The sequence below is a fragment of the Salarias fasciatus genome, chromosome 7 (genome assembly GCF_902148845.1).
Source record: "Salarias fasciatus chromosome 7, fSalaFa1.1, whole genome shotgun sequence".
Lineage (NCBI taxonomy): Eukaryota > Metazoa > Chordata > Actinopteri > Blenniiformes > Blenniidae > Salarias > Salarias fasciatus.
The window spans coordinates 4908825-4975942 of NC_043751.1; the positions used below are offsets into that span (position 1 = coordinate 4908825).

At 42.2% G+C, this 67118-nt stretch overlaps 1 protein-coding gene across 1 annotated transcript; it reads right to left on the reverse strand.

The window, feature by feature from the left end:
* Positions 1-30350: 30350 nt before the first annotated feature.
* On the reverse strand, positions 30351-58992 carry LOC115392108 (leucine-rich repeat and immunoglobulin-like domain-containing nogo receptor-interacting protein 1). The gene is made up of 2 exons (XM_030096636.1): positions 58817-58992; positions 30351-32541 (listed from the first exon to the last, which is right to left on the reverse strand). Exon 2 carries the CDS (start codon positions 32527-32529, stop codon positions 30688-30690), a length of 1842 nt encoding a protein of 613 aa, XP_029952496.1. The 5' UTR covers positions 32530-32541; positions 58817-58992; the 3' UTR covers positions 30351-30687.
* Between the last annotated feature and the right edge of the window lie 8126 nt (positions 58993-67118).

Here is a 67118-nt window from a genome sequence, read left to right on the forward strand (position 1 = left end):
TGTCGGACACATTCAGACAGGCGCCCTCTGCAGTGAGAGATCAGCAGCGGCGCAATTAGCTTTCAGTGCGTGTGCATTGAGATTCTGCTCAAACTGATGAATTGTTTATATGAGGGAAACCATCTGCTCACTTTGCAGTGGTAATTTAGTGTTGCATTCTGCTGTTAGGCCTTTTCACATGTTCACATGCTGGAAAAGGCTGAGGAAGCTTCAGGAGACATGAGAACACTTCGATCTGTTTGTATGGACTGTCTTTTCTCCTTTCTTTTTTTTTTTTAATTGGTCGCAGATGGTCGGACGGTTTGCGAACCGCCTGTGTCCTGATACGAGCCGAGCGGAGGAACGCACAGTTCAACACAACATTGGCAGAAACGCCACAAAAGATCATGCCATCGCACGCTGACGGCGGCGCTTTCCCTCAAAGCATCATTTTCTCAATGCAAAGTTGTTATTGAAAGTGTGCCATATTGCTGGTTTCCCTTTCCTGACCTATTAATTTGTTGAGTGTCAACACATGAATAAAAATCTGCTAAAAACATGTTGAATGTTCAGAATTAGTGTAAACAAAAAGAACCAAAATGCCGGAGTGAAATTACTGGTTTCATCCACTTGGATTTGCTGATTTTTGTTCTTATAAATGGAGTAGAGTTGAATACTCTTCAGTGCGAAGTCTAAATAGAAGTCTTAATGACTGATATTTACTGTGTGGAGGAGTTTTCATGGAGGGAAAAATACCAGATGTTGCCGGCTGAGTGAATCTTCACACCAGAGGCTGCTGAACAGACGAGTGTGTGTCGGTAAGTCTGAACAAGGTTCCACTAAAAGCGGACGTAAATGGTCTGCTGGCCATCCTCCCCACCACAGGAAGGTGTCGGCTTCCCCCCGGGCCGCTCCATCTCCCTGTTAGCTGGCGTTAAGGAGGCGAGCGCAGCTGGCTGCCCTCATCTTTCCACTTTATGCTTTCCAGACTTTACAATATATCTACAGGCGAGCGATTGGGAACTCATATTCAAATGCAAATTGCAGCATGTCCAGAGACGCGTTGCTCTAAACTCTCCCCTCTTTCTTTCGTGTTCAGTAATGTTTGGTGAGGGGGTTGTGTTGTAACAATCACACTGAGGTAAATGTTTTTTACTGCAACTGTGACAACACAAATTAAACAGAGGAATATGAAAAGTGGAGGTGAGAAGCAGAGTCCACAGCGAGGCTGGAAGCTGCGTTCACGGTCCAGTACTTTGACACTAATTTGGTTATCCTCACTTCTGGACTGTGCTGGGGGGGGGGGGGGGGGGGGGGGGGGGGGTATGTAATGAATGGGCCCTCACCTCTGGTCTTCGAATCCTTCCTTCTGCTTTATTTTATCGCCAATGGAGTTAAATGTATCCTGCTTTGTACTGGTCTGATTTATGACAACAATCCATTGGAAATTGTATGACTTGCATGTTGGTTTGCTAGATCTGTTGGTGGGAAAAGGTTTTGACTTTACGATTAAATCTGTTGGCAAGAACAAAAACGATCAACATTTGAGGCACGCCTCAGAAAATATCTAATAATAAAGTTCACTGATAAAAGCCATGGAGGGTCAGCTCAGGAAACGCTGCTCAAATAAAAACATCTGCTTTGATTTCAGTTGGAATGCTCTATTTTTTCATACATGGTAAAACTTTTCAAAAATAATCTGAAAATGGAACTTTTTGAAAACACTGAAATAACCAGACATGGAAACACAAGAATGGTTGTTGTAACATTAAATGTCTTAATTTTCTTTGTCGACTTCATTATATTTTAGAGATTATTGTTCAGTGAAACCTGAATTTGTAATAGAATTTTGAAGATTTTGTTTGCAAGTATTCCTATTTTCACTATTGTGTTTTTCTTCAAACAGTTCCTTTATTCCAGAAAACGTCCCTCCTTCAGCTGTTTTCACAAAGTTCACCCTCTCAATAAAGACATCTAATGTGGGATGCCGGTGAAACGACGCTACGTCTCCAGCTAATGTCATGTTAATGCTATTCATTTATTTTGTTTCAAGTGGTTAGTGAAAAACAAACTCCGATGAGAACCCCATCAAATTTAAATAGTGAATAAATAAAGATGCTTGGAAATCAATATTCATGCACAAACCATAAAAAAACATACCATAAATAATAAATCTTAGTTATTTGAAAAATTACAGCAAATTATGATCCGATAATGTTTGTATTGTATTTATATTTTTGACATTCATTCAAGAATTTTTATCTGGGATTAACAAATTATTTATATTCTATTGTATTCTACTCATTATATTCAAATATCAGGTGTTTAGAAACAGTGGGATTTCTATGTATGTATAAACAAACATCACAGAAAATTTCATTTCTGTTCATTTGTTTATCAGCTCTTATCTAGAAGTGTTTGCTTTCCTAAAGTTAGAATAATCCCAGCTGACTGTACAAACCCATTTAGCCAATTAGTCCCGATTAAGCAGAGCAACAATGGTGCAAAAGTAATTGAAAAGGAAACGGCTGCAAATGAAAACAATCATTAGGTGATGGCTGCTCGTTAATGTAAATACTGCGACCGGGATTGTTTACGGGTCCTCATGAATTTTATCCAGAGCTGCGGCTTTCGGGAATTCTTTCAATGGCAAGATGTCTGTGAATTTCTTCCTGGTAAAAATCGCAAGAAATGCTCATAATTTTAGGTGAACAAAGCACAAATTGATTTGTAGTCAGTGTTAAAAAACAGTGAAATTGTGAATGCGTTCTGTGCATGTTCCACATTATAAATGTTTAAAAGGAGGGAAAAGGTTTAAGAGAGAGCAAAATGCCTAAAAACACACAGACACACAGGTTTTGTTTTCCTTATTGTATGAATGAATATAATGATGATTATAGGAATGTAGCATTAGAGTGAAACATTATTGTTCTTCTCCATTCAATATCAAAATGGGGTTTATTTTTGGGCGCTCGCTCAGATTTGGGTGACCTGCCTCTGGGTGCCTGCTGACCCTCATTTAATCCAAGTATATTAATCCACCAGAAGGTTCAAACGCATGCAGAGTCATTTTGAGCACAATAACAACACAAACTGGTTATAAAAGTACTTTAATTACAAGCTTGTGTATAAATCTGGTAAAATAAACACGCTGAGATTCAAAGTGACTTCCTGAGCAGAAAGTACCATCGATCCATTCAGACAGCAATTTATGTTTGTCACTCCAGTAAACCCATTGCTTTTGAGTTATGTTGCATTAGAAAAAAAAAAAACTGCAGTGTTTAAACTTTAATTAAATTAGAAATCGAAATGCAAATGGTTCATATCGAACTCAGATTAAAGTGCAGAACTGGACGAGCTTTTCAAGAGAGCAATCTCATTATGTGATGCTGCAACGTTTTTAAAGCCACAGCTTGGAGAGGAATCAAAAAGCATTCAAAAATAAATGAAGTTAAGTGCAGGACAGCAAAAAGAAAACTAAATTCCCCATTTGGAACTGAGTTCAGTCCAAGTCTACTGTGAGCGTCTGGTTTTCATGATTCTACACAAGTTTTTTGATTCAGTTCAGGATGTTTCAAATCTCAGGTATATTTAAGTGGATGATTCTTCAAACACAGATGTTTCATTCTGATGAAAATCTCTGTTTGGCTCAGAAAAGCAAACACAACTCATCCTTTTTATATATTTCCCATTTCCTCCTCTAAGCCCACCCATTCTCTCGCAAAACCCTCAAAACAAAGCAGGAAAGCTGGTCCATCCTCCGTGAACGCAGCTCTTATCCTAACAGACACCTTCCACTTCTCCTGTGAGTTCTGTGGATTTCCTTTTTTGTCTGAGTCAAATTCCACACTTTTTAATACTGCTGTGAGAGAAATGTGTGTGTGTGTGTGTGTGTGTGTGTGTGTGTGTGTGTGTGTGTGTGTGTGTGTGTGTGTGTGAGACACACATTGATGCTTGTTCTAAGAGAGATCAAGGTTGATCAGGTGTGGGTTTTTTTTTTTCTTCTCCTGCATGAATTATAAATAGATGCTGCAGGTGCACGTGACTTCATCATTCAAAAAAAGAAAGTGCAAGAGTGAGTGAAAATCAGCAGACCGTGTTTATCGAATCTTCTGGAGGGACACAGTGGAAACGGTTTGGCTCAGTCTCCATCAGACCACCCTGAGCCGAGGACTGAGGACGGAGGTAAAACCTAAACAAAACATCGCATATGTGTGGAGCTTATGCTAAGCTACATTCTTCATAACTGACCCAAGCGGCCTTTGTTTATTTCCTGGTTACTTTACAGGCCTCATCATTTGGCAGGTGTCCGGAAAGTCACTTTGCGTGAGGATTAAATAGGTGAGATACGCAGTGTGAAGTAATCAGATTCAAAGGTTTTGGCAGGCCAACATTTGTGCCGCTTCTTTCTTTTGGCTCCACGCTGGCGGCAGCTGTTATCGGGGGTATTATCTTCTCCGTCCTCCGTCCACCCGCTTCTCGCTGACCTGATATCCCGGGACAACCCCCAGGAGTTTTCTCAAATTCACCTCGGATGCTCCGTCTCGCCCCAGAATGAACTGTTGAGGTTCTTGAAATCGTGATCGCCGAAACGCCGCCTCAGGTTCATCCAGCGCAGGAATGTGGCTGATATGGTATTTAAGCTTTGACAATTTTACACACGTTTGCAATAATTTAAAAAAAAAGTCTGTTTTCCTGGAGTAATTCTTCAGTTGTTTCAGACATTAATTTAGTGATGAGTTTGGTGAGAACAAAGAAAGATTTATTACAGTACATGTTCTGTTATATTCCTGAAAAGTCTTTCTACATAATGCTGTTAGTGCTTCTGTTAATGCTGCGGTTGCTTCTATCTCCAGTGTTTGTTCGAAGCTAATCTGCACTACTTTACTAATTGTAATGAAAATACATAAGCGAGCAAACAGCAAGGGTTTGGATCGATGTCTCCCACCTTCTGCTGAATCGTGCTTCATAAATGCAGTTCCCTCAGTTCCCAGCGAACAAAGCTACTTCAGTGACAGAGCTTACAAAACACCGAGGAACACACACAGCAAAAAAAAAAAAAAAAAATAGAAGGAGCCAGACCACTGGCTAGACGTTGATCACTTTATTGATTCAAATCCAGTTTATTAATTAAAACCAGTATGAATGTGATTAAAATCTGGTAAACGGCCTGGAGAACATTAAAAATACTTAAAAAGAGGTTGTATGTTGGGACTCCTCTGTGCTCATGATTTATTTTTCGTTTTTAATTCACTCTTTTTAATTCAAGCAGGAGTCCTGTTATTTCCTGTTACTGAAAGCATCTTTCTCTGTGGTTCCTTCGCGACTCATCTTATACTTTCAACTCCTTTCAAGTCTGAAATCCATAAATCTGAATAGATAGTCCATTAAAGGCATCGGTTCAATAATGGCTGTTTTTCAGCTCCAGTTCCACATTTTTAGTCATTTAAACACTGTGTGCATTGCCTTGTTCTCCCATTACCTTCATACTGACCACAATCTTTTTACGGAGGCCTTGTTGGTGGACAAGAATAATTGAAGGTGGAATCCAACTCTTTTTTTTTTTATTTGGCCTCGTGTTAGGAGTGAATGCATTTACCTTGCAGAGATTAGTTTCGAATTAAACTTATATAACATGAAGCCCAAGCAATCAGACCTTCCCCGCTAGCTCCACGCGACTCATTTCTTTGAGCAAGTTTAATTATCTTTAATGGCAAAGTCAGGCTCTGCATATCTGGTGAGAAACAAGGTCCATTTCTCATAAATTCATTATACTGTTGGGTCTGGGCAGGAGGTAGTGCTCTGGGCAAGTAAATGTCTTGTGTCGTTTATGGAAATGTGCAAAATGAAGTTTTGCTGTGGTATTTTGTTTTGATTAGTCTGCAAAGGAAATTATCCATTGAGACAGAAACAATTAATTGTAATCAACCTGTATAATGACCGTGAAAACCCCGCAGGATTGGCATGGTTTTTGATGTTTTCACATAAATCTGCAGCAGACGCTGAATAGCATAGAAATGAAGAATTAACAACCAAATCTGTGACAGTGTTATGGTTTGCTACTTAAATATAGTGCGTATCATACAGTCTCTACCCCAGTAAACATAATTCTTGCCGTTCTAATACGTTCTTTGGCCTTCATTACTCTTTTGTTAACTTCAGCCTAACACACTATATGGGACCTGTGTGTGTGTGTGTGTGTGGTCAAACGCGAGAAAGCGTGACTCCTGCAAGATCAACTCATTAAATTTCATGCAGATTGGAGTTTTAAATTATTCACACTTTGCAGAGAAGCCGGAGAGGCTCTCTCCAAACAGACATGACCTCATTGGCTGAATCGGACCTGGGTGGGTGGAGCCAGAAATTCAAGCGATCTGCAGCACATGTGTGGAACGGCCGCGTAAGATTACACCCAAGGAGCCAAAGAAAACCAATACTGTAAAACCTTCTCACACGGCTGATTGAGAGACTGTAATCCAGATAATTATTTACTGTAGGCCAGCCAGTTTACCTTATTGGCCAAGTTCACGGTGGCTGCAAGCTAATCTTATTAGACTGCTTACTTGTCAGGAGTATCAGGAGGCTGCTAAGTATGTCCGGAAGAAAATAAGTAACAGCTGCAGATTGTGTGTGTGTGTGTTTGTTGTGTGTGTGCAGAGCCTCTCTGTGTTATCCTCAATTAGTAGCTTTATTTTTAAATCTGCATGGAGGAAGTGCAGCCATCCTCCCTCAGCCTCTACCTGCAGAGTGCTCATCCAGCGCAGGTCACTCGGACGCCTCCGGCCTGCCCTCACGCGTGGTTCGCTTCATTAAGCTTTGTTCTTAAGAGGCTTTCATCCACCAACTTGCTGAGTAACACATCAGTCAATAACGCAACTGTTGCACATTTGGCAGGCTGCAAAGAGACATTACATTTTTATCACACTGTACTTGATTAGATGTTTGCTTGAATAGGGGTGGACGGTGGTGCAGTGGTCAGCACTCCCCATCGGATGGATGCAATCGTTTTGAATCCAGGTCAGACTTGAAAAGGACAAAGCATATGTCCAAAATCCCAAAATTTCACCCATTATTTGTAAATTTCCTTATTACTGTTTCATTTTAAATCCGTCACTTCAAACAGTGATTCTCAATTTTACCCTTTTTTGTCACAACGCACTGAGTGAAATACAGTTTTTTGGTCATGTTCTGTTGTAAATCAGTAACCATAGTTGGCTAGTGCTGCTTCAGCTGCATTCAGCTCTTGTTCTGTTTCTTGATTCTCGTTACAGTCTTTGTAAATAAATGCAGACTCATCAATTTTTAAAACACAAAAAAATGTGTACCCCTTAAAATCAAGATTGCCACGTGACCACCCATGAATCCCATTGCCTCAAATTCAGTGCAAAACTGAGACGATAAAATCTGAAATCGCTCCATTTAAATGTGTTGCAGCATCACTGAGATGCTGCCAACTTCCACAGTGTGTACTGTACAGGCACAGCGGCTTCAGCGCTCGTCCACCTGTTGCACAACACACAGAAGCCTGATCCTAAGCCAGTCCTTTACTGAAACTCAGACACATCTCTGTGTGTTGTGGTGACTGTGGCTGATGAGTCGAAGACAGCACTCTAACTTCATTCAGCTTAAACTATCAAGATGTTCTGAAGAAGCCCAGCAACACACTGGATAATATCAGGATTGGAGCTTCTCAATAAAGTGAAACCAACACAGCCTGGTCCTGTTTTAGTTGAACTCACGGTCAGATATGCCATTCTGTCAAAGGAAGGGTTGGAAAGCACCTCCAGTGATTTTGAAAATGTCCACTTCTCGATGGTTGACTACATCTGCTTGCTCTCCACTGTGGTATCTTCAGGATTTTCCATCAAGTAACACCATATTTAGCAGCTTGTTCCCCTCTGAGCATCAAACCTCGTCCAGTGTGGCCTACAGCAACCCACTTGAGGCTGGTCTACTCAAAACAGGATGAACAGCAGCACCTGCCAGATGATGAGTCCGTAATCCCTGTAAGCATATCAAGCACTAGTGGGAAATATTCCCTAATATAAACCACTCTGATTTGTGAGTAGATTGTGTTACATGTGTGGTTGAATATCCACCAGCTTTACTGGAACACCCATCCGTCCATGTCCGAAACCAAAGTCACTGGATCTGAGCTAACTGTGGGTGAAGACAGGATACACTCTGAATGGGTCACATTCACACCCAAGATAAACTTAGGGCTGTCAATTAACCTCACGTGCTTGTTTTTGGACTGTGGGAGGAAACCAAGTCACACACAGGGAGAACATGGAAACTCCACACAGAAAGGCCTGGCTAATACTTGAACCTCAACTTTCTCACTGTGAGGCGAGAGCAGTAAAGCACTGCTCCACTGTGTGGCCCTCACTGATACAGCCCCAGTGGAGTTCCCCAGTTACTACCATGACGGAGTGTTTTTTGCTAGTAGAGACCAGTCCTGCAAGTGAAATGCACGGGGCTGAGAGTCTCTCAGGTCTCAGGTCTGGATCCCATCTGAAAAATCCTCTTTAAGGAGAAACTGAGACTCAACAGGGTGAGGCTGGAAAAACAGGCCTGAAGCAGAGGAGACAGTAGACAGTGAAAACTTCTTCTTAGATTCCTCAGACGCTTAGTAGTTACCATAGTGGAGTAAACCAGCTACCTGAGGAGTACTGAGAGAAGAACAACCGTCTTCATAGGGAGCCTGATTGGCTTGATTGGATGCAGGTGAGCAGTAGAGCGAGAAGAGGAAGTGGGATTCTGGGGATTTATGTCCATTGATGTGGAAAAAACATGGAGCAAGCAAAAAAAAAAAAAAAAAAAAAAAAAAAAAGAATGTTTGGCTTATTTTGTTACCAGATGATCAACGCTCCAATTTGACAACATCAAAATGTAAAAAAAAAAAAAAAAAAAAAAAAAGTAATGAATAGTAATGTTATTTCAGTGCTATGTGGTGTGAAAGTAACACCGACACTGTTTAACAGTGACACCAGGCTTTTAACACTGGCATTTTCAGAACAACACATCTGTGAGCAGAGTGTAGTCTGTGAACTGAAGAGATCATGTATTAAAAAAGAAAGAAAGAAAAAAAATATCCCCATGTTCTGCCGTCCCTCGAATAGAGGATTGAGTTTGTCTGTAAAAGTCATATGTGATGTGACCTCCAGACTTCAGAGGAGAGGCAGCACCCAGCTTGTTATCGTGCTGAGTTCAAAAGCCAGCGTCGGTGATGCGATGGGGATACTTTCACGCACATAGAGCATCCACACATCTGTGAAGGCTCCATTAATTATTCATCCTATCTACAGGTTTCGAAGAATCACAGGATGCATCAATAAAGTTAAAATCATTTCCGTGTTAGTATTACAGAAGATCTGATGTGAGAAATATCATGATTATAAGAAGGTAAAGATCACTAGTTTACCACAAGTCAAACACAGAGAGACAGACATTCACAGTAACTCATAATGAGAAACCACTGCAATAAGTTAGATTATTTTAATGGTGTACTTCCAGATCCAAACATAAATATGTAGTTACAGTTGGTAAGAAAATCTGTTTTAATAATCCTCACCAGGAAACCCAATCCTGAAAGTCCTGAAATCCCTTCTCTGGCTGAAGACGGATAGCAGAATCCTTGAAAATACAAAACATTCATTGCATTCTGTGATGACACATCCGGACCTGTCAGATCCTCTGTGTGACCCACTTCAGATCCACCAAACACAGTGAAGTAGTGCTCAAGGCAAGGCGAGTGTGTTTGTATAGCGCTATTCAAATGCAAGGCAATTCAAAGTGCTTCACAAAGACAAAGAAATACATAAAATCGCATCAAGACCATTGAAATAAAATGACAAAAAAAAAAAAATTAAAAGACAAAAATCCATTAAAAAAGGAGAATAAATAGTTCAAATTTGAGATGAAGCTAATAAAAATTCATTTAGAATAGTATACTTTGTGCTTTTCCCATAGTGATGTTCGTTGTTCAAAATCACCCATAAAAATTTTATATTTTGTTCTTTCATCAGAGAACCACACAGGTCACACTGTTACTGGTAGCTTTGCAAACAATGGATCTGTGTGTGTGTGTGTGTGTGTGTACATATATGTATATATACGCACATATTCGCACAAATAATGCAGATAATATGTAAATATGTTTTGTTTCAGGGATTGCCTTAAGCAATAGAATAAACAGATGCATTTCCTGCGCTCACAGATGTGGCAGCGCGGCAGCAGACGAGGCTGCAGCGACACTGTCACGGTCTCCCAGACTCCCCGCACTGATGCATTGCCCCTCTTGAGCTCCCTTAAAAGTTTCACTTTCAATTATATCTCTCAGTGGAGGAAATCCTCCCATGTGTTACTGTATCTGCAGGCACTCGTTTCAGCTGTTGCACTCACAGCCAAGTAATTACACTACAGCTGAATTAGTAAGCAGGGTTAACTGTAGATCCTGGCAAAACACAGCCGGTCCACAGCGACTCATACACTCCATGTAATGATGTGGAGCTTTTCTATTCATGCAGTCTTAATTGTAAACCTGTGTTAGTTGAAGGTTGAAGCGACGGAGTTGAGCGTTTAGATAAAGTTTCTTTTACCCTGTGCAGAGAGCATCGGGGTGTTTTCAAAAGTTCCATCTTGATATGCGTACTCAAACTGCGCATGTGCGAAGGCAACATTCAGCCTTCTGGCAGTCATCTGGGATTCACAGAACCGTAGTTACATTTGTAACTTCGATTTATTGAGAGTGGATAGAATAAAGACAATTTATCGCAAACAGAGAACGACATCTTGTTGGTTTCACAAAAAAAAAAACAAAACATAAAATCTTCACTTTGAATGGTGCAATTTAAAACTGGAGGACCGATGCAGTAAGTCACTTGTTTCTGAACACCTTGTTTGTCCCTGTCTGCCTCAGGAGCTGCCCATCGTGCCTGAGGCAGCGTTACAGTGAAAATTGGTGTAAGGCTTTCCATTTCAAGCATGAAATAAAACTTCTCTGCCACGCCTCTAATTCCAGTTTAATTCCCCTCATCAAACACACAACTCTGCAACCCTCTCAAGTGATCGCTGCTGGTGCACCTTTTAACACCAGGCGCTGTCATTTTCTCATCTTTATTTTTTTTTGTTGCAAACATCTCAATCTGCTCTTGTTTCAGTATTATCAGACAATAGTGCCGCTGTTCGTGAGCTGGAAACCCTCAGCTTATACCGCTTTCTGGGTTTCAGAGATCATAGCGCTCTGAGTCTCCTGAGTCGCTCTTTAATGTGTCAGGAAACTCGTCCTCAGGTAAATTCACCCCAGGAGCTCCTGGTCTCTGCAGTCGGAGTTGTCACAGATCCTGTCAGAACAAGGAGTGCGGGATTAGCGAACGACGTCTTCCTCGCTGGCTTGCACCATTGTTCCAGATTGCTGAACCGGAGATAACCCGTCACCAGTAAGCACAAATTCAGATGGGCTGTCTCCAGGGCTGAGCGGTATCGCTTTAAGACTCGGTGGAGGTTTCTCACATCTTTCCAGGGGTCAAAAGCTGCCTCCGAGCTCCAGAGTGAGTCATTGTCAATAAGCTCCAGTCTTTATCAAATTCTTACATTCACATACTGCTGCTTCACACACAATCAATTACCGATTCACACTTCTTCGCTGAACAGATTCACATTAAAAAAATATACATATTTTTTATCATAGAAAGATTATATGGTGTGAATTTCAGATTGAATATGAAGTGCAGAATCTAATCTCAAAACAAAACAATACAAAAAAAAAAACATTTTGTAGTTTCAGTTTTCTCTATCTTATATGAACTCATTTGGAGAACTGGAGAATGTCCCGCGACCTGAGCGGTTACCTTTAGCATTAGAAATGATCTGAAGTTAATTCAGTTCTGCTGAGGTCAACATGAAAAACGCCACACTGTCCCCTGCCTTCTGCTTGTTGGGAGTTTTTCTCAGCTGTTTTTGTTGAAATTGGTTCTGAAATCAGTTTCATTTAAATTTATTGGGTCCAAATGTGTGATTCAGTCAAACGCAAAATAACCTTTGAATGAAAAAAGGACAACTGTATGTGTTTGTAATGTTTCGATGCAAATAAGAACAAATACATGAAAAAATACATTTATTGAAATATATTCACAAAACACCAATGATCAAGACATTTTAAAGAGGACTGCGTTTTATATTGATGTTCTAAAGATTCTACAGCAAAACTGTAAAACATCTCAAGCCCATGTTCTTCTTCTGTTTGTGTGCCAAATGCAACATTTATTCAAAATCATTCAGTGAGGCTTTGATGCCATTCGTCAATAAGTTACCTTACACTGTTATATACTGCTCCTTTTTGATACTTTGGTAAAAATCTTTTTGTGTAACAGACAAAGTGGCAGTTTTTAATAAATGTAGAGACCAATAAGTTAATATTGGTGAAGAGATTAATAATTTCCCAACAAAATATTTGATCAGTAAAGCTGCAAATCAGTGTGTGCGTCGTACTGGATTATTGACTTGTCACCAGATACGTTTGTCTCTCAACAGCAGTGCAGCTCCGATGCTCCCGGTTTCTCACTTTCATGAGCAAAAATCACGACTGTCAAGGTGAGACAGCGTGACGGGAAAATTCCAAGACTGTTAGTGGGACACTGGCAGAACACTGACCGCCCTTTGGCCAAGAATAAAACTGAGCCCTATGTTTTTATCCTTTCAGTATATCAGTTGTGAATGCTGTCGGCTCTCGTAAATGGCAGCACGAGTCCCAAGTGGGAGGACGAGTGCTGTATTCCGTTCACCAGCTGTTACCATCAACTGTTTGGGTTTTTTTCCTGTAAGTAGGCGACAACACCAGGCGGTCCCTTCTAACCGCACGTCAAGCAGAAAGTTGCAGGTCAACAGTGACAGAAGTTTGTTGAGACGGTCTTCTCTTGTGACAGGGGCCAACAGCAGACGACTGGGTGTAGGCAGCTCCCACATGTCACGGGACTAAATGAAATTAGTCAGGCTGTTCTTGGACGAGAATTGGGAAAAAAAAATAATGCTGCAAGTTGTCTGTGTGGAATAAACGGACACAGTGTGAGTGACTCCGTGCATGATGGAATGCACGAGACACACATGGAAAAGGAAGAAGCCGTTCATATAAATGCAAAGTGAGTTTACCTTTTCCTTTTCAGCTAAAGAAAAGAAAAAAACAATTATGTGAAAAAAACAGTGTGGTGAAAGCACTTTCATTGTGTTTGTGCAACTTGCAGACCCGACCTGCCAAAGCTGCTTTTGTGTTTCTGTAGAAATCCTTGGCTCAGGTTCTCCTGTCTGCGATGTAAATGCATTTGTTGGGTACAAACTCATTTGACTGTTTGGTGTGTTTGTTTTTATTTCATTTCATTCGCCTTCTGACTCCCTTCTGTGCTCTCTCAGTAATTTTGGCTTTAAAACGGTGATGGAGACGTAAATCATATGGTAACGCTTCCTTTTACAGTACGGTAATTACCATGTATTAACGTGGTAATTGCAAGGTAAGTACCATGTAATAAGGAGAAGTTACTGTAAAATTACCATGTAATTACAGGGTAACTATGTTGCTAATTACCTAGTACTTTTAGAGTAATTACCAAGCCAATGCCAGGCAAATACCAAGTAACTACCTGGTATCAAGTATTAATTACTGGGTAATTATAATGTATATAGCAACTATGTCGGTAATTGCCAAGTACTTACTAAGTAATTGCTAAGTAATTACCGTGTAATCATTGGGAAATGTAGACTTTTTACTAGGTATTACTTGGTACTGCTAGGTGTGTTCGCTATGTATTTCCCTATTAGTCAAGTGTTTTTTACTACTTACCTGGTAACTTCCCAGTAACTACAACATTTACCTGGTAATTACGGTTGAACTGTAGACTACTGCAAAAGGAAGTGAGGCCTGTTTCCACACTATTACCTGGTAACTACTTATTCATTACCCAGGAACTGCAAAAATACCTACCTCGAAATTACATAGTTATTAAAGTGGATTTGTACTGTAAAAGGAAGTGAGGTCTGTTTCCATGTTATTACATGGTAATTGCTTATTTGTTACCTAGTAAATAGAAAAATATTTACCTGGAAATTACATAGTTATTAAAGTGGATTTGTACTGTAAAAGGAAGTGAGATCTGTTTCCATGTTATTACATGGCAATTACTCATTTATTACGCAGTAAATAGAAAAATATTTACCTGGAAATTACATAGTTATTAAAGTGGATTTGTACTGTAAAAGGAAGTGAGGTCTGTTTCCATGTTATTACCTGGTAATTACTCAGTATTTAGCCTGTTACTCGGAAACTTTCACATTACCCCACACACTTGCACCAAAAATGCAGCAAACCCCATCAGTGTCTGATACAGTGTCTGAACAGCACACTGTATCTGTCAGGAGATCAGAGTTTCCATCAAAACCACCATCACCAGCCATCACATTACATGAAGATGAACGCATTATTATTACACTTCCTCACTCCAAACACCTCACTGTGACAGACATGCAAAAACAAGAGAGCTGCCAAAGATAAACATTTTAATCAAATGGAGTTCAACTTCTTATAAAACAATTTACAAAACAGTGCACATTTTTAGCAGTCAGGCACCTTTTTTTTAAGAAACAGAACAGATTTCTTTTGCAAAAAACAAAATACAAAAAACACTGATAAACAATCACTATAAATCAACATTAATAAGCCAACTGCTCCAGTCGTGTGAATTCACATCATCATGTGTTTTCTGCAGACCCGTCTGGTCTACAGGAACCCTTGATCTCCATCATCTCGAATACCAAGGGCCGTCGTCGCCAGGTGTTGTCACGTCGTCCACGTCCAGACGTGTACCTCCCTCGGCGTGATGGAAACGAGGACAGCACAACTGTTCCTTCTTAATGCTCAGGGTTTATTCACTTTAACACCCAAACCCCAAACGTGAGAGCTGAAAACATACAAATATACATATTAATAAACAGAAACTTACACAATAAACAAATATTCACATTGCACAAAACACAAATATCTTTAAACCTTCAAATATACACATGAAACCGACATTACAACCGAAATATCCACCCAAGCCTGAACCACAGCCACCCAGCACCAGCTGCAGAGCTCCACACTACCACCACGATAATGATCAATAAAACACCAAGAAAAACGAAAATATACACACCTCACTGACTGCTTCACATTGTAAAGGAGGTAAGCCGTTTGTTTTTTCTCTTTTCACGGAGTTTTTTGTTCTTATTTTCTCTCTCCGCGTTTCTCTGTGCATCACTTAACGTGGTCCTACCCGGAACGTTCCGCCGTAAACACGCTTTCTCTCATTAGAGTAGGAACCGAAATTTAATTAAATATAAATATCACCATATCACCAAGTGTCTGCAGACGTTCTGCCATAAATAAGCTTTCTCTCAGTCGAGGCAGAACCGAAATTTAATTAAATATAAATATCACCGAGTGGCGGAACTAACCCTCTGCAGACGTTCCGGGTAGGACCACATTAAGTGGTGCACACAAACGTGGAGAGAGAGAAAACGCTCCAAAAAGTATGTAAAAAGAGCAAAAACAAACGGCTTACAATGTGATGCAGTCAGTGAGGTGTGTATATTTCCTTTTTCTTGGTGTTTTACTGATCATTATCGTGGTGGTAGTGTGGAGCTCTGCAGCTGGTGCTGGGTGGCTGTGGTCTCATGTTCAGGCTTCGGTGAATGATTCGGTTGTAATGTCGGTTTCATGTGTATATTTGAAGGTTTAAAGATATTTGTGTTTTGTGCAATGTGTATATTTGTTTATTGTGTAAGTTTCTGCTTATTAATATGTATATTTGTATGTTTTCAGCTCTCACGTTTGGGGTTTGGGTGTTACAGTGAATAAACCCTGAGCATTAAGAAGGAACAGTTGTGCTGTCCTCGTTTCCATCATGCTGAGGGAGGTACAAGTCTGGACGTGGACAACGTGACAACACCTGGCGACGACGGCCCTTGGTATTCGAGATGATGGAGATCAAGGGTTCCTGTAGACCAGACGGGTCTGCAGAAAACACATGATGATGTGAATTCACACGACTGGAGCAGTTGGCTTATTAATGTTGATTTATAGTGATTGTTTATCAATGTTTTTTTGTATTTTGTTTTTTGCAAACAAATCTGTTCTGTTTCTTAAAAAAAAAAGGTGCCTGACTGCTAAAAATGTGCACTGTTTTGTAAATTGTTTTATAAGAAGTTGAACTCCATTTGATTAAAATGTTTATCTTAGGCAGCTCTCTTGTTTTTGCATGTCTGTCACAGTGAGGTGTTTGGAGTGAGGAAGTGTAATAATAATGCGTTCATCTTCATGTAATGTGATGGCTGGTGATGGTGGTTTTGATGGAAACTCTGATCTCCTGACAGATACAGTGTGCTGTTCAGAGACTGTATCACAGACACTGATGGGGTTTGCTGCATTTTGGGTGCAAGTGTGTGGGGTAATGTGAAAGTTTCCGAGTAACAGGCTAAATACTGAGTAATTACCAGGTAATAACATGGAAACAGACCTCACTTCCTTTTACAGTACAAATCCACTTTAATAACTATGTAATTTCCAGGTAAATATTTTTCTATTTACTGCGTAATAAATGAGTAATTACCATGTAATAACATGGAAACAGATCTCACTTCCTTTTACAGTACAAATCCACTTTAATAACTATGCAATTTCCAGGTAAATATTTTTCTATTTACTAGGTAACAAATAAGCAATTACCATGTAATAACATGGAAACAGACCTCACTTCCTTTTACAGTACAAATCCACTTTAATAACTATGTAATTTCCAGGTAAATATTTTTCTATTTACTAGGTAACAAATAAGCAATTACCATGTAATAACATGGAAACAGACCTCACTTCCTTTTACAGTACAAATCCACTTTAATAACTATGTAATTTCGAGGTAGGTATTTTGCAGTTCCTGGGTAACGAATAAGTAGTTACCAGGTAATAGTGTGGAAACAGGCCTCACTTCCTTTTGCAGTAGTCTACAGTTCAACCGTAATTACCAGGTAATGTTGTAGTACTGGGAAGTTACCAGGTAAGTAGTAAAAAACACTTGACTAATAGGGAAATACATAGCGTACACACCTAGCAGTACCAAGTAATACCTAGTAAAAAGTCTACATTTCCCAATGATTACACGGTAATTACTTAGCAATTACTTAGTAAGTACTTGGCAATTACCGACATAGTTGCTATGTACATTATAATTACCCAGTAATTAATACTTGATACCAGGTAGTTACTTGGTATTTGCCTGGCATTGGCTTGGTAATTACTCTAAAAGTACTAGGTAATTAGCAACATAGTTACCCTGTAATTACATGGTAATTTTACAGTAACTTCTCCTTATTACATGGCACTTACCTTGCAATTACCACGTTAATACATGGTAATTACCGTACTGTAAAAGGAAGCGTTACCAATCATATTTACATCTTCATTGGATTCCAGTCTTCAAAATCCCTTCAAACATACATGTCAGCATCTATTACTTGGCTGCCAATCGCTGCAATTTTCACTTGTTGGATTTATGCAATTTGACGTTTTATTCCTTTGACATCTCTTGCTTTTCAATTTGCAACGAAATTGGGAAAGAAACATAGAAATGAACTTGTTGTTTAAAACTGTATTTTCAGCAGTAAATCTGTATCATAACACTGAGAAGAAATATACGGTCTTAATTGTTAGAATTTAAACAAGCAATAGTTTCATGGCTTTTTGTAACGTAAAAACACAATTCATGCCACTTTCCTTCTTCCCCAGTTCAATCTTGAATGACTCAGGCTGGTAAAATGTAAATATATAAATCTGTTAGTTTGCATTTTTTCACAGTTCCAAATGTTTTCTTCATTTTGATGTAATTAAATGCAAATAAAATATTGAAATATTCAATCTTTTCATGAAGCCTGAGAACAAAAAAAAAAAAAAAAAATGCAATCCCAACATTAAGCTGATGTTATTCTTCAATATTATTTCTTGATGCAACTTCTGTTGTGACCATTTTTATTACTTTTGTAGAGTTTTGGGTGTCTGGTTACATAACAATGATGCTAGCAGCTGCTGAAAACACAGCTTTCAACACACCGCTCTAAAGGTGGAACTTTCTGAAAATTCTCTGTGAAAATGGGGAAAAAGTAACTTTTTGAAAGAGACTTCAATGGAAATGGTTTTCTTCATGACTTACAGCTAAAGAAATAATTTAGGTGTAAGCCTTGTTGCTTCTAATGCGCCGCCTCACTCAGGATGTCTCCGTGTGTTGAGCCGTCACACAGTCCACGTCTCTGTTTTCCATGTTTCTAAAAATAATGTCACAGTTAATAATGTCGTAGCAGAAGACCTATTTGACAAATTACTGCATGCGCACGGCTGTACAATTACAGGCTTTCACATATTGGCGGAGTTGGTTTTGTGTAATAACCGACTCATTCATTGACTTCAGGTGAAGTTACATCAGTTCTGTGATCTGGAGAAGAAATCAGCTGCATCTTCATTTGTTTGGAAAATGCCGGAGATCAACACTCCGTCAGGGTCTAGATAGCAAAAACACAGTGAGCGAGACGGAAACTTTATATATATATAGAGAGAGAAAGAGAGAGGATGTAGTTTGATGTATGACAGGTAATGCAGCTACAGTCGAGTGATGATTGAAACTCTGAAAAAAAAGGGCGGGATAAAAGTACTCCAGAGCTCTGTGTTATTTTATAAGACAACTGAGGCATCTGAAGGGCTCTCCTCTGCGGTGTAATGTGAGAGAGTCGGGATTTTCTCAGCCTCATTTTTCTCCTCGCGACTCCTTTTTAAATAATTGAAAGCGGGGCAATTCTGTCCCACTGAATGGGAGAATATTCTTCTCTGGGCTTCCTGCAGTGCGATGTTGAAAAAGCCAAAACAGCTTAGATTTGTAATATCTCTGTAGCTATGTGGTGCCTTGCCATTGTTGTATTGCTCATCCCCGGGGCTTTGCGAGGAGAAAGTCATTGCCGAGGCATTCGGCTGGTTCCTGACATCTACACTATTTTACTCGGAGGGATTTGGGTCTTAGGGAACAACCGGATTGATAACAGCCCCTCTTTGTGTTGTTAAGTCTGCCTGAACATTTCTCGTCTGGAACTTTAAGATATCAATTCATCTTCTGAAGTTGGTCTGTCATGGAGTTATTACCTCCATAGAAAATTAAAAACTGCCTCAGGGAAGTGCTCTTTGTGCTAAAGCACACTCTATATAATAATTACAGTTCTGTCCGAGATAAAGGATTCAGAATGTGTCTAGTTTTTTTAGAACCATCTCTGTTTCCTCTTGTATGTAACCAAAGCTTGTGTTCACTTTAATATAGGGGACATATCTGATCATAGCGGCGGGATCGTTTCGACGGAGCCTGTCATTATTTTAATGAATGTTTGAAATGATTATGATTATGTTCAGCTGCGCTTTGGAATTTCCTGATGTTTGAATATGAGCCATTACTGACTGATTCAGGCGTTTTAATCAAGTCTTCACAGGTTGTTAAGGCTCAACTACAATAATACAATATATGGCTGTTCATGCACAGAAGTAAGTACACTCTTCAGGGTATTGATGTGGGTCATTTCAGACATGGTTGATTGTGAACCCTGCATTAAGACTTTAGGTCTTGAAGAAGAAGAAAAAAAACCCAGTGTGGCGTGTTAAGTCCTTGATTCAATGAGATGCATATTATTGCATATAGATCTATTGACAAACTGCAAATGCTTGAACTCAGCTCAAGATTTTTATCGTCATTGTGCAGCTGAAAATTATAGTGATACTGTGAGTACACACCTTCACAATATGGCCCAAGGTAAAAAAAAAAAAAAAAAAAAAATCCTAATAGTAGCGACAGACGGTTTTCATGATGAGACACTCTGACAGAAATAAATGAATGATTAATCCTCAGCCAGACTTCACTGAGGTTCTATAATTCATATTACCAGATACAGGACAAGTTTGGCGGTAGCACAGTGGTCTGGGTTCAAATACTGGCCACAGGCTCTATGTTCTCTCTTTGTGTGCTCCAGTTTCCTCCTACGGCGCAAAAACATAAATGTGAGGCTCATTAGTGACCTTAAATTGGTTGTCTGTGTTTGTCCTTTGATGGACTGGTGACCTGTTCAGGACGTTTGCTGGAAACGGATGGATGAATAATGAAGTCTGTATGTGCAAAGATTTATTGCACCACTACATTTATTGTAGTTGTATTGATTGATAAATGTTGTATTTTAGGTCATTTAGGAAATGTCCTTACATTTCAATGTAAAACTAATGGCTTTTAAGGCTTTTTTAACAGCTGCTTTTCCCCCTAATATCCATTATTACAGTACAGCAATATCAAGAATGAGTCTCCACAAGCAAACACCTAAAGACCGAGAAGCAGGGAAGTTCAAAAGGGAGAGAAACAGAATCATTGTTGTCAAAGTCAGAATTTTTCCTCAGAGGAAAGTGGAAAAGTTTGGGTGAGATGAATAAGTTTGACATGGACATTCTTAATGATGGACCAATTTTTTGAACTGACCATAGTTCATATGGAAGGATGTTGGTTTGATTCGGCCTCGGCAGGAAAGGCAAACACAAGTAATTCTGCATTTTCATTCTATCCCCTGTTTGACGATCCCGCATTGTGACCGATTTCCTTTCTTAAACAGTCATAGATATTACAGTTGTCACAGGTTCAAATTGTTAAAGAACTCGAAGCACAAAGTGGTGTGTAGTCAAGACCATCTAACCTGAGACCGAGTCAAGATCAAGACCTAGGAACTGTAGTCTCAGAAACTGCAACACAAGCACACATCATTCATGGTCTTGGTAACTGTTCTCTTTGTTCTTATCCACTGACATGTTTTTCAACACTTTCAGTTGATCTTGAATGTTTTACCCTGTTTTCCTGAATCCGTCTGCCCTTCAGCCGAGTATTGATTGTTCAGTTGATTATTGGGTCTTCCCGCACTACTCAGTGATCTTCATGAACCCTGATCTTTCCTGAGTGGAATCCGCGTCACTCAGTAGTTACAGCCTGGTCAGTCGCTGCTAGTACTGCTCAGATGATCGCGCCTTGGAGACCCTGATGATAAACAGCCCTTGGGGGGCTGCCCTCAAAATGAGAAGTGATTGTAAGGAATGCATCAATGCACTGCATATTTAAACATTGTGGGGGCGTGGGGGATCTCCATTACAAGACAACAAACCTCACCCTGGTGTTTCACCATGGTAACCAGACATCGTTTTTAAAATCGTTGGTAAATGGAAACAGTTCTTAATCGAAAGCAGACATGATGGCAGTGAAAGGCACATGAGGAAAACAGATAATCCAAGTCAAAATATTTTCTTCATTTCTTCCGATAGTGCATTCTCAGTGAGATATGTTACAACCTCTCTGCTAAAATGAATGGGATTTCAGCGAAGAAGAAAAAAAAAACGCCATTGTTGTGGCTCACCGTTGGATGGTAACTAATGAAGCAGCCGGCTCGTGTGTACAGATGGATAGATCTGTGTATATAGATAGATGGATGTGTCAACATTTCTTATTTCATTCCTCCAAATCCAATCTTTTGTTGTGTTGTCTGTGTTCAATATGATGAACACCACTGACGATAAACATGATGGTAGGCCCTGTGAAAGGAGGAAAGAGGAAAAAAAACCAAGAAAAAAAAGCCAGACAGACAAAAACACAGCATCACAAGGCAGATGGAGAAAATAATGAAAAATGAAACCACACACTCACCTGCAGGTATCTTGGAACAATGCTGACAAATGGAAGCAGCAGCCCGGCCGCGCTGTTTCCATCTGATCCGTCGTCTATCTCGCTCTGGCACCTGCCTCGGCTGCCCCATCACATTTCAGCAGCCACCGTCCTTGAGGCGAGTAGGCAGAAGCCAAATAATTTGCAGAATGGCGACCACTGAAGGTGAAACAGCAACTGAGCCTCTCTATTATTTCACCGTGGCATATTCAGGCGGTGGGGGCACAATTGGAGATAGAAGAGAATCACAAGGTGGATCATCCCTTTACCTCCTCACCTATTTACCTGGATAATAATTGCCCGCCTCACCTTGGTAATACACCTGCCTGCAAACAAGCCGCCGTGCTGTAAAGCGGGCACGAGCGATTCAGGTTGAGGGCAGACGATTTGCCGGCAGTGAGTGGATTCTAGCAGGCTGCCAAAAAGATGGTTTTAATGGCGGGCAGATGCAGTCTTTTGGCTGTCACATTTTTTTTTAATTGGGAGCTCATGACTCTTTCATGGGGCTGTTAAATAAATAAGAAGGGTAGATTGAGTCGCCTACGGAGACATGGGCTGGGGCATATGTTCCCGGCCAGAATGGGCCTCGGCAGATCGCCTTTTGGACGGCGTCCTGGCCCGCGCTCGATAGCCAAGACAGTAAAACAATGGCGAAGCAGTCAAACGGAGTGAGGGGGTCGGCTGGGGATCAGGTGTGTTTTTCTTTTTTTTTTTTTTTTTCCTTGGATGTGCAGCAGGGCTCGGGGAGCTGTTTATTGACTATGCAGAACTCTGTGCTTGAGATCAAAGCAACAGCTAAGTCCCCTCATGGGAGCCACACCAGACATAAACCCCTGAACCCAGAAGGATCAAAGTCTCAGCCACGACTCAACTTAAAGCACATTAATATGAATATCTGGAATATCATGCTGCAAATTAAAAAAAACAAAAAAAAAAAAAACTGACAATCTACTGAAACGGATGCATCTTGCTGTCGGTATTTTGAGAAAAATGCAAGTGGAGTTCACGCCCCTGTTTTGGCGAAGGTGAAATTGATGCATATCCATTTCAGAAATGATTCACTCCAGCATCCGCCGTGCCGCCGAGCGCCCTGCGGTAAACAGAAAGTCATTCCCACCTGGGATTCATCCAGTAAATCTACTCCAGGATGTGCAGGACAAGTTAATATGGGACTGGGGTCTTTATCAGTCGAGGCGTGTCCCACCTAACAATGACATAAAGCAGGGCCGCCGCCTGGCTCGCACTGCGGCCTCCTAACTCTATCATTCAGTCACCGGGAGTTTGTAACAATATAAACTGCCATGTCCGCTTTCCCCAACAATGCTCGTGAGGAGAAATTCAGTCAACAGCCGGGGGAAACCGACACGCTGCCGCTCGCTGCCCGAACAAAAGGACACTGCTGCCGCCGCAGCCGCCGCCGCTTTGACGCCATGTTTTACCGAAACAAGACGAGACACCCCCCTTTCTGCTGTGTGTCCAGTTTCCTGTGAAGACCTGGCGGGTTTGCTGAAACTTACAGGATGCCGAGCCTCAATGTTGTTTTCAAGCTATATCTTCAGGGATCTGTAGGGACGAGGATAGATTTCCTCCATTTCTGGTGCACAAATGTTGTTGCAACAGTGATTTTTTTTTTTTTTTTTTTATTGCACAGTGATTACAATTAGCTCCCACTCATAGTGATTAAAGCTACTTTGCTAACAGACCAAACAACACAAATGAATGTATTTTAAAATTTTAAGTAAATTAGGGGCAGTCGCCTCTCACTGGGAATGAAATTCACACATCTCTCGACTCGCTCTCTCATGCCGCTCAGCGTCTGCTTCACACCGGGGAGTAAATTGTGGTCAAATGCTATTTTTCTGTATTTTCAGACGAATGATCCATCAGGGGTTTTTTGAACCATTATCATTAGCAGAAATGGAAACCACACTGTGTTCGTGATTTGTTTTGTTTTTTCTTTTTACATAGTGTTTCTCATACTAAAGCCTTGTTTACATGTTAAAGTTTTCAAGTGAAAAAGCAAAACATTAGATAAGTAACCACACCTCTTTGAAAAAGGCTCCCAAACTGGAACTTTTATTCAAAACGTCTGCTAATGAACCGTTGTCATACTAAGTTTTTGTGCCTTAACATTCATTTCACTACATTAATATTTTCTGTATTACGGTAATAATAAAGTATTAATAATAATCATCAATAAAAATGTGGTATACTTTCCACAGCGTGCTGCACATTTCAGTGATATCTCTTCTAAAGCATCTGAACATTAAAATAATTTCCATTTCTAGGAATGATATTTTTAGTGGTAAAGTTAGAACATTTTTGGGCATAAGCCGGTGCACTTAGTGTATTAGAGGAGCTCATTCAGCCAGTCAGTCTTAATCCACCTCTCGTTTTTTTTTTTTTTTTTTTTTTTTTTTTTTTTTTAACCCATAACCATGTACACAACATGAAGCTGTTCTGTCCAGATATGATGAACTCTGTGAGGAACAAACCCATGGAGAACTAAACTGGTGCACTTCTGTTGGTGGGGTTCTGTTTCACGGGTCTTCTGAAGGTTGTCAAATAGCCCGAAATCAAATACCAGGAACAAAAAAGGCCAAGTTGCACTTTTTGCCCCTTCGGCTACAGCAGTGAGTGTTTTTTTTTTTAATTTGTTGTTTGCAGCTATGTCCCATTTTGCCTTAATGATGCGTGGAAATTACTGTCTGCAGCAGATGAAGTTTTACAAGAGTGGAGCAATAAACTGTGAGCGTTCGCGGCGCTGCGAGTTAAACTCCATAACTTCCATCCCTCTAAGCTGAATACGGCTCATCGCATCTTCACACTGCCTATTGACACAATCATTACTGGCTTTTCAATACTTGCAGCAGGCTGTTTTAAAGCTCATGCTATATGGTATTTTACCTGTTATATAAGCGTTAGATGTTTTATTATGGCCTTAATCTTCTCCGGCGTTCACAATATAGACTTTGCTCAACATCTGAATTAAGCCTTCAGATGTTTCCCTCGTTGAATGTGTAAAGAATGATCGGCCGTTTTCTGTATGTCTCTTTCATATTGATCTGACTTGTATAACAGTATTAACCTTGTGGGAAACGGCTTGCTAAATTCACTTTTAGATTCTGAATGAGTTAACTCCATAAGCCATTTATGTGCATAGTTGAAAAGTGAGGAAGTTCATAATATTTCAGAACTAATCACATCTTCAGCATACATTATCAAACTCTATAGAAACTGAAAGCATGGTGGTCTGAAATCTAAAGCAGAGTGTCGGTTGGTGCTTTGCTTAATTTGAATGCCTTGACAAATCGGAGGTCAGAGCCTTTCTGAGGTGTAATCTTGGTGCTCTTTGGTTAAAAAGGTTGAAAATAAACACGATTTACGAGACTAATTTGCTAAAGGAAAAATGTAAAAAGGCTGCTCGTCCTCTTTAAGGTGCACGGTGATGATGTTACCTTTTCTGTATAGTATTTTCAAATTTTGATTAGTGATTGGCAGTGATACTCTTGACAGTGAGAAGCTGTTTGTAGAGCAGCATTTACTGAGAAATGTGATTTGGAATATTACACTGACAGGTAATGAAATTCTTACATCATTAATAATTAATAGGTGCTACATGCTGCCTGGATACAGTTCTGATGAGTTTAAGACTCTGCCTCTCTGAGGATTTACTTCTTTCTGGTTACTTATGGTAACATTATCATCCGCCAACTAATCAGCCAATCACATCGCAGGGAATCAATTGAAGAAATTTAAATCATGGCAATGCGGAACGACTCTGAATGTGACTGATGCCAGACAAACTAGAAATTGGGATTTTCACAAACAACCATACGAATAATGGTGGAAAGAACAGGAAACTAGATGATCGGCTGGACTTAAGACTTAAGACAGTTGTTTCTGAAGAGTTTTGATGGTTCTGGTGCTGTAAAGTTGTGCAGGATATTTCCGCTGCATCATTTCGATGCCACAGCCTCCTGGAGTGTCGCTGCAGACCCTCCATGAAGGCAGCACCATCCGTTTCTTTGAATGTGATAATGGGTTTACGGGACTTCGGCGGCCTTCAGTCAGCAGGAATCAGTCCGACAGAGCGTCCGCGGTGAGACATGGAGCGACGGGGCACTGTGTCAGGCATGTGTAAGTGACAAATCTGCTGCAACTGTGCGATGCTATCATGTCAATGTTGATCAAAATGGGATGGGATGTTTCCACCATCCACGCTGTCAAGAATAAGGCCGTTTTGAAAATGAAAAGCTGTCCAACCCGAGAAAAGCAAAGTGAGCATCTGGACTCTTCTACTACACACTCAGTGCAGTGTGTGTGTGTGTGTGTGTGTGTGTGTGTGTGCGGAATGTGTGTGTTGTCATTGTCTTGTTGAAAAAGAAAAGCAGGCACTGCCCGGCTTTGTCTGGCAGCATGTGTCTCTTTAAAACCAGTAGATATTGTGCAGGATGAGTGGAAACTTCACAGATCTGCCGGCCACACATGCCATGTGCACTAATACCTTTATGAATGCAGATTTTAGGACTGTATTTCAATGTGAGCGCTGCTCATGAGGTTAGGATACTGTTCGTTCTCTGCTAGGGGGAATTGTAGCCTGCTCATGTGAATGCAACAACGAACTAGATTCACAGAAAATAGTGTCTGCAGTGTGAGTGCACCGAAAGAACTGAGTCCTCAGAGTGGGTTTCCCATCTTGTTGATGGATTCTTATTGAGATCATGATGGTGTTTGCACAAAGGATTTTTTAAGAAACCACAGAAGATTGGACCTTTTTGAGATATCGTTGCTAATAAAGCTAGTCCTTGACTTTTTTTCTGACATGCAGTTTTTGCAGACTGTCGTCTGTTAGAACATAAAATGGATTGTTACTGGGGATGCACAACATTCGATATTGTGCCGATATTCTATATCCTGACACTTTTAAAACAAAATATTGCTGATTACCGATGCCGATATACTCCAGAGTTGACAGATGTAGTGGCACCTCAAAATCACATAAATCAGACGATGCAGCCTCACTGATGGCACATATCAATAGGATATGTCGATTTCCCACATCCATTCATTGTCTAAGTGAAATGCATCGCAGTGCATGCTTATATTTTCAATCTAGTTTTCACATTTTTCCTGACTTAAATGTTGACATCCATTGACAGGTGTATTACAGGAACACTGACCCAAACAGGGAATTGAATCTGGTGCTTTGATATGGAAATGAGACGCCGCTAACCTGCCATGAGGCTGCATTCCCCGTCTGAACATAAATCTCACATGGCTGGCCTGTTTTATTTTGGGCCGATCTGACGCTCCTGCTGTGTGACAGAAGCGCAGCCAGCAGCGAATTCCCACTTTTGTTTGCTTCGGCGCGACGTTTCCCAGATGTTGCCGGGCGCGTGGCTTTGGATGAGTGCGAGGAACACCCAGAGGTGTGTCTGTATTTTCATGCTCAGCTGAGGAGAGGTGACTTGTCGCGCAGTGTCAGAATTCATCAGCGTGCTCCTGACCCAGAATTCTAAAGCACGGATCTAATATCTGAGCAGTGAAAACAATGGATGTCTCCATTACTCCCCGGGGCTCCGAGGGGCCTCAAGAATAGCTCCTCGACTTCCTCTATTCTGCCTGTCTGTTTTTGAGTCAGAAGATAAATGAGTGTGCTTTGATACAGCTTGAGGAAAAGGAGAACGTCTGAAGTCCCCGTGGAGCGAGAAGCAAGGCAGCAAGCATGTGGAATAAAGAGGATCGGACAGAGATCCGAACTCAGCGCGGTGGAACGCCACGGTCTGTGAAACTACGCCGTCTTCGTCCTCGCCCTCGTCGTCTCCCATATCCTTCAACAGATAACCTAATTTGCTCTTGCTATGTTGAGAAACACTGGAGAACAAAACAGCTACTTAATGTAAAACGCCCTTTTTTCTTTGAAGTTAAAGTTTGCTAATGACTTCAGCTGAAATCCACAAAGTAAATTGATATTATTTCCTATAGATATCATCATGGCGGTGATCCCTCACTAATGGCGGTTAATTAATGTTTAGAGGCCGTGCGGGTAAACCTCCATTTTCTCTGTAAACAAGCAATTAGCTCTGAAACTTATGACGCTAAATTACCTTACAGTGTGCATCAGCATTTAATGAGGTATTCAATCAAACGAATCAAACATTAACTTGCTCATTTGGTCACCGGCGCACAGCAGCTACACCCAGCCGATTAGCCCGGCTAGTAAAGCGTTACAAATATATTGTCGTATAATGGAAAAAACTGGGGATTGCAATGAAATCAGTGATGATGATAATAGTTTCTGGATTGCCACTGTGTCTTTGGTCCAACAATACTCTGCAGTCACTTTTTGTTTTTGTTTTTTTTTTTTTTCACAGTGAAATCAAGCACATCTTCAAAGACAGAAGCATCACATGTTTAAAAAAGTCCATAGATTGTTTAATACAACATACCATATTCTCAACAATTGAACATCAACAAAATGTTGTTAATTAAAAAAAAAAAATCTGCATATTACCTTTATTGCACAGAACAATTTGAATGTAATTTCCATAGATTTTCTTTTTTAGCATCTTTTCTTTTCTTTTTTTTTTTTTTGTAAAAAGTTGGCTTGGACTATACACGGTCAATATAGTCCAGGGTCAAAAAGACAAAAAAAAGAAAAAAGAAAATGGGGATTGGATCACTTGGGACCCCAACCAAAGAAAAAAGAAAAGGCTCGGTACAATAGCCACACTTTGAACGAAGAGAGCATTCATAATCAGCATGGGGGAGAAACCATGAGCCATTTCCAGTGTTTTTTTTCTTCTTTTTTTTTTCCTTTATGCAAAACGGATTACACCAAAGCTGCTTCAGATTGCTCCATGGGTGAAACCATCTGTGCCACTCCAACCATCTGCACATCCAAGTCCGTACTTGCAGCCATTACCGTGTCGTTATCTGTAATGTCATCCATCATAAATAACTTAGCCTTTATCCTCGCACACATTTGCAAAGCCCTGCTGTCCACAGTGTGTACTCGGAAAGGCAAAGGCCTGCAACCTCGCATTTCATACGCAGGACCGACCGGGAGAGTGGTAATATGCAGCAGGTCCCCCCCCCCCCCCCCCCGCTCCCGCCCACCCCCACCGCCTCACAAACATCAGCGGGGAAAAGCAAACCGATCCTGGAAGGTAAGATTCCCATGGCTCTAATGGGGCAGGAGGAGGAGGGTGGGCGTCGTCACTAGTGACGCCGTTCATCACATGAAAACAGAAACATCTGGAAAAGTAACCAGTGATGACAGAAACATTCTACAGTTTGAGGAGCACATTGTATTTTCTGACAAAAAAAAAAAAAAAGAAGAAAAGAAAAGAAAAGTGAGCACCGCAACTTTTTTTTATTACACACAATCATGTCGAGCATGAAATAATACCGTTACATAATAGTTCTGAAATGCAATTTAAATGGTCGGGGAATAAGCGCTTATAGTGGCGACAAATCTGTTTGAGGGCGAAAGTGGAGAATAGATCCTGTTACTATTGTTAGGACAAAAGCGATGTATCAGCAACATCTCACATTTCTCTCTGTATCATTCCCTCCGTCCATGCCGTGCACTGTCTGGATTACATCTGAGAATTAGGCCTGATAGCAGATACAGATTCATCTCTTCAGTGCTGAAATCCTATATTAACATGGATTTATGCTACCTTTCAATTCTAAATATTGTCGTCTAATAATATCTTTCTATTTAAAAAAAAAAAATCCCCTATTTCTACAGATTATTTGGAATATTCGTACACTGTAATCATATTAGTGGATTTTCATATCTCCAAAGCTTTATTTTGGTCATCGTTGTTCAGTTACTCATGTGACATAATGCCCAATGGAATTGATCAAGTCACAGTTGTCCGTTGGCTATGAATTAGTAACTGTGACATTCAGAACACAAACATAACTAACATCTTTGTAGGTAATTGATATAAAAAGATGCTCTTGCAAAACAAAAACCTTGTTTTCCTAATGAAATACCTAGAAACTAGGCAAGTTTGCATCAAGTATTTCAAAAACGTATTTTTCTCTTTAATTTATCTTCTTGTTGGAGCCCTAAAAAAAGAGATTTAATCGACACTTTTCTTAGGTTCTCCAAAATGTTACAGTTTGGCCAGATCTCACAACTCTTGTAAAACTCAAACAATTTAATGAGAACACAGGTTCCTGAAGACCTAACAACTGTCTTTGTTTTTGACTGATATGCTTTGTGGCACAATATCTGTGTTAAACAATTCTGGGTATCTGTGACACAAATATACATTTGATGGAATACAGAACAATCATGAACGTATGAAGGTTGAAAAAAGACCACATGTAGTACATAGCATTTACAACCGTAACACTGATGTACAATGAAGAATCGCATCAGCGATGTATAAGTGTGCTCTTCAAGCCATACAAAATTTCGTCCAGAAAAAGACCTGGAATTAAACAAACACAAAAGAAAAAAAAAAAAAAAACAGACAGGAAACAGCGATGGGAAAAGCGTGATCTTCCCCCCAGGTTCCGACTGTGTTTTTGTTTCTTTTCCGATGCGTTTTCCCCCCACTAGAAATCCATAGGAATACGAACTGCTCATGACAAACGTAGCTTTCACCGAATGCCTCCGCAGGCCGTGTGGGAACCGCCAGTGCCCTGAGACACTGGCTGTGGTTTCACACTCCCTCTCGGATTTGAAAGTCAGGAACTGCCCTCCTGTTTGAGTCTGTCGGTCAGCCCAAAAACAAAACAAACAAAAAAAAAAAGAAAAAGAAAAACATATTACTCTATGTTAACAGACCAGGATCCACAGGTTTGTATGAGGGGAAAGAAAATGTCTTCTTTACCATTTGTCTTGTTTTTATGGTCCAAAATGAATAAATTCCACAGCTCTGTTAAATCATTTCATGTTGAACTTGCGCGGGGCGTCCACCGTGCTGCTGCTCATGCCAGCGTCCGATTTCCGTGGCACATACTCAATCTCAATGTTGTGCTTGGTGTTGCCTTTGCCTCTGCTCCAAAGGAACAGCAGTACCAGGCAGAACAGGACCACACCAAGGAACGAGATGAAGCCCATTGTGGTCGCAATGATCAGGGTCTTTATATCAAACGGGAAGGGGACATTGGCTCTTGTATCGTTAGCACCAGTTTCTGCTGGCTGGTTGGAAATGAAGGCAAAGGTCTTGTTGGGCTGGTGTGGCCAGTCAGGTGAGTAGCTGTGAATGTGGAGGTGAGCCAGAGATGTGTCGTTTCCACCCGCATTGCTCGCTATGCACACGTACGTGCCGTTGTCTTGAATCTGGGCGTAGCGCACCTCGAGGGTGCCGTCGGGTAACACAGAAAGCCTTCCGATCGTCTTCGTGGTGATGAACTTTTTCTGTGGGGACAGCCACATGATCACTGGAGCAGGATCTCCGTCTGCCTGGCAGGCAAAATGAACAATGGCCCCTTCGTCGACAAACTTCTGCTGGGGTTTGCGATCCCTAATCCGGGACTTGCGACACGTGAAGTAGTTTGGCTGCAGAACATCCGGGAAGTCCTTGAACTCTTTTCCTTGGACAAACTCAGGGGAGGCACAAGTGGGCTGCTGCCTGTTGAAGTTCAGTCTCCAGCGCCGGCGGAAAACCCACAGGAGTCGACAGTCGCAGGCCAGGGGGTTATCATACAGGGCCAGAGTTTCCAGGTTGCCGACGGAATGGAAAGCGGACTCCTCTAAAGTGCTGAGAGAGTTTCCGGACACGTTTAATATTTTCAGGTAGTTCAGACCACGAAAAGAGTGCGGCTCGATCATTGCCAGTCTGCCTCCGACTAGGTGGAACTCCTGCAGGCGCAGTAGATCGTGGAGCTTATTCCCTTCAATTGTATGAATCGGATTGTAGGAAAGGTTAAGAAAGCGAAGGTAAACCAAGTGTCGCAGGGCTACATACGGGATGGTGGTCAGGTTGGCATTCGCAATGGTTAAGGAGGTGAGGTTTAATCCATACAAGCAATTTGGGGTCATAGTATCCAAATATGGCCAATTGGCTATTTCCAAGACTTTCAGACGACTGAGCCGTTTAAAAGAGTAATCCCGAATGACGTTGATGTTGAGATGGCGGAGCCTGAGCGTGATCAAACTGTGGAGGTGGGTTAAGGCCTCTGTTGGCACAGAGGACAAGTTGCACTTCTCCAAGCTCAGGTGCTCAAGGCTACTTAGGCCGTGAAAAGCCCGGTGGGAGATGAAGACCAGGTCATTGTCGCCCACCTCCAAAGACCGCAGATTATACAAATCCTGGAACATGTAGTCCAACAGGATGACAATCTTGTTCTCACTTATGTCCAGCTGCGTGAGATTGCTCAGGCCCGTGAAGACCCCGAGCTGGATCAGCTTGAGCTTGTTGCTACGCAAACCCATTGTCCGCAAGCCGTAGAGGTTGTTAAACGCTCCAGGTTCAATGGTGGAGATCGTGTTTTCACTGAGATCCAGATGCTCAAGGTTGGGAAAGTTGGCAAACTCATCCGGGTTGATGGTTCTGATGCGGTTCTTGCTGAGGTCCAGCAGTTTGGTCTCGGCGGGGATGCCCTCGGGGACCGTCATGAGCTTCTTGCGGTGGCACATCACAGAACGCTCCTGAACATTGCACTCACAGCGGGAAGGACAGCCTGTGGTGGAGCCAGACAGCACGGTGCCCAGCATCAGGAGCAGAATGGGCTGCCAGCAAGCCACCAGGTAGCTGTGCCCAGTCGCTTCCCCGGCTGCCATCTTATCGGTTACCTGCGGAGACGCAAAGACACGGGGAACATTCTGTTAGAAAATTAAACATTAATGAACTCAACTTCACAGCAGTTCATTAAAAAAAAAAAATTAATAAAATAAACGTCACCCTTTATGAGTCATGGAGTGAGTTTAAAATTTATAAACATCCGCTGTTATACAGCAGAGAATAACAGTGTGTATGGGTTCATATCTTTAAGTAACTGGATGATTATCAAACATACCAGTCCCTGCTATACTGTGCAGATTCTCATTAAATGTAGAGAAAAAAACAAGAAACAAATCCAGGCAGTCTGTTCTGCTCGCAGTGAAAACTTCCTTCTGACCACAGTGTGTGTTTTGCGACGTTGTGGCACATGTTTTATTCCACAATCATTACCAGCACACTGAGCAGAGCCCAGGCGAACAGAGAGTGTGCATCCTGCTGCAGTATTCATGAAGTCACTAAAGATGAATGGAGGTTACGAGGGCGAAGGTGTGCGCTCACATAATTGAGAGCGTTTACAATTTTGAATTCTGCGTCTCGCACTTGCCTCCACTGAGCGTCTAAAAGGTATTTTAAATGCAGGGAGCTCCTGTAAACGCACAGCCTTCCAGGAGACCGATTTGTGAAAAATAGAAGCGGAAGCACCGATCTCGACAACAAAATCATTCTAGTAATCTACATACGTTGTGCTCTATAGCCTGTATTGTGTCTGCGCCGGAATGCCGAGCACCATTTTCACGGCACACCTTCGAGACAATCGATCAGTCAGCGCTATCGCCCCGGCGCGAAGTGACGGGACACACAGCATCGAATGAAATCGACAGCATTTTCCATTACGCTAAGTCACGCTGACTCACACACACACGTATGCTGAGCACATCTGTGGTTTTGTTCCTAGAAAGGCCTTTATAGACAAAATGCTATTGTCCTTCATTCCTCCTTAAAGATGAGGCGCTGTGCTGTACGAGTTAGAACAGCGGGGAAGGGGGGGGGGGGGGGGTATCAGGGGGATGCGATCAAAGATGGATGGCGGCACGTGTGATGTATGTGCTGTGGCTGACACTCGGCTCAAGCAATCTTTTAGGATAAAATATAGAGCGCACACCACCGGGGGGATTGGATACAGAGAGATGAATACAGGGTTTAAGAGCAAAAAAACAAACCGTTTTTAATTTCAATGCCATCTGCTCGTGTGACTCCATCTATTACAGCACCGGTGCCATTAACTATTGATTTCATCACAGCAAAATATGGAGGTAAATGCAAAGAAAAAAAAACAATAATGAGAGCAGGTACAGTGTGAATGTCATTAAGGGTGAAATATACAGACAGAAATTCTGATATATTACTTGCACAAGAGGCTTCGTATTCATAAATGAAGCGTTTAGTGATCACCTCGGACAGTCTCCCCATCTTTCAGGTGCAGGAGTCATTACAGTAATTCAGACACAGGATGAAATGTGCAAGAGGAAAGAAGAAAAAAACACTCAAACGAAACCCTTCACATCTAATTTGCACTCGTCTCTCGACGTGTCTCTGGGGGGACTCCTGTCTGCGTGTGATGGCAGTTGTCACAGCGCACTGAAATTTTGCCAGTGGTACGCAGTTTCATCTCCTGCTCTAAATTTGTCTTTAAAATCTTCTCTCAGTTTTTTTTTTTCCTTCTTAAATGGCCACGTGGCACACGTCTTCCTGATTCACAGACAGTCGGCGGGAAAAGATAATGCACCATCCGATGGACCATATCACATGTGACAGACGGAGAGCGCGGAGGGAAAAAAGGGGGGAATGAGAATCTGTGATATCCCGGTTGACAGTTAATTATAGGGGTGACATGTTACTACCATTGTGGTCAGCGCGGATAACTTTTTCCCACCAGTGAACCGAGTGGACATCAGACTCATCATGCGAGGGGTGTGAGAGGGCGGGGTGGGGCGGGGGCAGCGTGAGCCTGGGTGGGGGGGGGGCTTTATGGGCGAGATTTACTTGGCTCAATTTCATTTTATTCCCTGCGAGGTCAAAGTTCAGATTGGGGATTTTGCCGATACCATCTGTAATCAAGCGATGTCAAAACCGGCCGAGATGAGAGTGTGTGTGAGATCAGAGACCTGCAGCAGAGCCCGCTGCGCTCCGCGCTGCCTGCAGCCCATACTTAATCATTCTTATTGCTTAACCCACATTGATCAAGTCATTGCTGAGCCTTGAGAGATGGAGTGGTTGAGTGTGTGCGTGTGTGTGTGTGTGTGTGTGTTTGTGCAAAGTGTATCAGGTTGAGCCACCTAAGAGGAATCCAGCCTTTCACAGGGGGTTCGCCTTCATCTATCAGCCTTCATCATGTGGCCGTTCTATATTAGATATCAGTCAATGAAATGCTATTACGTCCAACTCAATTACCACTGACACTGAGACCTAACCAGGAAAATCATCAAATCATAATCCCTCGTTGCTAAAGCCTCACTGCAACATCAGCAAGTTATGCCGTGTTAACAATCCTCTCATCCTGCATCAGACATTTCATCCCGCTGAAACGCTAGAATACGGGAAATGCACGCAATAAGAGGTTTATTGTGACATGCATCCTTTAACGGATAAACACAAAATTCACACAAAACAGTAAGAGAAGGTAAAGCAAAGTGTTGTGGGGATTCTGAACTGATCATCCATGCTTGATTGATCCAAAATGCGTTACTTTTTTCAGTTGTCGTTCTACAATACATCCCATTTAGACATATTCATTCAATTTGCACAATCGTCAGAGTTTTGTGGGTCTGTCCAACACAGGGTTAAAAATCCCACAGCGCAACACTTTGGTTAATTACTCGATCATTTAATTAATTTCATCATCTGAGAAAGGTTTTATAGTCATTCCTTCAAAATGGCACACTCGCCTGGGAATTTATGGCATGCGACTTCAGCTGCAAACACGCCGGGAAAACATGGAAAGACAGGGACACATTAAGATGAAGAATGCCATCCACGGGTAAACATTTGCAGCCCTGTTTTGTTAATGATCTGCTGTTATCATTCCCTCACAGGCATGTCGTCTGAATGCGCTTCTTCATTCCAATCAGCTCTCCAGTAAGCTCCCAGAGAATTACATTAATTGAGGTGAAGAGAGAGAGGGGCTGGAGAGGGAGGGGGAGGCGCTTCTTAAAGAATGAATATGTTCCAGAAATGAGACGACGGTGCTCAATAAGCAAAGACCCACTGGTCCAAGACCAGTAATAACTGGATCAATGAATGGTGAGATTAATGCCTTTATGCTCGGTATCCGCCGGGATGCTGGAGATGTTGCATCGCATTAGCAGTGGATGGTGCCCTCCGCTTTTATTACAATGGAGCGGCATCAGAGGAGCCGGCTGGATGGGCAATCATAATTAAACAGACAGGTATGATTTTTACTGTCCCTGGGGGTTAACTGGTGGCCCATGCTGCACTGCTTCATGACCTGGCTGATAACATTAAAACGGGGTTATTGAGAGGTTTGTGGAGGAGGATCAATTTGGATTACACTCTTTAGAGTAAGTTGGTTGAATCAATGGAGAAAAAGAACGAGAATCAGATGATATTTTTTCTTAAACGCGTTTGTATAAGTTTTTTTTTTTTTTTTTTAAAGCAACTTTCGTAATTTGTAACTTTAACCTGAAAATCCCTGCTTCATATATTATTTATAATTTATGGTTAACAGAAAGGGCAGTTTTTTAAAAAGATACCTGAAATAAAGAAATTACAAATATTGTAACGAAACAGTAGTTTTGAGTATTTAAAATAACATTTTACACCATGCACTTAGCCCAGATGGTGAAATTTTCATCTGCATTTTTGTAGCCAATAAATGTTTAAATCTTATATACAATCCACTTCCTTTTTAAACAAATAATTATTAGAAAACATGATTATTAAATATTAGAGAAGGTTTAAGTTAGACCTTTCCTACTCCTTTTCAGACATGTTAAAATAGATATATGGTGATAAATAGATTCACTCGGTGATTAATAGTCAGATGTTTTGATCTGCATTTCTGTAGCTGGTAAATTTCTTCTCCACCAGGAAAAAAAATCCACTTCCTATAAGCATTTCTTTTTAAAAAGGAACTAAGTGAAATTATGTTTTAAAGGCTTTAATGTTCTTCTGAGACATGTTGATACAACAGTGCATTCATGTAATCAGAACTGAAGGCCGTCGATGGACAATTCAATGAAAAGTGATTGAAAAAGCAAATAATACTGAAGGTAGTTTTATTGGAAAGCACTTCTAGATTAAATTTAAGATGGGGTCATAATAATATTAAATGCCATTACTGGATCACTTTGTTCCCATTTAGTGAGTTTCATGCTCCTCAGTCTGGTCGGTTGCCTCACCCGACATGTTAACCACTCCCTTAAATCCCCTCCACGTGTCACCGTGAGCTTCTTCCCCACCAGGACAGTCAGCTGTGAGCAGGGGAGGGGCTGCGATAAGACTAAACTCATAACCCACTGCGTTCGTCTACCTGTCAGGACACGCCACTCCCCGAGCCGCGTTAAATACCACGCTTAAACACCGGTAAGCTTCTGGGAAATCCGTGAGATGATGCTGACGCTATCTTCAGCACAAAGTGTTAAAAGCCCTTTAAAGCCCCTTCCCCTGTAAACTGCTCAGTCAGCTTCCAGGTTAATCCTCGCTGCCCACACCCGGCAGAGCGACGCTGCCCACTGCGCGATCTGCATGGTTATCTTCCAACAATCTCATGTACGTGCACAACACCCTGATGTCATTCTGAGGAACATGTGGACATTTCATCATGTATGACTTCAATCAGTATCAAACAATACAGTCACATTGTGTTAAAATGTTCTGTTTTACACTGTTAAAGAACTGCTCTGTGCTCGTATGTTTCCAGTATCTAAGAAACGTCAGATTCAGCTACTAGGATTATGAATTTAATATCAGTTAAGCTGCTTCTTAAGATGATTACTGGATCATTTTCCCCAGTAAGTAGCATCTTCCAGTTTTAACACACGTGTGCGTTGACATCCACACTTTGGAGAGCTTCTAACCTCTGCCCCCCCCCCCGAGCAAGATCACTTTCTCGTAGCTATAGTGTTGCTGAGCTGAATTTCGAGAGAAAGGTTACCCCTCGTGTCATTGAGAAGCTAAGCTGCCTGCTGGGATTGTGGGCTGGATCCGGACCTGTGAAATGGCAGGGCTTAAATGTAAGCCGACGCCCGACAGATGGACAGCAAAGCCCTGATCCAGGCGAAGAAGCCGGCCGGTGCAACAAAGTGCAGAATTCCTACAGTGGCCGGCTGTTGTCCCTGACAGAACTGTGCTGAGAAATCTGTCGACACGTCTCTCCTGAACCTCACCTCCCCAAAGGGTCATGGTTGTTTCTGCACAGGTGTTCGTGGCTCTCACACAGCTGAGATCCTCTTTCCAGCATCGACCTCCATATGAACCATGGGAGAAGAAATCTTAAATACACTCCCCTCCTTACCCAAGATTTAATCAACCATTATTGACATAAATTAAGTTGAGGTAACAAAGCATCTTTTACTAAACATAGAAAACACTAAGGGCCATTTCACACTGGTTGTGTTACGGATCTGGAGTGGATGCGCAGTGGAACATCATGTCAGTACAAGCTATTGGCATTAGCCCCATTCAAAATAAACAGCTGGATTTCCACTGTATTTTTACTTGTGGCTTGACGTATCCTGCAGCTGCAACACAGTCGCAAGTGATCAGACAGCGGCTCTATTTTCTCCGCATACGGCAGCCACTGGATGAAAGACGACGGACCCGTAAAGCCAGGGACGGCCGGATGCTGGTCCTCCAAAATAAAAAAACCCCCCTTGCACTCCGCAGTGCATATTTATCTGGTGGGGGATGGCAAACCTTCACTGCAGAGATCCGGATTTGTTAGGATCTGATGGAAATACAACCATTTATTACAATGGGGGGGGCCATTTACATATCTATGGCTATGCTTTCAGCTCCTGCTTAGTGAAATTATTTTGCTCTGCGGATCCGATCAGGATCAGTAACGCAACCAGTGTAAAATGGCCCTGACACTGCTCTCAGCCACATTTTTCAGATGGACTCTCGATGTACTTTGATTGGCTGACGGAGAGAAACATACAGTATCAAACAAATTATCAATTACAAAAATATAATTAGCATGATAGAAAAAAACCCCTCAAACAGCCTAACAGCTGCGATTAGCAGAGTAGAAATGGTTGTGGTGGACCGTGGGCATACAGAGCTTCAGTCGTCACATTACAGTATTTTACCAGACGTTGACCAGTATCAACGTTATTGCAAACTGCTTTTTACACCCACCATAGATGATGTGACAGTAGTGAGGAAAGAGTGAGAAAATCGGACGTTCAGTCTTGACTCTAGAGGCAGGAATATGCATTACGTTTTCCTTGCGTTGGAGTTTTTCAATAATTCCAAGTTTTTGCCTCAAATCTGATGCTAACTGCATCCGTGACCCGAAGGTAAAACATCACATGTAGTGAACTGGGCACATCACTCTGACCTCCTAGAATATGTGATTCTCATAACGTCATGTATTAATAACTCATACATAAATAATTAACTGTTGGATCAAGTAAACAATCAGATGACTAAGCTAAGAGAATCAGCTCTCTTGAGATAAATGTGTTGTAGAAGCTGTCTTTTTTAATATTGTTATATTGCAATGTTATAGTTTCTGTTTTTTTCCAATAAGTGTAGAAAACTAAGCAAAAACAAGTTAATGATAAAGGCCAGAAATGATCAAGAAGCAGTGTTTTATTAGAGCCATGCTCATCCAGGCTCATAATTTGCTTTTCTTTTTTTTTTCGGTCCAGATGTGGTCTGGTGTTATGCGTGTTAGGAAGGGAGAGCGTATCCTCATATTGTGTTCCATCATTATTAAGCTAATTAGCCTCATCTACTCAGCATTGTACAGAGAACCACTTTTTCTTTTTTCTTTCTATAAGGAGAATGTGCTGTAAACGGGAGGCACCCTTCACAATGTCAGACTTTTCTGAAGCAGATCCAGGAGTCAGGAAGAGCTCAGATCAGCGAACGCTAATGAGAGCCTGCACTTTGAAAAGAAGAAGGAGACGGGTGCCAATGCTTGTGCTTGGCGGAATAACAAAACTTCAACATCATATTCCAAATCAAAGCCGTAGTAGATTATAGTTTTATTAATGCCAATTCTTTCTGTTTTTGGACAAAGAGTTCATTTTATAATTGAAAACTTCTCAGGGAAGCTACAGAAATGTGTGTGATACTGACAGAAACGAAACTACATTCCCCACTCAGCGTGCCGGTTTGAATACATCTGGCGTCTAATATTTTCCTCGTTTGCAGAGCCGTAATAGCATTCCACCTAAACTGAGTGTGGGCGGATTGGTCTCCAAGAAGAACTCATTAGCAATTTGGATGAGGGCTACGAAGCGTTTTGCACATTCACTGTTCATTTTCCTGAAAGACGAGTCAGTATTATATTATCACTTCGCTGTAATACAGCCAGCAGGACCAGGGAGAGACATGGACGCAGCGCTAAAAGCAACCAATTCATCCTCCGCTGACACAACCGTGGTCAAATTTCATCAAGATGCCTCTGAGGAGCAAGTGCTTTTCTTTCTTCTTCTTTTTTTTCAATTGAGAAATGTGAAACCAAAGTTTTCAATTCTAATGTGCTCCATCACAGTAAAACAGAAGTGGGTGCAGTAAATCACACCCTGGGGGCCAAAATGGGCTTGCTTGTCAAGTAATAAAAATCACAAAATATGGAGAGGAATATTTCAATAGCATTAACCGGAGATGCTCGCTTAGGCGTCAGGGATTGTGGTTCGAGTAGTGGACACTGAAAACAGAGCAGCAGTAACATCTACTGAACTTATTAACAAGTATCATCAGCATAGAAGCCACACGTTGGGCGGGAGTTTCTCAGAATACTCCCCAATGCTGCAACCAGAGGATGGCTTTGTGACAATTTGTTAGAAATTTGTGGAAAGTTTTTACATTAAACACTTAGAAAATGTAATCACAATGCTTTCACACTGAGGATAGAAGACGACTTGTTTTCCCTTCATATGAAACCTTTCTCCGACATGTCAGATCTCACTCCAGTGGCCGGGAGGGCTCGCCACAACGCTGGAGCCACAGCAGGAGAGAGTGAGCGGCGGTTCGGTCGAGTGCTGGTGGTGTTTTTGCTGCTGATGGACTGATGTCATGTTTTGGTGCAAATGTTTGACAGGAGGTTTGACAAGAACACACTTATGAACATTGTTTGTGTGTCGTAATTGACATGCCTGAGAGTTATCTGTCAAACTTCCCCATCAAAGCATTAACCAAACATGTCAAAACACCCCCTGCCTGAGTTTCAGTGTATTTATTATGCTGCCTTTCAGGCAGAACCTTTTGTTTCTATCCGTCCTGTTTCTATTTCCATAGGTTTGACCCTTTTAATCCCCAAATACAAATACATTGAAAAACATTGTTATTCCATCTCCCTAAATTAGTCATAGTCTAAAGAGAAGTAGGAACTGAATACCCAATGCGCTTAAGAATAATCCGTTTAATCCATCGGACATACAAATGTACTGCATCTGTGCAGAGAGTGAACAGATAAATATGTGATGTATTTATTATAGAAAGTGGTGGACACGTGGGGCGTTGAGGAGCAGAACGCACACACACACACACACACACACACAGATGTTATGACATCTCTCCTGTTGACAGGGAATCTAAAACCTCCGTCGAGGGGAAGCGTGCGGTCAGACCTGGACTCCCAACATTCAGTGCTCCAGAGGGGAAAAAACAGAGCATGACAATACATCTGCAAAAAGCAATAAGTGTTGAAGGTCACGGGGCTTCATATCTGTTCAGTTTTCTTGATTTTTCAAGTCAGATGAGTTTTTTAAAGTGTGGGCAGAACCTGGAATGCTCTAATTTGTTTGGCTTGGAAGACTGAGACGTCAGAACTAACAAGGCCCCGAGAGGAGGTTTTACTGAAACTCTGTTTCTCGGAGGTAGCCTAAGACTACTTTGTTTTGTTTTTGTTTTTTTTTTCAGCTGTCACTTGTTTTTAGGACTTTCCACATCATAACCTTTGAAGAAAAATGCTGCAGCTGTTTTGCAATTGTTGTTCGATCTGTTTTGCCAATTTTAATCAAAGAATGAAGAGACTGATCATTCTGTTAACCTGTGAGCAAACTGTGTGCACACACATATTTACTCTTGTTGTTTTGAGTTTCAGCTTGTTCCTCTTTGGAGGATGATGATCTACATCAGTAATTACCAGTTGGGAGGGGAAAAGATTCATGTGGGGTTCTGAAACTGTGTTTTTTTTTTCCATATCTTTTCAATAGATGAGTCAGGTATTGAATTCCCTTAGGTCACAAAACTATTGAGTTTAAGTGTTTATCCTAATGGCATGGTATTTATTTAAGAGTATATTTAATCTTTTCTTGCAAAAAAAAAAAATACCAGACCACCAAACAGGGAAACACAGCCCTACACCAGTTTTACGCCGGACGCCCTCGTTGACACGACTTCCATCCATCTGAGCATTAAAAACAAAACTCAGCTCATCAAGCTTTCCTAACGAGTTTATTGAAGTAGAACATGAATGGTTTGTGCTCAATTTAAAGCTCAGTGTTGCATTTCCTTCCACACAAAACAGCCCCAGAGGCAACTTTAAACACCGAAAATACCCCCACTCTTTAATTTTGTTTCATTGCTACAGAACGAAAAGATCCTCTCATATATTTTAGGAACAATTCGGATTAGTGTGAAGTAAAACTGTGCCACTCGCTGCTGTTTCATCCAAACTTAGGAAAGCATTTCAAGCCTTCTCAGGCTTGAAGCTTCTGCTCAGGAAGAAAAGACCGACGTCTCGCTATTATTATTGTAATGAATTCACAGGCTATTGTGTGTGTGGGGGGAAGCAAAAGAGCTTAGGCAAATAAACAGGTTACTCCATCTCTCCTTTGATGAGCAGCCATGAAAATATTTACTTATGTAATCATCCATTTCTGCAGCTCACTTTGCACAATTCTGAATCCAGCATTGGAAAGAAAACACAAGAGAGAGTCAAACGTACGCTGCCCCTGAAGTATGATCGCTCGGAAGTGCCTTGCAAAAGTTAATAAACACTACAAAATAAATGAACCTGAACCGGACTCAGCTCGGTGGTGATCTGATGCTGTTTCCCGTATGAATCTAGTGAAAATCAAATGTCGCACTCAGAAAACACGGATCCTCAACTCTATCACGCATCCTGGCCAGCATCCACATTCATCCGAATAATCTACATGTTTTTTTGTTGTTAGAATTGGAATTAATCATTCATGAGCGAAGCTTGGACATGATGTGGCCGTATCGAGCCTTCTTCTATTGCATATTTAAACTTTTTGCTGTTGGATTTCATTTAGAATTACCAGTACTTATGCAAATCAAGAAACTCGTGGGTGCCTCTTTAAAAGGTACTGAAATGGCCAAAATTCAAACATACAAATTAATTTGCAGGTGAAGGGGGAATAAATGAACATTTTCTAGGGGGAAGTCGGTGAACAAATTGTTCATTTTATGAGGAAATTATTTTTTCCTTTTGGATGCAATGATGGAATTTGGCAATCACCCTTAGTGTGTGTATCTGTGAGTGAGTGTGTGTGTGGACAAAAAAAATTCCTATTAGTACATTTTCACGGTTTAGGAATAATACATATTTAAAGAAGAGACTAAGGTTAGAATTCTAGTGAAGGTTCAGGTTGGGTCTTGAGCGTCGCTTCAGGAGGAAACGAATCGAAGTCAGTTGGCATGAAAACACAAAGTGTGTTTACACAGATCTACAGACATCCCCATGGACAGACAGTGAAGTTGGATTGCAATTGCACACGAGGTAGAAGAACTGTCCACTGTGGTCCCGGTGTGTCTTTACGTGTTCGCAGCATTTCTACTCCCCTTTAAGAGTCTAGAGGGAGGACAGAAAGTTCTCTGCTCCCTGATTGGACAGTTCAATTTGTCACTATCCAAATGTGACAAAGTTCACAAGCGCAACTTCGGAGACTTGCACGCAGTTTTAATGCTACGCATCTCAAAACAGGATGTTTGCGAAAGAACGTCGGTTTCTTTTCACAAATGCAAATCAGTTTTACAGTCATGCAGATCTTTTTCTACATATTCACAAAGATGAATTTTTTTGTGCAGATTTTTTTACTGCATGGTAAAACTTGATTTACAAACACAAACTCTGAAATAATGTGCAAACATTCATGGACAGATGCAAAAAATTGATGGCATTATATTGAGCCCACAGGGGCAGAGTGTTTTCAAAAAGTTCCACCTTGGGGAGTAATTTTCAAAAAGTTGTTTTCACTGGCACGGAACACTGTTGTCTTATAAACAGACATCACAAGAGATGAAGGCCAAAAACAAAGTGTGTGTGTGTGTGTGTGTGTGTGTGTGTGTGTGTGCGTGTGTGTGTGTGTGTGTGTGTGTGTAGGGTAATTTGTTTTTGAATGAGCCCTCATGCCACCTTTCCAAAAACCCACTGCATCAACGCCTCCGCATACGTCTGTGGGACGTAACTCTAACAGCAGTGAACGCTCCACGAGCCGCGCCGACTCCTCAATTAAAGGAGTCAACATGGAAACACGCCTGCGTTTCCTAATGAATAATTTAGGCTATATCTTATCAGCTGCTCGGAAGCAGTGATGGGCGCAGCGCGGAGAGGCCCAGGGCCATATTGACTTTAATTGTGACTGGCATCTAAAGGCTTTCCTCCCAGCGGAGGTGGCGGCGAAAAAAAAAAAAAAGAAAAAAAAAAAAAGAAAAATTCCCCTTTGCTGAGCTGGGCGCGCGGCTCACTGTGAGGCCTTTTCGTGGGAAATGAGCTGTAATTAGCTGATCGAGAGTCGACCCTGATGCAGAAAATGTCGAACCAATGCGCCGGGATCAGGCGTCGGAGGAGCAGCGCCGTTGAATACCAGATCAGAGAAAGGCAACATTCCTGCTCAGACACAGTGAGGGTTGTTTACAGGTATATATGTAAAAGTATATATTGACAGCAAGTAATTACAAAACAATGTTTGTCAGGTTGAAAAGGACGCAGTTAATGATAGAGTACCACCTGCTTCCTGAGAGTGCTTGTAGGAGGACGGAAATACAGCAAAACCATTAAACCAACAGAAATGTATATTTTTACGAAGGGACTGAGACCAGAACCGGCTTTGATTAAAATGGAATCGGCACATGCTGGCTGATGGATGGGGCGGCGCACACAGGAAATGCCAATAGTATGCTAATGCTCGCTCATGGCTGACTCGATGGTTACAGTCTGTCCACCAGACCGAGCTGGAATGTCTGGCTGATTGCAAAACGTGCAGGTTAATATAAATACCACACATTACAACTAATCAATTTGTTGTTGCTTCACTAATTGCTCAATTCTTTAATAATATAACTGTGCTTATGCCAGAAACATCTCTAATCTACTTTCATTTGACTTGTGTTTGGGAGATTTTCTGCCCTCTCGTGGTAGAGAATCACTAAATACAGCTTTATTCAGAATCGTAAAACATAATCAGCTTGTCATCTTGTTATTGCTGAATTGTTGTCCATCATGTCAGTCCGTTCTGTGAGTAAACTTAAAAAACACACACATTTAATGTAATTAACTGATGTGAGAGTTTTATAGCAATGCTACATATCTAACATCTATCATCAGTCAGGTTTTAATTGTATTTGAAACTTTTTTTTCTTTTTGCTTAATATTGATTTTTATATAAATATTTAAAACACAGACAACAGAATTCTCGTTTATCCCTTTGGGCCACACAAGCAGACTTGGGATCAGCAGTTCACAGGTTAAAATCCCACAGTGGGCCACCACTGCGGTTCCAAGACCCTTGACCTCCATCAGCTCCCAGGATGCCGCAGTGTGGCTCCCCACCATATGTTATAAATAGAATAATGGTGACTGTAGAAAGAAGAATTCCCTCAAGGGGATTAATACAACATGATTAGTTTTTTTAGTGTTACCAGGCATTCATTTGATGTTTGAGGAAATCAATATTTAAGAAAATCTTGAACATAAACTGGAAGAAAATGCAAAAGTCCATACCGAATCGCCAAAGATCTGGCTGTGAAATGACTGCCTTTAGAAAAAAACATCAGAAGAACGTTCTCATTGCTCTGGATGTTCGAGAAGTGGACTTAGGATGAAAATCCTCGGCCCAGTCTGCCTCGTCCATCTGGAGGTTCGTCAAAACGCAAGTCATTTTCCTCTTAATCTTTGTTCAGCTGACGCCGGCGGTATCACGACTTCTTTTTCAAACTTCCCTCATGAATAGGAAAGTACATGTTTAATATCAAACACAAGGATGTCTGTCAATGCAGTCGTGCTCTAAAACAGCCGCTCCTTTTCAGACCAGAAGTCAGATCAAAGCAGCGATCTGCCTCCCAAGGCTTTCCTCCCACTTCCACAAGTATCATTTCACATCTCCCCACTGTACACACGATCAGCGCCGACTCAAAGAGGCAAAAGTAGCAGTGGAACAACTTCCTGGCCTTCACCCTGGGGTCGTTTTTCTCATTTGTTTTGAAATAGTACGGTGCTTCTCTGTTGGGCGACCAAGGAGGTGAATCCACTCGGGGACAGGAAGGACGATGTGACAGGGAATCGGACTGGTGTAACCACACCTTCAGTACGGTGATGAAGTACAAGGTTTTACTCTACAAGCAACGCAATAAGGGAGAAAAATAAGGTATTTGATTTTTTTTTTTTTTTTGTCTTTACCCTCACATAGTCCTTGATTTATGGGTCTCAGATGTACACCCTCTCGTATAAACTGCCTGCGCAAAGTCACTTCGGTTTACTCATTTAGGATTTATCTCTTCCAATGGCGAGGGCTCAGACAAAAACACTGCCTCGCGAGTGCTTTATCAAAAAGCAGAGGTGCATTATGGGAACTGCACGAGTCAGCCAAAGCTCTCAGACAGATTGGGTTTATGCGCCACAACAAAACAAAAGATGACCCTCTGAGTATCCTCTCTCCTTCCCCAAAGTGAGAAAAAGTCAAAAGGTAGATTTAACCTGGCCGACGCTAAGCGAAGGGTCTGCGGTGTATCTCCGAGGTCTTCCCCGTTCGGAAGGGCAGAGACACGGCGGCTGTTGCTTTAATGAGTGCTGACCCACACTCTCATCTGTTGACTCTCAGTGCTAAAATATAATGAGAGCCGACCCAAAACAACAAGGCATTGGAAATTCATAAAGCAGCCGCAGCAGCAGCAGCAAACAGTGACTCAGAATCCAACCACAATATATTTCCTGCTTGTTTTTGCAAACCAAACTTGATATGCAAACTGACGGTGAATAAACCCTCCAAAGGGCTAAGGTCTGGACACTCATGAAAACTTTCTCTGACAAGGTCATCGGCTGTTGGTGGCCTACAGTACGACGTCAATAAAACATATTAATGCCATTTTATACTTCCTGCCTTGCTCAGATGTCAGTTTCTTTTCTGATGACTAATTGTTTTTACACTACTTGAACAGGACTGTGGAGGCACAGTTTGTGTGTCACTGGGACTCTTAGAGCTTTGTGGACTGGAGGATTATACTCCTGGTCAGAACACTAACAGGTTGAAGGGTAGAGACCAGACCAGGTCCTCCAGGTTTGGGAGTTGGCGATGGGCTAAATACTCATATACTACAAAAGCCCAATCTAGCATCGTCAACCGACTGTGGGGAAGCAGAGGTACAACATGTCAATAACTAAAAGTGTGTGTGTGTAGATCAGGCAGTGTAACGTAGCCACACTTGTCTTTGAAAGAGCTCATCCAGTGTGTCGCAAGAAACAATTGTTCCGATATAATTATATATTCCAAACCAGGGTTCTCTCACTAATCACCACCGTGGTGAATAATGCATAATGAAGTAATGCGTTACTATAGCAGCATTTCAATTGAATGTAATGAGTTGTATCAATTACTATAATGAATGTAAAAATGCAATTACTGAAGTTTCTGTAGTTGATGAAAACAGCTGGAGAGCTGCTACCTCCGGAGCATGAGCCGAAGCTCTGATTTTAATTGTTACTATTTCCCTGAACTCCTCTTTATGTGAGAAGTACCTCATTATCTCTTTACCAGCTCGATCCCCCTCACTGTGAAAACCATTACCGTCAGTTTGTCTTCATTCTGGTTTAAATTATGCATTAGTGGTCATATATAAAGGTTAACTTCTTTCTTTAACAGCTGTTTGCTGCCTCTCTGTATGTGGTAATTTATTTGCACTGTTTTATTACTTTTTCTGCTCGCTGTCATAATTTAATAAATTCCATTCAAGAATCACTAACATGGATATTATAGAGCGTCTTCCTTTTAGTAAGTGATGAAATAATGATAGTAAGAGAGCACTAGCCCAGGAAAATGATTGTAAAGCTGGTAATTAAACTAGTATAGTGTAAAGTTTAAATTAACACTGCACTGTTCAAATTATTTAAAGCTGAGTAACAAATATCGATAAAATAATACTTTAATCAAATGTTGTACTGAAACCAATAAACAATTCATATTATGTGCCTTTGCATCTTGGTGAAAAAAGGAGAAATAAATCTGTAAAAACTACATGGAGTCCATTAAATTTGAAGTTTGCACAAACTTTTAGAATACCTTATTTTTTTTCCGAACCAGTATCAATAAATCCTGAGACTTCTACATTCAGCACACACGATTGATATTTGTCTGCTCATGCTAAGCATAATTTACCCAGAAAAACCAAAGCTTGTCAATACTACTGCCTTTTTTGATCGGTTTCCCCCAGTTTACACAGACGTAAGCAGGCCAGGCTAACCCCACCATGGCTCCGGAGTCGAGATAGGCGAGCTTAATCCATGTCCTCTGAGAGATTGCCCAGAAAGATGAAGCCTTAATTAGCCAGATAAAACCCCACATAATGACGCTATTGATACAGGCGGGGAAATGAGGTCTAAGAAGAAGAAAAAAAAAAAGGAGTGGCGGGGGGGGGGGAACTAAAAACAAAGACTATATCGTATGCAAGATGGCGAGATGAGCTTGTGAGACAGTAAGTGAAAGTAACGGCAGTGGACAAAAAAGAAAAAAAAATTAAAAAATACAGGGGGACTTTCACTCTCGGTCTCAACTCCAGCAGGGCAGCATTGTCTCATCTCTCCCAGCAATCCACCTGCTCCAAATTCTCTCATAAGAAGCTTAGAGAAAAATGCTGACCTTCATATAATCAAAGATTATGTGGAGGAAAACAACAAACAGTTTTGGAGTGCTTAAGCAATAGCACTCATGGGAGGTTCAAGCAATTAAAGGCAAAATTACTTGTCTAAGCTGTCCTTGTATCCTCCCGTTCTCTGTCTTTGGTTCCCTGTAGCAGGAGAGGAGGTCATGAAGATAGTGAAGAGAAGAGAATCAAATCTCCACAGCTCTTTGCTAATCCTGGGGGTGCTGGAGGGAGCAGAATCGCACTTTTAGAAAGACAATCTAGGTATTTCACATGCTACACGTGGATCAATGACAAGGTGACCCTGTATAGTAATAGCAGATGGCTTTAGGGTTGGCGAAGACGCTGCAAATCCCTTGTCAACACTTGTGCACCCCTTAGAAGATGCTACAGAAAAATGCATTAGAACCAATTCCTTTTCGGTGCTTTTTATTTTTTAACAAATCTGCTTTAAAAAAAAAAAAATCAAAGTGTCCCCAGCTCAGTATGCACGGATTAATATCTCTTGAATGCTTGGAAGAAGAAGAAAAAAAAAACTCATTAGATTCTGAGTGCAACTCATATCATCAAAGCAGATAGAGTCAATCTGCAGAGGCAGGAAGTGAGAGCCGTTCTGCCACTCAGGCCTTAATTAATGAGAATGACTGTCTTTTGCCTTTGTTTCCCCCCACAGAGAGCAGCCTTTGTTGAAGTGTGCTGACAGGCTCAAGATACGATTATGGACATGTGCTATTTTTAAGAATTTAGTCTTCATCTTGTCATGTTATCCGTGTTGTCATGGAACTTATATGACATTTACAGAGGAGATGCAAACCTTTTCCTTTTCCTCATCCATTCTTAAAAACTTTCACTTGTTCGGTTTGGATCCATGAATGCTTTGTTATTCATAACATTAGCCTGAGGTTGAGGGAACAGGAGCGGTGGAGGTATGCTCCTACCTGTGAGCTATGAAATTACATTTGCATTGCAAATTTCAATAAGCATTTATTGTTTTAACAATTAGTTCATCACTCAACGTAATTTTGTAGCCATTCGTCAAGTGAAATGCTTTAATGATGGTCAATTAGCTGGATTTTTGTGCTAAATTCTTTTTAAATTATTTTATGATGATATTGTTGGTATAATTTGTCAAGAAAAAAAAATTGTTTCAAAAGATGAATAACAGATTCCAGAATGTGAAGACAAAATATCTGGAACCTGCTATAATGGCTGGTTGATTTATAAAAATAACCATTATCATCTATTTTTAATGTGATTTCCATATTAGATCTCAAGTGAGATATGAAATCACAATTAAAACAAGTAAACACAAGACATTTTATGAATCAAAATGACTTGAAAAGACAAAACCATTGGTTGAAAGATCATAAGAATAGGAGTAGGCCATATTCACCCTCTCTGTTCTGATGGATTGAAACCAGCACCCAAAACACCATCTGAAGCATGTTTCTGTCATATTATTATGTGGCTCCACCTCATGAATTTACCAAAATGTAAATCACACCTGGATATTTCATCTTTTTAACTGCTTTATTTCCTCATAGCATGAAGACATAATCTGCTTTTATTGTTCGTTTTAATCAAATGTGACTAAAAAAAGAAAAAACGACTGCACTCACTCAGCTTGTCTACTTGCAGATGTTTTAAAAATTTGAAAAATTCCTCTTTTATGCTCTGGGGGCAGCATCGACCCACATTTTTCAGAGTTTCAGCAAATTTCAGTGACTTGTCGTGAAAAACTTCAGGTCTCATAATTTCCAGTTCTGTCAAATGTCCAAACCCTCCTTACTGAAGTACACTTCACTGCACCACCTTGTGGTACAATGTGGTATTGTTCGACTGAACAGGAAGTAACTTGCCGGTTAGCTTGTCAATTTTCATTTAAACTACCTGCAACATTCAGATGACGGTATAAACACTGTTTTCCAAGCTTCGGACTGAAAACGTATAAATGGGATGAAACTTGTGATTGACACGTGTTCCGATTGATTTGGGCCAGGAAGTTAAAGGTGGTGGAGCTTTAAGGCCTCACTGCTTGGTCACTCTGCTGAAACTGATCAATACGACTGCAGTGCTCACACTGAAGATGCAGCGGCTTCACTTTTCGACAGTGTGCAGATGCATCGCCCATCAAGAAACAGCCTCATGTTGTGTGGGAAGGATAATTCACTCACATACTCAAAATCAATGGGCCAATAAATAATAACAATAAAATACACTGTCAGTTCTACATGTAGTCCTGTTACTTGTTTATACTCACCTGACAAACATGAAATGCCACATGATAAAAAAAAGAAAAAAAAAGTCCCGAGCTACTGTCAGCTCTAAACTCATTTCAGGCTGACAGGCCGGTGTGAGTAAATGGAGGAGACACTCACGTTCCCCTTATCGCTCCTTTACTTATTATTGCGGCGAGCAAGCAAAAGAAATGCAAAAGAGCTGAATTATTATTATACATTTGCATATCTGCCACAGGTTCAGGGCCGGGGTGAGGAGGGATTGTACTACGGAGACAGATTACTCTTGAGCTTTCTTTTCAGGGCTACAATGATTTTACAGAACCCATTACTCAAGATCATAAGCGAGGATTCAACATACAGTCAGAGATGTGTACACATTTCACGTATTTCCATCACACACTGAGGAGTGCTGTCGTCATAATAACTTTTCCCAACCTTTACACCTCTGGACGCTCCCCCTGTTAAATCAATTATGCGATGGGAGGCTGGGCAGAGGGGGGGTTAAGACATCTGCACCCTCATTGGCGGCCCCTCAGACACTGATCTCTTTCTCCCGGCTCCCGCATTCCCACAGGTTCCAAAACTACTTTGCACTTCTGTGGTGGTGGGGCTGCTCACACGCCACCATCCAACAAGGTCAAATGCCATTTCATTTCCTCGCCTTTGATCACAGCCTGGCGCTTTCATCAGCCACCACCCCCACCCCCCCAACCCCCCTCCGTCCCGTCTGCCCACACTCGCCCTCCTGCCATCATTCCACCAGTTATTGCTGCACCTCGACCTTACTACACCAGCTCAACTCAGATTTTGAGAATGTTAAGTTACAATATGTAAATGAAAAGGGGAATCAATCAACAATTAAGAGTGAAAACCGACTGGTTAAAAAGAGAGATCGGAGTGTGCAGCAGGGCGTGGCATTGCCACTAATCCGCCTCTACCGGCTGTTAATGAAGCTCCTTACTTTCTTCTTGAATGAAAGTTAATGAGCACCTCTGTCTTGACCTCCTATATAAATCACTCGCCTACAGTCTTTCCCACTTCACCTCTGAGTTGTATTACAGCGTTCTCAATTATTTAAATTTGTTTAACCTTACAATGCATCACGGTATGAATGCTGACTGCAAATACTGGAAATACTGGACAGGCGAGGCAGGGTTCGGTGTATTCTCGGTTCAAGAAAATTAAAATGCTAATGTGCAGCCATGTTAAATCATTCAATTTTGATCCTTTTATTAGTAAATAAATATTTGGGACGCAGACTGGCATGTCTGAACAGTTGCTCGCTTCCCTCGCTTGTTTTCACCATCATTATAAATTGAACACTTTGGGCCGTTGGCTGCTGGTCAGACTAAATAAGCAATTTTGACACATTACTTTGGCTCCAGAAAGTTGGGACTTGGGATTTGTCATTATTTTTGAGAATCTTGTCGAGCAAATGGTGACATTTGGGAAGACAAAAAAAAAAAAGGAAACATAGATGAGTCGCAGCATTGATTCACTGTGGATTTTGGGGAGTTTTTTTTTGCACTTGTTTGTGCTATTTATACATTGCTGACATGTTTCCGAGGCTCCTGCACTGCTGAATTGGGTCAACACACCAGACAATGGGCACATCTTGGCAGGCACAATTGGGTGTTTCATATTCAGGAGACATGGAGCTTTCAATCACATGTCATATCAAAGCGTGGATCGTGAACGCACTGGGTGGAAAACGTGTCGGCGTGTTTACAGGAGGCAGGGTTGAGATCACTGCTATCTGCGCGCATCCCTTCATGCCACGTGCGTGGTCGATAACCTGAAATCTAACCTCGTGTTTCCTCCCTGCACTTCGGCTCTTCTCTGTCAACAGCATTAGCTGTTCTTTGTCACGGTGTTCTGTTATGCCTATCTTTATCTGTATGTGGCGGATAGCGAGGGAGAGGGGGGCAGAAAAAGAAACAGAGAGAGAGAGAGAGGGACAGAGAGAGAGAGAGGGAGCTTTCGGTGGGAGGCAAATTGAGAGATGGAGGCAGGGCGCCAATAAGAGATTGGCAAACGTGAGCTTTTAGGGGCCTAAAAGCGTCTGCCCCTTTGTACCTCAAAGCGAGACTGTCGTTGTCTCGATTCGCCATGATGAATGGGAGCAGGCCGTCAATGGATGAAAAGCCACCACGCTGAACTGACGAGACGAGGGGGGATAATGGGCTTGAAGCACATTAAAATACTTGAATTATCTGAGAACACTTTAATCCAAGTATCATGAAGGATAGCCCCTCTATACTTTGGCAGCGTTTGAACAAGGGTGTCCGTGTTCCTAATGAATTCTAATGGGATTAGCGGCTCTTAATGGAAGTTTCTGAGTGCCACGAATCAGCAACAGCAACAAAACAAGTTCAGAGTCAGACACAGAACCCCTGCTTGAGTGGTGCTGTGAAGGGCGTGGATGTTGACGGTAAATCTTGTAAATTTAGGCATATTAAGCTTCTTTGTCTCTCACTTTTACATCAAAGGCAGCCAAACGGACACAAGCGACAGCCCTACTTCTGACTAGAGAACCTACTAGACTGAGAGAAAAGAGTCGAGAGTACTAATGCTGCACCTGAACGCTGACCTTCGAGAACTCTGAATCTCAACGGGGTATTTTAACAGTCATTACATCGGGGGAGGGGGGCACCAACACAAATCTGTCTCCACTTATGGAGAACGCTCACATTGGAGTGTGGCTGTGGAGAGCGGAGCCGCTGTTGTCCAACAATCGGGCTTCTGATTGCGCTCGAAAGGACCGCTTGAACAGACGCTTTCAGTAGAACAGATGCAACACAAAGTAATTTCCCAGCACAACACTAATCATCATCATCCCCACTGTAAAACAACTCTTCCGCAACGCCGTTTGAACTGTGTCCAATATCAAATGGGAACAGAATGCCCATTGTCCACAGCTGAAGAGAACGGAAAGGCACCAGATGCAACGATGGATATAAGTCTAACAAACACCCGGCTAGAAAAGAAAATCATTTCTCCTCTTTAGTTTAACATGCTTCGGCTGCACCTTCCTACACCTGACAGCCAACCGTCATTGTTCTTGCCTGGAGTTGATTGCAGGATACAGTATAGCACGGACTGTATAGCTAGAAATTAATAAATTATAGAGCGTTCTGGCCGGGTGAAGATGACTTGAGTGACTCCACTCCAGCCTCCAATTCGAAACCGCCACTGAAGCCATCAGCGGCCTCTGTCGATATAATTTACAGCCACTAGCGATGTCGGCAGAGTGACCACTCACACAATCATCCGAGCGATGGCTGTTCTGAATCTTCCTTGGCAACGTAAGTGCCAGCATGCAGTAGGTGCTCATTAGTATCATATGCACTGATATCAATGTCCCCTCCAGAGGGCTAAAGAGAGCGCTTAGTAAGCATAATACACAAACCATGACCCATGACCTTGTCCAAACTCCATTTCCTTTTAAATGACGTATGCCCAAAAATGATAGTGTTAGTGTAAAGATGCCATTTTCAGCCTGGATAATGATTAGGCGGCTGGCAACTGTTTAACAGCCCTGAAATTCAAGGCGGCATTAAAAAATATTGGCAGCAGAAAAAGCATTATTATAGCAAAAACAATGGATGGTGCACAGAGGCTGCGTACAGTCCTGCTGAGGTGCACTCAAAATCCATTTCTCCTGCCTGCTGCCATTTGCAAACCTGTTGTAATCCTGCTTTTCTTCACAAACAGCCATGAAAGGTGAAAGCACCCTCCGACAGCACCTTTGTGCAGAAATATATTTTATATATCCAGCTGAATATATTGTAAGCGGCCAGACAGGAGTGTAGTGGTGGCAATCTTGCATCCACAGCAAGAAGCGACCGCTTTGATTTTGTGTGGATTTCTGCTGGTTCTTCCAGAGGGTGTGTCGGTTTTTTTATGGTAACTCAAAATTGCCAGTTGGGAGAACAGTGTGTGTGTGTGCATGTATGATTTGCTGGAGTGTGTTTGCTTGGTGATGGACTACCCGCGCCCTTCTTTACCCATTCTGAACCGGAATTGGCTCAAAACCTGCCTAATTGGATTAAGTGAGGTATCAAGAAGAGGAACAGATGGGTATTTGTACTTCATATACTGTATCGCTGCTCGCAGATGAGAATTACATGCATTTGTGTGATTTTCCTGAGTAGGGTAAATCTTGAAATGTGAATGGGCCCTTTAGGCTAACATAAACTTAATGTGAAAGTATGACATTAGGACATGTCTCCACCATGCCTCTAACAATGTTCTGCACTGCAATGACATTTCATTATGCATTCATTTATATACTGATTTAATTATGAAAATAAATGGGTTGATTTTCTTGACTTTTTTTCTTTCTTTCTGTTGCTACATTCAAGGGAGGCAAGGAAGACCTTTAAGGCCAGCGCCTGTCCATGAACACGCTGGCTTCACTGCATGCAACACATGCAGCGTCTCACGTGTAATAACTACCAAGTTGCCAAATTAGTGTGAAATCCAGGATTAATTTGTGTGATGATTACGTTAATGTGTCCACTGCCATAGGATTAAGGGGAACAAAACTGTATTTACAAATTGCATTTCACAGTGAAAGGCAGAATCAGGCTGATGAAGGTCGGGTGGAGAGGAAGCCCAGCGGTGTGCCACACGCTCCTCCTGTGTGTTCACACACAGCAGCGTTTACCCCGGGGAACAGTAGGGATCCAGGTCGAGTTCCCTGACATTCGGGTGGCTTTGATTGTAGCAGCATGAATCTTTTTGGAGTCTTACAAAGGAGCTTCATGGTGGGTTTTTTTTTTTTTTTTTTTTGGCCATCTAGAGGCTCACAGACCATTAAGCTGCAGTCACTGTGAGAGAGCAATGAACAAACACCAACTCCAGCAAGTGCACTGCTGCAAAGAAAGGAAGAAAAGCACATTTCTGTGGGGGAAAGTGCAACACATCACAGAGAATCTGTGAAGAAGCACCTCCCGTGCATGACAGCCAGGTGCTGTATGTACGAAACAATCACACAGTGTTTATAAGTTGGATGCCATTTTTGGCAGGTAAGTCCTGGGGGGAATAAGAGAATAAATTGTTGTTGATACTGCTGAGGTTCTATTTCATGTGGCTCTGGCCACATTGTATGGGACACCCTCCCAAAAGGTGAGCAAGCCCGAGACGTACAGGGACTGTGCTGAAAAACAACAAAAGACGCCCAAAACAATACTCGCAGCTGCTCGTCTCCTTATCTGTTTCAAAGACATCCAGCAAGGACAAGACAGAGACTTGTGAACAAGATCCCCGTCCCCCTCCCCTCTCCCATCAAGCAGCTACTATGATCCCACGCAGGCCCTTTTATAAACATGCCTCTCAGCCTAGGATCGACTATCAAGCCGGTGGCATCGCAGACGGGTCTTATGAAAACAACATAATTGCCGTCCGTGTGAAAACTCCCGGCACTGTGTCATCGTGGCATTATGCAGGCATCGTGGCTCCAACTGGGAGCTAATAAACACCTTGTCAATGCGGTAGGGTCAGCTTACACCCAGGTATGAGTGTCTCCAGGAGACATGCGAACACGTCATGAACTCGCATTAGCCGCTTCGCTCACACTTTTGGTCATTTAGTGTGTTTGTGAGAAGACGAGGCTGCCGTCAGTCACGGTGCACGAACGTGACGGGCCCTCACCGCCGCCACCAACCCTGCCTCCGCCGCTCCCCTGCCCCGGTCCTCTGCTGTCACAGCCACGGCGAGGCCGATTCCTCCCATGAATGATTAATCACACTCACCGACACATTTTTTTTTCTTTTTATTGGTTTGTTTGTCAGCCCTCCCTAAATGTGATTAGACTTACAAACATGCTAAGATACGATTGTGCTTCTCTGAAATCTAATACTGTTTTGAGCAGCACCATTTTCCTGTGATATCTGATACTCTGTATATATCTGCCCTGCGTGGAGGTTCAGCTTATTGCAAACATTGATCAGCATGTTGTAATTCAATATGATATGTCAACACATGCCTAATGTTGTAGGGGGCAGGAGAGGAGCAGTGGCGTTCGCTTCATGTGAGCCTACTGCAGGGCTAAGAGGTGAATCCATTGACAGCTGCAGATAGCCAAGGTCAGCGGGCCGCAGATTTGTTTAATGAAGGCGGCCGGGGTGTGTGGACAAAGCAGATCACACACTCGGCAGAGCAGCCACGATTGAGTCAGCAGAGTCCCCCATCGGGGAAAGAAATCAACAAAGAAGACTGACAAAAACAGGATGTATCAGCCGGGGCTGGGCTTGACAGCACAGAGCAGAGCAAACACCAGCAGAGGCACTTCAGACGGAGGGGGGGGTCAGGTAGCAGTTTTGAGGGGGGAAACAAGCAGCGTGGACGGGCTGTAATGCACACATGACGCCTCCCCTGTGTGCCACACCCTTCCCCGAGTGCTGTGTGATATCTCAACGTGTATCAGCGATCTATCATCTGGGATTGTGCGCCCTGATAAACCCGGAGAGTCTGCTGCCGCCGCCGCCGCGCCGCTGATGCCGCTGATGCTGATGCGTGGAGCAATAGGAGGCTGCTCCGTTCTATCTGGCTGTCCGCTCCCTCGGCTATTTATAACCAATAGAGCTACAGCACTTTATGAATGTCCGGCAGCAGCATCACAGCCTTCTGATAACTGTGCCGCAACACTTTTTTTGTGTACGTGTGTGTGCACCGTATAGACATATATATTACACACATTATAAGATGCAGTGGCCCACAATAACGGTGGTGGTGGGGGTGGGGGGGGGGGGGGGGGGAATTCAGGGGGCCACTGTCACACACACCCACCCTCTGCCTTGAATAACAAAACAGCAGATGGAGTGTGGCACCGTAAATGCAAGTTTTCAGCTCGTGTCCTGCACACAGAGGCTATATTTAGAAAGCCCCACCGCTGTTGTCTGGTTGAAAAGTCTGAAATCGTTAGTGAGGACGTCAAAAAGGAGACTAGAAAAGGAAAAAAAGCAGGATTACACTGCTGCAGAAGCCCCCCCCCCCCCCCCCCCCCCCCCCCATGCTGCCCATTTAACAGATAGCCATCTTTGCAGATGAATAAAATGGCACACGGGAGGATCACGACTGCCTCACACTTCCACACAATGACAAATGTTATCTCAGCAGAGGCTGCGTGGCCAAATAAAGGCTAGATTAAGATAACATTTTTTGCAATTCACCCCCCCCAACACGCACGCACACTTCACATCACCCTCCCTCTGTCTTTCTCACACACACACACACACACACACACACACACACACTTACATTTGCGGGACAATTAAATTTGATTAATGCTCTAAGCCCGCGTCCCTGTCAGACGGGAGCGCGCACCGAGAGGAGCAGGGAGGCAGATTAAACCGTCACTCCGAAAAATGTGCATTGATAGCAAATCTATAAATTAATTTCCAGCGCGCGCGGATTAGATGTGTTTATACCTGCAGAGGACGCGCCTAAACCACACACACACACACACACACACACATGCGCCAGCCCCCCCCCCCCCCCCCCTCCTCCCCATCTCCCTTTTTCTGTCCTGTCAACCCCTTCTGTCCAGACCGCCGCGGACTCTCAGGAATATTTGTCTCTCTCTTCCGCAGATCGCACATCGGAGGAGCCTGAACTGACAGCCAGTCCCTCTCCTGCGTGGACTGGAGCCACTGGCGCACCAGGCGTCCACACAAGACGCTTTTCTTCAAAGTGCCCCCCCCCCTGCATCTGCGTTTCGGCCTCAGTCCTCATTAGAACTGCACAAAATCCATCCGACCTCCTGTTTTTTTTTTCTTTTTTTTCTTCTTGGATGTGAGACACTCACCTGCTGTAGCCTTCACTGCTTCCAAGCATCCTCTCGCATTTCTCCCCGACGGCAACTCCCAGCCACCAGCACTCAGATAGAAACGCACTATCTCAAGTCCATCGCTTTCCAAAGGCAGCTTTTCAATTATTAGAGGAAAATAAAAGAAAAAAAAAAAGAATCAAGAAAGCGAGATGGATGAAGAGCAAAGCCCAAAAGCAAAACCCGAGCTGTTTCCTCCCCGATCTCCGCTGAGTTTCTCCACACACCGCGGCTCCGAGGTGACAGCAAGCAGGAGTTCAAAAAAAAAGGAAGAAAAAAAAAAGAACCCACACACATTCACGCGCAATCCTCCCTCGGTGAATGGGACTCCCAGTGCGCACGAACCCGTCCCGAGGAGGAGCGTGGAGAATAAAGAAGCAATGCAAATGGCAGGTAGAGAGGAGAGAGAGAGAGAGAGAGAGAGAGAGAGAGAGAGAGAGAACAACTCCCACGCAGCGCTCGCGATGCAGGCGCGCGGCTCCTTGATGCAGAGGCTCTCTCTCTCTCCAGCGCGCGGTGTGACTGGCTGTCGTCAGTGTTCAGGCAATCCGCCTGCTGGAGGGAGGGAGGGACGGAGATGATCAGCGGAACGCACTCTGCCCGGTGTCCTGCTCAATGTGTGTGCGCGCGTCTGCCTGCGTCTGTGTGTGTGTGTGTGTGTGTGTGTGTGTGTGTGTGTGTGTGTGTGTGTGTGTGTGTGGTGTTCAGAGCGGTGTCTCTGCACATATGGATGCTGCGCAGTGTTTGCAGGCTCTCCCGTTATCCCTTCTTTCTCTCTCGCTCTTTTTTTCTTATCCTTCCCCGCGCAGATTGGTTAACCTGACTTTTATCTGTCCGGACTCCAGCTCTCCAACTCTTTATCTCTCTGTCCTGTTGGCGCGCGCACACAGCCGTTTATGCGCATTTTGGCGCATTAAAAAAAAAAAGAAAAGGTGTATTTTCAGAGCAAACTGCAGAGCATCATGGCTCATGTTACCTCCTGCAACATGCAAATGTTTCATCCACAAGCTCAGTGAGACTGGGGTGGGAGCAGGAAAGGAGGAGGAGGAGGAAGAGGAAGAGGAAGAGGAGGAAGGTGTCAGTGAGAAAGTAGCAGTTCCACTGTTGACGGCCTGGTGGCACTGTGGGCTTCGTATCCTGCAGACAGCCTCCTGCAGACACTCTCAACACACAGCCTGCTCTTCCAGGAGGCCTGCTAGCAGGATGGAGTCTCATGCATAACGGAGCCTTTATCTGTGCTGGTATTTTTTTAAAAAGGAAGGTGAACCATCAGTCACAGACCGAATCTTCTTAGGCAGACAGAGTGAATATTCCATCAGTGAAATGTCTTCTCTTCTGTCCAATCCACTGTTCCCATCTTCCTGTTTTTGTTTTTAAGGGAGATCAGTCTGTCCTCAGCATCTCCGGATGACTCTTAACGTCGTGGGATTAGATTAAGCCGGCCTGAAATGCCTCGAAACGCCACAGTGCGTCTCGGCCGGCCGGGCTGTACATTGATTAGCTCAGGTTTGCGGGAGGACGGCAAATTGGACGGATGGCTGGTAGATATCTGTTAACACGGGCGCCTCGGCTCGACCGTGAGAGCTTCCGGTTCTGAATCATTAGTTTGTGGTGGTCAAAGCCGAGAATAATTACACACAAATATTCCCGTCTGATCTGCGCTTTCAGGACCGAGGAGGGTGAGCAGTCAAACTCCAAACAAATGACACATAATGCCGAAGCTGTGTATGATTCTTTTCATCATTAAATTAAGAAAACTGAATCATTCCTTGAAAAATCTTTTGCCTGCTGACGGTTTTTCCTGGCTCTCCTCCAGTGCAGGTCAACCTGCTGCAGTTCTCTCTGTTGAGGAACTGAGCAGTCATAAGAGCTTCCACATGCCGATCCAGTGAAATCTTGTTTTGAAGAATTAGTTTAGCATCAAACAGACTTTTGGAGGATCTATTTAATCCCAGACTCATCCACCTGTTTTATGAAGGAGACACAGAACTCTTGGCATGATGATGGACTTCAAAGAGATCAGTTTAAATCTCAGGTTTTGTTTTTTTTTTTTTTTTTTCTCGTTCCATTCCTCCTGTCACTTAATCATCGGTTTCTTAGATATTTTTCTCCTCATTCACTAAACATGCCATGTGGAAGTTGTTGAGTATTCCAATAACAGTATGATTTCAATTCAGTACGGACTTACGTAGATGATGTTGCGATCTTTTAGCACTGACAGTGTTCTTTCTCCTGATCCTGATGAACCACGTCTTTTCTTTATTTTCTCATCACATGTCCATCTGCAGTCTCACTACTTTAAATGGCGGAGCAGTTTTTGACTTTTTTGTGATTCTGACCCGTGACTTTCAGATAAAAAAGACTGAAGGAAGTTAATCTCTGATTAAAGAAAGGAAAAAATCAGTTGATTTGCACATTTTTTGGTGAATTATGTATGATTTTTCTTTCTTTTCTGACTTTTTTTCCCTCATATTCAAAATTCAGTCATTTCGAAAGAACATAACACATTCATCGTGGTTCAGTCAGTCTTCTTCAATTCACATTTTGTCCTGATTTGTGCTGATTTGCAGTAACAATGATTTAACGTTATACTGTGCAGTCAAAGGTGAGGCACATTAGCTTAAAAACAACAGGCCTGAAAGTGGATCTTTTTTCTGAAATTATCAGTCATTTTGTCATAAATCTTTGAGGTAGACGTGCTCAATCAGAAGTGAGGATGAAACACTTGAAGAACCTGCCCATCTCTGATTTAGAGCATCTTCCTCCAGGTAACTGTTTGCGTTTGAGAGTGAATCAGACCGTCTCAGCCTGTCTGCTCAGAGACACAGCTGACCATGTTCATGCCAGCAATCCTTCAGCATATTATTATGGACTAAACAGACCATCACTGCTGGAACGGTGGCATAAGCACAGCGCTGAATAGAGCGACTGACACAAATCTTGGGGATTTATAGATGTTCCTCAATATCCATTGAAAATGTGTGGCCCTTAAGCTTTTGTCATGTTATTTTAATTAAGAGAGCCGGAGTGTGAAGAGATGTCTAAAAACAAGCAGCGTGGATATTTCACGCATGTCATGTTTTTTCGAATCGGCTGCTGTCACCGGGCAGCCGCACACGCGTGTGTGTGTGTGTGTGTGGTGTGTGTGTTTCACAGCAGACTGAAGGGGACTTTAATTTGTCTGCTTTTTGTGGCCAGCTCATCTGCAATTACCGTGAATAATGGAACGCTAGTGACTGAAAGATGCTTTCACCGGTGTTTACATACGTGTGGAAGAAATGCAAAACAGGCCGCCTTTAAATAGAGCTGGAAATAGACAGAATCTGCCGTCGAGAGACAGGAAGAGGACTTCCGGGACCAAGATTTTAAAAGCCAAATTATCGTCAGCGGATCTAATGTATCCACCAATCACCCGCTTGTTCTCCCAAAGTGCACAGCAGAGAAGATGCCGCGGAAATATTTGTCAGGCGGTGTTAAAATGTGTCTTTCTCGCTTCCCCGGAGCTTCTGTGCAGAGGCCCTCAGAGCAGCCACTCAGGCATTGCAGCTACATGTGAATGTCATCAGCATCAGTTCACACATGGCTAAAGCACCCTCGCGATGAGTCCAGGGTATTTTCTCTGTATTTCTGAGCAGCTTCCCACTGGCTGTCTGTGAAACCGTTTCTTGAGGGGAGGGGAAGGAAGAGCAGGCTTTTTCCTTTCCAGATCACTACACCAGAACTGACCACATCTGAACTCGGCAAAAAAAAAAAAAAAAGCACATTAGCCTTAAAGTCACTTGATATTTTACTTTCCAATGGATAGGACATTAAAGAACAAACTCCCGACGATGCCTCGTAATGCATTTCATCAGTGTATATGTCATTTGCTAGCGGGTAATCCGCAAACAACACGTTCATTCACATATCTGCAGCAGTGGTCGAATGTGTTCACGCAGTGGTTCGATGAATAAAGCCCAGAGAGAATGAGATCTAAAAAAGGGGGAAATTAGCCTTGGCAGGATGCACTTCATGGGAGGGAGGCGAGTGGCTAAGTTCAGGGTCTTTATCCCCGCCCGGCTTGTCTCCATCCTCGCTACCCTGCTAAGAGCTGCAACACAACACGAGGTAACAATGGATACCTAGTGACGCTGCTGGCTTTGAAAGCATCCCATCAATAATTAATTTGTTCTGCTGTCTTCCTCAACACTGGCACGCACGCTTGTCTTTAATCTTTTGTTATAACGTGTGTGTGTGTGTGTGTGTGTGTGTGTGTGTGTGTGTGTGTGTGTGTGTGTGTGAGGTGTTTTTCTGTCACACGGACACCCATGACTCTGAAAGATGAATGACTCTGTGATCAGATTATGAAAGTGACCATTTTGCCTGTTATGATGGATCCGCCGCCGCTGGTCTGTGGCAGGTGAGCGGGTCTCGCATGCTAAGAGGAAGTGCTGCCACTCTGGCATGTATTCGGCCTCACCCCTATTCCGGCGGTGATACACTTCTCACAGCATCGTTACAGGACAGTCGGAAGATTTTCACAAAGGAGTGTGGCCACATTCTCAACATCCAAGCAGGGAAACGTGTCTGCCAGCACCGGGAACTTCTATTTCGATTTAATTCATACCCCCCTATTGGCCAAATTACATTCTGGTGCTCAGAATGAATGGTTCTGTTCTGCAGTGGAGGACAAATGGAAACTTAAGAGTGGAATTCAAATAGCCTCCTACATAAAGTGAAAGATGGATTTACCAGTGGACAATTGTTTGCCCCCCCCCCCCCCCCCCCCCCGAGGGATTTCCTCCACCATAACCACTACAGAGTGGTTATTTAGAAGGTAAATTAGTGGAATGGAGCTAGTAATGGCATACATATATACAATATCTGAGTTCGCCTCTAAAAGTGCCGCGATGATAAGAATCACTTGGAAAACTCATCATGTCTTAATATCCATCAGATTAGAATCACAGGTTCCAGATTAGGCTCAGGTTATTAGAGCTGGTGAGAAGAGTTTCCAATTTAAACACTGATATTCAGATTCTGTTATGATCTTCTCCGCTGAAGTCATCATGAGACTGGAGATCGTGAGTGTCTTATGACACATTTTATGACTGCAACAATATTACAAGACAAAATGTGAAGTGTTTATTTAATCTGAAAATTTGTTAGAAAAAAAAGGCCAATTTAGGAAAAAATTGTACTTATTTTCTTTTTTAAAAAAATCAAATTCAGCTTGTGTGAAAGCTGGAGATTATTATCTTTTACATCTGACCCTAAGCCTGGCTTTTAAATTCACACATTTTGATTAGTGAGTATTTTCAGGTCAATTTGTTCTCATTTTACTGAATCAGCTCACTGGAAGTCAAATAGGACTGGAATATCATGACTTTGACATTCTGCATTAAAAAATGAAAAAAGATGCTTCAAGTCTACAAAAAGAGTTTAAGCACCTTCCTGATGTGAAGCATGTGAAGCTAAAACTCTCCAAGGCCATAACTTATCATGTGGACTCTGAAACATGTCATTCTAATCAGGGCGGTTTTAAGGTCTACTAAACCTAAATCTGAAAGGACTTTTAGAAAATGTCATGCCTCTGGAATGGTATGAAATCACAAAAACTTAATCAAAATTCAACAGGAACTGCTATCGACCGAACACAACTTCAGTCTAATTTTAAGACAATCAAAAAAGAGTGACTCTCAAATGGATCAAATAATCTATTTGTACTTTATCTGCGTTAAGGCTGATGGGATCGAGGACATATTCCAGATGACTGAACCAGGAGGATGATGGCCACTGTTCTATATCCAGGCTCACTATCAAGCACACTCTGGCATTTTTTCACATAATAGAAATACTACAGCAGGCTCCAGGGCGCCGTCTCACTCGCATGTGAGGAAAACATTTGAGCAGTTGTTTTTGATTGTTTTTTCTCTAAAATCATAATGTCTCTCATCATAAAATTTGTCTTCATTTTCGCCGTGCACCATGTTGTGACAACAGTGCAACCACAACAGGAAATTCTTGAAAAACGCCTCAAATAAAAAAACATGCTGGAAAGACCATGGATTTTGTTTCAGAAAAAAATGTGTTTGCTTGTCAAGGATAATTTTTTTTTTTTGAGGTTGTTATTTTTAACTGTGTGTTTAACTGTGTTCTCACTACAGCAGGAGACAACAAATTGTTGCAAATGGTTTCAAACATAAAAGTGCAAATGCATACATGTGAATATTTTAACTGTTTGTCAGCATGTTAAACAGACATTCATCTGTAAGTAGTGGAGTTTTTAGTTTTACAACTCGTAGTAGGCAACTGAATGCATTGACAAACCATTGCTTTCTATTTCAGCACCACGGACAGATCCACACCAAAGCAGGCGGCTCACATTATTTAACATTGTGTAAGAAGAGAAAGCTAAATCCACCGCTGCTAAGGCTAAGAAGCCTTGCTGCTAATTCCTTTTCATGGCCTCCTGCACTATTAGAACATTAAAATCCTCTACGACCCAAAAAGCCTTTTCCCCGTGGACCACATCATCTCATATACACACTCGCCACAAGGTCAGGGAAGACTCTTTGTGTGGTGAACCTTTACTCCCTGGCTGTTTTATGTTTGTAAAACTTTGTGAGTGCTGTAGAGAAAGCGATTTGGGCGAAGGGGGAATTCACGGATCGCAGAAGAACACTGTGTGCAGTTGGCCACATGCGGCGAGAGCTGGAAAACTTTCTGGCATCAGTTCCAGGAGACCAACTTTCATAGTTGAGGACATTTTATTGTCTCAAAAAGAACCCCAGACACAGCAACAGAAATGTTTTTTTTTTTTTTCTGTTTAAATAAATCATCAAAAACAACCTTGAAATTAATTAATTTCAGTCAGTCTCTCATTTTACACTAACTCAGAGACAAGATGTGCTTAGTTTGGTCTGCTTGGTCATTACAGGGCAGTTTATATTGGAAGAACTGTCTTGTCTTCTTTTCATGCAAGTAGACTTTTTTACATGTTTTGACGGTGTTCTCCCATCTTCATCAGAATTCCCACCCAGTAGTGGTCTCACAGGATAGAGACAGTATTGTGTTTTTTCATGAGAGCTGAACCATGGACAATAAAAAAAAAATACAACACTGACGTACAGTTAACACAAAATTCAACACCAAAAAATTAACCTAAAACAAGTGCGAGAAGGAAACGCCTAAATGATAATTACCAGCAATCAGAAAAACCTAAAATCAGAGATATTTGAACATTTCATCACGGACTGGAATAAGGTCACAGTCACTGGATCATGGAGGCAGTACAGGCAAGGAAGGAGGGTCCAAGGAGTGGACTTCTTTGCCTTGGCCTTCAGCTAGGTCTTTCCTTGGTGTTCGAGTTTGAGATGTGTTTTAAAGTTTGTGTAGTTTTGTCTTTTCACCGTTTTTTGATTGCTTTTATTCTCTGCACTTGTGTGAAGCACTTTGGCACGGCTATGCCGCTCGTAATGTGCTATATAAATAACTTTGACTTGACTTGACTTGACTTGACGGACAGCAGGGGGCGTGGCCAATCTCTCAATAGTGACAGGTGGTCACTTCTCCCTAACACCAGCTGATATAAAAACATATCATCCACCACCATCGGATGACAGAGGTGAAAGATCACCATCGAAATGTGTGAGAAGTGTTTGCTTAGAACAGTCTTCCTATCAGAACATAGGAAAGGAGAATACTTCTAAAATAAACTGAAGGCATAATGAACCTGATGGAACCATTATCAAGACTGTTTTAAGGGTCTGGCACTTTGGCGGGGGGCTGAGATTGACTTGTCAAAGAGATTTCCACACTTTCTAAAGTCCCAGCTGCTTTCATTTTGGTAAGAGTGGGTTTGTCTGCCACTAATTGGCATCACTGTAATGTTTTGGCAAATCAGAAATCTGAGAGGGGGTCTGCAGCCTGTCTAAGAGTCAGTGTTGGTGGGCCATCTGGTCTAGAGGCTTTCGACATACTCAATCTGGTGGGTGAAACTCAAATTTGGAACCAAGCTACAGGATATGGCACGAAAGAAAAAAAAAAAAACCTGAATACAAGCTTAATTTTGTGCATGAGAGACATTTCTGATTGTTTCTTCGTAATGATGCACCAGTGATGCATCACCACTAATATGCCCGTGCTGGCAGTCATTAGACAGCCGTGTCTGCTTCCCAAAAGGTTTCAGCCTTGTAGAAATTGAAGGTAGCATATTAAGATCTATTCCTCATTTATTCCAAGGTTAGATTAAACAAACACTTTGCAAGCGGCTCCCCACATTGCCGGCTGGACCAATCAA

Bases quoted from the DNA above. Each gene is read 5' to 3' on its own strand.
- LOC115392108 (XM_030096636.1), bottom strand. From the start codon at position 32,529: ATGGCAGCCGGGGAAGCGACTGGGCACAGCTACCTGGTGGCTTGCTGG.